General features: G+C 41.4%; 2 protein-coding genes across 4 annotated transcripts in view; one reads left to right on the forward strand and one right to left on the reverse strand.

Moving 5' to 3' along the window:
• LOC144706872 (thioredoxin domain-containing protein 9 homolog) overlaps positions 1–3,315 on the forward strand; it is a 10,240-nt gene extending 6,925 nt beyond the window's left edge. The window contains exons 3-5 of one of the 2 annotated variants that reach the window (XM_078579938.1): positions 1,980–2,138; positions 2,245–2,429; positions 2,989–3,315. In XM_078579938.1, coding sequence (XP_078436064.1) covers positions 1,980–2,138; positions 2,245–2,429; positions 2,989–3,082 — 438 coding nt within the window. In that variant the 3' untranslated portion in view covers positions 3,083–3,315. Of the gene's footprint in view, positions 1–1,979; positions 2,139–2,244; positions 2,616–2,988 lie in introns of those variants that run through there. The other variant, XM_078579939.1, reaches the window with a different exon arrangement.
• Positions 3,316–11,576: 8,261 nt separating this feature from the next.
• Positions 11,577–59,038, reverse strand: LOC144706311 (CLEC16A-like protein). Of its 2 annotated transcripts, XM_078579200.1 has the most exons (21): positions 58,745–59,036; positions 53,853–53,904; positions 53,696–53,772; positions 53,483–53,616; positions 53,269–53,365; positions 53,087–53,144; positions 52,782–52,890; positions 52,565–52,679; positions 52,275–52,461; positions 51,855–52,174; positions 48,243–48,331; positions 48,101–48,171; positions 39,918–40,028; positions 33,522–33,584; positions 22,257–22,394; positions 22,080–22,185; positions 21,929–22,000; positions 21,803–21,849; positions 12,601–12,760; positions 12,333–12,499; positions 11,577–11,997 (listed from the first exon to the last, which is right to left on the reverse strand). In XM_078579200.1, the coding sequence occupies exons 1-21, from the start codon at positions 58,795–58,797 to the stop codon at positions 11,752–11,754; spliced, it is 2,472 nt and encodes an 823-aa protein (XP_078435326.1). In that variant the 5' UTR covers positions 58,798–59,036; the 3' UTR covers positions 11,577–11,751. The 2 variants fall into 2 exon arrangements, with proteins under 2 accessions (XP_078435326.1, XP_078435327.1); XM_078579201.1 differs by lacking the exon at positions 11,577–11,997 and having other exon boundaries at positions 12,347–12,499; positions 12,611–12,760; positions 58,745–59,038.
• Between the last annotated feature and the right edge of the window lie 6,393 nt (positions 59,039–65,431).

The following is a 65,431-nucleotide window of genomic DNA, read 5'->3' on the forward strand; positions in this document are numbered from 1 at the left end:
ATTTGCTTTCCTCTCCATCCTGTCTCGCCTTGTCTTTCCCACTCTTACTGCCATCCATTCTCGGGGGAACTGCATCCTCCCACCTTTCCCAACCTCCAGTCATATCTTCTCTCCGTCGACGTTCTTGATGAAGATTTGCTGCCGCTCATAACCAATGCTCCGACCCAGTAAATCACCCTTACTAGCCGTCTCCCTCTTGGCAATCACCTTATGCCCTTACTCCTGGCCCCTTTCTGGTCATTCGCTCCCGAACTCTGGATCTCCATCCTGCCATCACTTGCATTATCACTTACATTCACATCCTCCGATACTCGCGAGCTCTCCGCTACATTATTCCCCTCTGCCATCACCTTCCTGCTTCCTGCCTCCCTCTCTTCCACCTCCCCTTCGCCATCCTTTACATCCGGCACCATCTCCCCTTCCCTTTCAGACAGCCTCTTTCGCCTCTCGCCTCCGGCCGCCCCATTCCCAGAATCCTGACCTCCCATATCAGGTGGGGCTGGTTGTTGACGCTCCAGTACTCTAACATTGTATGTGCCGTTTCGACCCTACAACAGTACCCGCGTCGACGCCACCACATCCTCCTTCACTGCCACATCCAACACCGCCAAATCTGGATCACCCGACTCTAGGCCCGATGAGACAACCCCTCGCAGCCGCCCAAAAGATCGGACCAGTGCCTCCATATTCCGGGTGGAGCAATATGCAGCTGGTACTCCCCTGACGTCAATAATAGCCAGCCTCGATGCTCTATCCTCGACCTTCCTGTCCAGATGATGCGCTGCCAAGTGAGTCTTGCTTCCCCAATCACCTGCCTCCACCCACACACTGCTATGCATTCAGCCACCGGAACTTGTCGGATCAATATCTCTCCCGTCTCCAATTTCTTTACTTCCACCCCCTTCATCTTCAGGAATTTCCTCACCAATGCCCCTCGTACTTCCTCCTCACTCACTTCACTGGCTTCAATCTTCTCATGCACGCGGCCTGGGTAAGGCTCACCTGCCTCGCAATCAATAATTTGTTTGTCTTTCTATGATCCGAGGCCACTTCTGGGCATTGCACTTGTCGATGTCCCACCCTCCAACATCGCCTGCAAATGAGCAAACTCCGGCAATCACGTGCATGATGCCCCCACCCCAAACACCTGAAACAATTAGACCCCTTCTCTCTACCCCTGGCCCCCATCGTCTCACTCCTTCGCCACGGCTGTCCACGCCCGTTGCCATCCTCCGCCCATCCTGGCTGCCTTCCCCCGCGCTTTCTCCTCCGTCCACCCCTTCTCTTTCCCCGGCATGTCTGTCACGCCCTGCTCAGTACCTCCTCCAAAGGTCCTCTCCCCCACCTCCGCTCCTCCAGCGATCCCCCTCCGACGCCCCTTCACCGATCCCCGCTCATCTCTTCTTAATTCCCTGATAGGATAATAACAAGGGAAATATGCTGTTTTTATTTTTCCAATAATATTTTTGCAACTTTATCTTTTTAAATACGTTGGATTTATCTCATGCTATCTCTAATTGCACTGTTTGTCGGTTATGACAATTTTTTTCTTTTTTCGAAAACAAAATTAGAAATTTTCTTTTTTAAAAGAAAAAAGAGAATTTTTTTCTATTCGGCTTACCATCATGCTTCCCTCCCACTATGATCCAAATCAAAAATAATAAGTGATACAAAGCCCAGCCGGATCTTTCTCTGTTATGTGAGTTTAAAGATATTTGAATGCATGAAATCCTATCCCAAAGTTAGCAAATTTTCATTTTTTTATTTAAACGTTCAAAATCAAGTTTATAATTTCTTTGCTCTGGCATATTTTATTGTTTAAAACCTAGTATATTTCATTGTTCTGGGAATGGTTCATGTTTTCCTTTAGCTGTCTGATGAAACATTTCAAGATTAGGTATCCCCATCTGGAACGCAAACTTACCATTGATGACCACATTCGTCCAACTTTATTTATTATAATATGCATTCATGTCCAGGTTATGGATAAACACCTTAATATTCTGGCAAAGCAACACATGGAGACCCGATTTTTGAAGATACACGCTGAGAAGAGTCCTTTCCTGACTGAGAAGCTTAAAATCGTCGTGTTGCCAACTCTTGCCCTGATCAAGAATGCTAAGGTTGATGATTATGTGGTAAGGAGATGATTTCATGTGGAACTCTGCACATTATCTGTCCCCCATTAATGAGGAAGAAAAGAACACAGAAGCAGCATCTTCACCCCTTGAATGGTGGTTTCAGGTTGGTTTTGATGAGCTCGGTGGGACCGATGAGTTCAGCACTGAGGAGCTAGAAGAGAGGCTTGCAAAGGCCCAAGTTATCATCCTTGATGGTGATTCATCTTCTGTTCAGAGGAAGGCTGCTGTCAAACCACACCAGAGAAGTGTTCGGCAGTCCGAGAGGAATGGGCACTCGTCAGATTCAGAGTAAGTTTCTGATCTTGTTCAATCTGTTGTGTTTTTCAGGGAACCTGAAAAAATTAGTGTTTTTTTCGGCCAATCTAGCCATCAGTTCAAATTTTGGGTTCATGGGTGTGACAGGTTTGTTGTCTTTCATGTAACCTCCCTAGTTTGAACTGAGAAAGAGATAGATGCATGATAGATTTTCAATGATATTATTTTCCACCGTAGTAAGTTTATTTATTGGGTCTATAATGAACTCAAGACTTTTAATGGGCTTTTGTCCGAGGAAGAATTTAATAGTGCTATATATTAATTGTAATTTAATTAGATCTATGAAGAAAGGGGCTATCCAATATCAGCATATACCGATATCCAGATACCGGATGATGATATTAGATATTGGACGCTACACTACCGATAGCCAATACCATTAGCTCTCCTGATATCAGCATTTGTCTTCTTCTCAAGGGTTGGTTGACAATATCGAATATATGTGTCTGATATCGGTTTCTTCAATATTTGACCTAAGAATAGAAATATGTTTTAAATAATTTATAATGTGAATCTGATACGGTCCCGACAGGGATCGTATCGGGAGGGGCTGGCCCTGGCGGGTTAGACAATGCCAAGGGGGACGAGTGTGGGCAGAGGAACGGCAGAGTGGGCATCGCCGGTGAGACGGAGCTTGACAGAGTGGAAGTCATCAAGAGGGGAGATACTACTGGAAGGGAATTATCAACTAACAACTCATGTCCTGCCCTCCAATGAGGAGGGCTACATATTTAAAGCGAAACACCAGAGGAATGTAAAAGATGATAATGGCCCTAGTGGGCTTAATGGATCATAACAGAATATAAGCTATTAGGAGCTATGTATAAATTATCACTGGACATTCAATCATTTTCTTAAAGGTTTTCAATTAATAACTTACTTAATATATTGTACTTATTCTGGGCCAATACTAAAGGAGACGTCTCAATATCATGCAGTCAAACATGGGCCCATTGAAAATCTATCACTTAATATCTAGTATTGCCATCCACCACGTCCACAGGCCTAAGATACCGATCTCCAATATCCAGTACCAGAAACTGCCCTAATTTTTGCCGGATTTTGGTTGTCCAATATCAGATATCAGATGCATATTGAACATGTGAACACTAGAGAGAGCAAGGATATAATTTTAGGATGGAAGGAACCTGTCACCCTAGAAGAGAGTGACACCTTCTTAGGGTTTTGCACTCATCAACTGTCCATCAACCGATAATACCCTCATCGATGTTTACGATTTCTAGGATGGTGAACAATGATGACTGCATTGATGAGGTTCCTCCTTGATAGTTGACATTGACAGGGTTTCATCGACACTTGACACCGTCCATCGATGTCAGACACTTGACATCGATGACATCGATGTCAGAAATCACTGGCCCTGCCAAAAATAACTGCCTTGATGAATTTCTTGACCTATGGATTGTTGATGCCAGCGTTGATGCTGTCATCCACGAGTCATTGACCATCATCAACTGAACGACTGATAAACTCAAAATTAGGGGTAAAATTATGTCATCATAAAATTGAGCTTAATCAATAATTTTTGAAACTTTTAACTATAAATTAATTTAATTAGTTAGAGATGAGCAAGGGTCATCTCCACAGGAACGGATATTAGGGAAAGACCTACTTCAATCGGGTGAATTTGAGAAGGATAATGTGTAGCGTACAAGGTGGGGAATTGGCGAACATAGTGCTTAATGTTCAATATGTTAAGTTTTGTATTCAATAACTAATCTTCTTAAAATATTGAAGATATATATTCAGATGTGTTTGATGATTATGAAATTAATTCCATAACTATTTATTAATCACTAGACAATGGTTATAATGATATTGAAGAAATATATTCAACTTAAATGCATTTGATGATTATGAAATTAATTCCATAACTATTTGTTAATCACTAGACAATGGTTATAATATTGTTCAAATATTGAAGATATATATTCAAGTGAAATGTGTTTGATGATTATGAAATTAATTCCATAAATATTTATTAATCACTAGACAATGGTTATAATGATATTGAAGAAATATATTCAAGTTAAATGCATTTGATGATTATGAAATTAATCCCAGAACTATTTATTCATCACTAGACAATAGTTATAATGTTCTTCAAATACTGAAGATATATAATCAAGTTAAATGTGTTTGATGATTATGAAATTAATTCCATAAATATTTATTAATCACTAGACAATGGTTATAATGATATTGAAGAAATATATTCAAGTTAAATGCATTTGATGATTATGAAATTAATCCCAGAACTATTTATTTATCACTAGACAATAGTTATAATGTTCTTCAAATACTGAAGATATATAATCAAGTTAAATGTGTTTGATGATTATGAAGTTAATCCCAAAACTATTTATTCATCACTGTGATTTAATATTTAAATTTATAATTATTTGATTCAACCTCTAACTAGATAATAATTATAAAGTTGGTAAAACTTTGTGCATTATGTTCAATATGTTAAGAACATTAGTTGTTACGTGGGCTCATGGTATTAGTAAAAAATATTATATTTGAATATTGAAATTTACAATTATTTGATTCTACCTCTAACTGTATAATTATATAATGTTGGTAAAACTTAGTGCATTATGTTCAATATCCTAAGAACATTAGCTGTTACGTGGGCTCATTGTATTATTAAAAAATTATGATTCAAAATTTGAATTTATAATTATTTGATTCCACCTCTAACTATATAATAATTATAAGGTTGGTAAATCTTAGAGTATTCTATAAGATAATATGGAGGGAAAAAAATTTGGACAATAGAGATGAATGGCATGTCACCAAACAGTATTCAAAACAAAGTTTCAAAAGTTCAACATCCGAATCAACCCTTGGATCCTCGTTGTTATCTTCATCATCTTTGTTACTGCTATTGTTGACATCGTCATTTGCTCGCCACCAACACAACACTTCAGTGTCATGAGTAGCTTGATGCTCTCCGCTGTCAACCTTGATCGCTTGTAGTTGATGACGACATGACTGGCGAAGAAAAATCTCTCTGAGGTTGCACTTGTCACCGAGACTGATAAGAATTCCTTCGCAATTACTGTTAATCCTGGATACGAGTGCTCACTTGTGACCTTCCACCAATGTAACGGTTTTTTCCCCTTGATAGAAGGTGAGCTAATGTAGACATCTAACTCGTGCACTGGATCAGAGGTGGGTCTATGATCATTATCTAACAGCAACTCGTCAAGTGCTTCACTGAAAAAAATTGTAGTTGTCCAGGCGGGACGAAAATATCCAGAAGAAATAGAATCAGCTATGTTTTGATCATTGCTGAGCCAATGCGTAGTTAATAAATTCCGCAGATAATTGATGACTTTGTCCCGGCATTCACAATCAATTAATCGTAACTTCATAGATGGATCAATGAGTGCAACAATGGTAAAGGTCTGGTTGCAAGTGAGGGCCGGTGCATATTTTTTCAGCTTGGTCTTCATTGCCAGACACGCATTGTAGATGGAAGTTTGTTATGTGATGATATGACACTCTGATTCTGCGCATGACACTGTCAAGATGTCTCATTATCGCTTTGGGGATAACAATTGCTTCATTTGCTGTTGGTGACTTTGATTGGCAAGCAAGGGCAGTAGCCAACACAAAGGGTTGTAGTATCCCTGAAAAATCTTTGATCATCTGCCATTCTTCGTTAACCAGTACAGGTTTCTTCAACATATTCACTGCCATGACATCAAGAATATCCCTCTTCTCGACGCTCGCGACAAGCATCTCATACGTTGAATTTCACCTGGTCGTGCAGTCTAAGGGGATCTTTTTCTAGTTCGATAGGCCAAACTGCTTGCATATAGATACTTAGCTCTCGTCACGTTTTGTTGACCCACGTATTGCAGTGACAGTGTCCCTCAGCCGGAGCACTACATCGCCCAACGCAGATAAACTGAAGTCATTATATGTGTTGAATTCTTCACTGTCATTGGTGCCCAGACTATTATCATCCCAAATGACCTGCTCCAAATGGTGACTCCATAACTCGTAGTGAGCTCAGCCTGGCCTGGACTATAAGGTTGATGACGTGTGCCACACATAACACATGCCTACTTGCAGTGAAATGAGGATTTAACTTCTCCAATTCAACTTCTAGAGTAGTAATCATTTTCCTGTTATTTGATGCATCCTCAGTGGTCACTGCCTACACCTGCGTAAAATTACATCATAAAGGTGAAAATGACATAGTACAAACTATTATTGATGACAGTGTGATGCATACCTTCTATTTCAATTCAAACTCTGCTAAAATTTGGAGGACAGACCCGCTCAGGTTTTCCCCAGTGTGGGGACCTTTCAATTGGTGTATCCCAAGCACACGCTCACATAGTTTCCACTCCTAGTCCACCCAATGCATAGTCACTCCTAAGAATGCAATGTTGTTCTTAGAAGTCCAAGCGTCAAGTGTTAGTGATACGCGGGCAACGTCGGCCAATTTTTCGTATGTTTTTTTTATATCCGTGTAAAGAGCATGTGCTTTTGCTTTGATAGCCCGCACTGGTGGGATATATATCTCTTCCTATGCAATATAACGGAGAAGTCTTTTGAAGTACTTCTTCCTAACAATTGTCCACGGTGAATCGGAAAGAACCGCACCAGTTTTTCCGTCATATTCTCAAGCATAGGACCAATATACTACTACTTCTTACTACTTGCTGCATCAAAATATTCAGCTACTGACCTCTCCCTTAGTACTATTTTCCCCTTTGCCTTTAAGGATGCGAACACTTTCCAATGGAACCTTTCCAGATGTCTCCAAAGAGTGCTGGTTAGATATTTGCTGCAGTCTACAATTACATCGCATAATGTTCATCTGAATTTCTGTCGTTCTAGAGACATTAGCGCAAAGGTGGGGCTTTTTCTGTTTTTTGTTTGCATGACCTATCATTAAACTCATCCTCCACAGACATTACTATAAACTCTTGGCCATGTGAGAATTCACTATCTCCCATCCTAAGAGTTATAAGAGAAGTGAGACGGGTAATGCATCTGTGAAGCGGTCAGTTCAGGTACTCTTTCCCCAAGGATTTGATATCCACGGAGGAGGGGGTAACTCCTCCCTCCGTGATGCTTATTTCAAGAGGGGTAAATCTTTCCCCAAGTCATTCAGTGATATAAGATCAGAGCGTAAGAAAAGAGGAGTGAAGAGAGTGATAGAAGAGGAGAGACTAGAAGAGAAGAGAAGAGGAGATAGGAGAAGAGAGTGAGAGAAGTGGAGAGGGTGATAGAAGTGAAGAGAGTGAGAGAAGAGGAGAGGGGGAGAGAAGTAAAGAGAGTGAGAGAAGAGGAGAGAGTGAAGAGAAGAGAGTGAGAGAAGTGGAGAGGGTGAGAGAAGAGGAGAGAGTGAAAAGAAGAGGAGAGAGTGAAAAGAAGAGAGTGAGAGAAGAGAAAAGAGTGAGAGAAGTGGAGAGGGTGAGAGAAGTGAAGAGGATTAGAGAAGAGAAGAGAGTGAGAGGAGTGAAGAGGATTAGAGAAGAGAAGAGAGTGAGATAAGTGAAGAGGATTAGAGAAGAGAAGAGAGTGAGAGGAGTGAAGAGGATTAGAGAAGAGAAGAGAGTGAGATAAGTGAAGAGGATTAGAGAAGAGAAGAGAAGAGAGTGAGAGGTATGAAGAGGATTAGAGAAGAGAAGAGAAGATAAAAGAAGAGTGAGAGAAGAGAAAAGAAGAGGGTAAGAGAAGAGAAGAGAAGAGAAGAGAAGAGAAGAGAGTGAGAGAAATGAAGAGGATTAGAGAAGAGAAGAGAAGATAAAAGAAGAGTGAGAGAAGAGAAAAGAAGAGGGTAAGAGAAGAGAAGAGAAGAGAAGAGAAGAGAGTGAGAAAAGTGAAGAGGATTAGAGAAGAGAAGATAAGAGAAGAGTGAGAGAAGAGAAAAGAAGAGAGTAAGAGAAGAGAAGAGAGGGGAGCAGAAGAGAGTGACAGCAGGGAAGAGAATATAAGTGATTGAGAGAGGAGAAGAGAAGAGAAGGAGAGAAGCATCGGTTGACTGTAATAGCATTTATGTCGTTTCAGTCTAGAGATCAGATTAAAATCACATCTTCTGGATGGGATAAACAAAGTATCGATTATAATTCAAGTAGATCAAATGTATCGAACCATCGTTTATAAAAACCAATTTTAAACTGAAAGAATTGCAGGAGGGTGAAAGCTCTTACTGATGTAAGTTAAACAGAAATGACCCATGAGAAACTGCAAGTAAAATGCATATTAAACGCACTTGATTAGACCAAGAGAGCTTAGAAATCTTCAGAAATCCACTGGCCACTGATCACCAGAAATGCTCACAACTCTTCAGCTGAACTACAGAAAAAAAATCATATCCAACCAGTTTGACAAAAATGGAAAAAATATCTGCAGCTGAACTTCCTAAACAGTTGAAAAAGATCTAACCTGCAACTTCAACTTGCCGATTGAACTCGGCAACGGAGTTCTCAAGCTTCAGACGAGGTAAACAAAGCTTCAGACTTTCAGTGTTCACTTCTCCAAGGGAAGCAAAACTTCAGTCTTCAGTGTCCAGTGGTCGTTGCCGCTCAGTCAGTGGAAGAGGGAAGTGGGAAGAGCGAAACCGAAAACGAGATTCTCACCACCGCAATCCATATTTACAAAAAACCCAAAAAAAAATTACACATTCACACCGCACACAACAATGGTCATTGTGCAGTGTGAAGTACTATAGAACTGTCCGATGTGCGGTCCAGAAAATCAAACCAGACCGCACATCGGACTCTTTTTGTACCGGTCGTATGTAAGGACCAACCATAGTCCTTGAATCACATTTGTTGCGAAAAAATACCTCCTTTTTATTGGAACACGTCACCCCCATGATTAAAGAGTAGGAGAGAGAGTCATTAACATTAATTGCTATTATGGCGCCGCTAATCATGATGCCATGACTGTTGGCCAGTAATGATTGCTGACGCCAATCATTAACGAGGTTTATTGATTAGTTGTCGCTAATCATTAAAATCAACCGTTAGTTGGTCATCGTTCAACAAATTGAACTACGACACGTGGCATCACAGAAATAAACAGATTTAAGAATATTCCAAAATTCATATTAAATTAAATAAAATTCCAAAAATTATAAATAAATATGTATTTTGAGTTAGAAAATTCATATTTTTATTAATTTAATGTCAAAATATTCAGGAAAATCATATCTTGACTCAAAACTTTATTTTCTTTTAGAATATGTTGTTAGAAAAATACCTAAAAAATGTAAAAAGTGCATAAAATTCAAATTATTATTCTATAAATATATTTATTCATTTTAAGCTTGATAACGTGTGTATAATTAATTTAATGCAAATAAACATAAATATGATCAGATTAAGCTACTAAAAATACGTGTTATCAACGACCAGCATCAATGTCAATGGGACATGCCAAATCCTGCCACCAAGGGAGAAACACTTGATGAGAGAAGGGTACGTAAGAGATACAAAAAAGAATGTAGGGGGAGAGGTGGTGCGACTGCAACTTTCATAATAATGAGAAATGAATCAATAGAGATGACATGAATTTTCAAAACATTGTCTTATAAAATTAGTCGAAAAAATATAAATGCAACACCAAATTTCCCAGTATGACTTGTAGAAACATTTGCATCCTCCAAATCTGTCATGCTTAGAGCTTAGAGACAGAAAGAAAATGAAAAGGGTTTTGAAAAAACTATTATCCAAAAATAGTTCTGGCTCTAAAAAATAAGCTATCCCTTAATTCTCCATCCAGTGAGGATGTATGCCCGACCACTATTAATAGAAAATTGATGCATCACCTCACTCGAGCATAAACTGTACCGGACAACTTGGTAAAAGAAAGAAAAATTATCAATTTCTTCTGTCTGATAGAAAAATGTTTCTGTGATATCCAGTAGAATTTTACGTTTGCTTTGGTTGCTTGGTTGTCTTTTATCTCAAAGATATTCAAGAAACCTTTTTTTGCTGTTATGATGTGAGAAATTTTCACACATGAATGTTATCACCCTTGTTTCTAATAATTGAAACCATTATTTTTTATCATCCTTTTGTATTTTTAATGAACTCAGACAGCTGAGGGAAATGATATAGATATGACAATTAAATTAGATATTTTTTCTGGGATTGTCTTTTCCAATCGCAGAGGAAATCAAGTGATAAAAAAAGAGAAATAGGTCAGAGAGAGAAATAGAGTGGGAGAGAAAAAACAGTGCTTGGCAAAGAGAGTTAATAGAGGAAGAAAGAGACATGTTTGCAGAAAGAGAATAAGTATGAGAGATAGGTTACGTATAACCATTCACCAAACATATCATTACTCTCCCTCCCTCTTTATTTATCTCTTTATTTATCTTCCAGAACCGCTCTTTTCTCAATCTCTCTATGTTTAAATTTTTCTCTCTTACTTCCTGTGACGGTAGCAGAGGGTTATATCTGATTACATTTCACTAATTGTGCGAATTCCCATCTGTGCAAAATTAAAAGATTCAACTAAAAGTAAACAACTAGAACTATCAGAATTAATTACTAAATGTTGCCATATTTATCATTAACCTTAGATATCCAATATCAGTTATATCCAATGATCCTAAATATATAATAATCCAAGTAAATAATAAATATTTATCATTTAAAATAGTATAATGAAATATTTAAATTCAGTGTTAATTAACAATAATCGAGAAATATCCCATGTCATTTAAAAAAAATTATAACATCATTACTCATAACATACATAAAAATGCTGTATGAAATTCAATTTGTATCAATTCTTGTATATTATGATATTTATAAGTATCATGGTTTGACCAACCATTTACTATATAATGTTTACTTTCCTTTTTTATAATTAACTATGCTATGGTCTCAAAAAGTATCCACCATAATTTGTAACACAAATTATGCATATTTTCATAAAATTATTTTGAAATTTAAAATTTATGACAATATAACATTTTGTGCAATAGTTAATGGACTTATTGAAAAAAAACACGGGTGGAATTGAGTATTGATCATCTAAGTTAAAATGGCATTAGTTTTTATATTGAGTATTGAAAAAAACCACGGGTGGAATTGAGAACTCAAGCCAGAATGGCATTAGTTGTTGGCAAGCTTATTCTTCTATTTCTAATGCAATCAATTAATAGAAGGAAGCTCACACCAGAAAAGATGTGACGAGTTGGGAGCTATCTAACACCTACTTTCTAAGCCTAGAGAGAAAACATATATAAGAATATAGAGAATTACTAATATTACACAATGACATACTCCTTCCCTTAAGTTAACGTGTGGGAGATGGAATGTAGTAAAGGGCTCAGGGCATATTCCACCTCTGCTTGCAGAAGACCCATCTCTTCTTCTATCATGGCCACTGCCAACTGGCATGCTTGCTCATCGCGAAAGGCGAGTGTCCATCGCCCGTCAACGAGAACCTTCCTCTTTGCAGTTGTATCTGAGCCCGGCAGGTTTGATGGTCGGATGCGCAGGTGCAACCACTTGGGATGCTTCTCATCCGCTCTTGGCTGGTAACAATTACTCACGGTTAGACTATGAATTCATGATTCATCAATCATACAGATCCTGTCCAGATACCACTGTGATATAAGCAGATGGAGGGGTGGATGGACAAACAGATAAGACGGATGGACAGCTGAATGGCATAAAGATAAACTATAAAAAACTGAATGATGTATTATGGGTAGATAGAAAATTATAAATTTTAGTTGAAAGAGGATCGTGACGCAACATAAGAAGATAGATGACGAAAGAAGATTCGAAGCAAGAAAAAGAAAGAAAATAGAGAAATAATGCATGGGATAATTTAAGAATTAGGAAATGGAAACTATGGATCACATACGTTGGAACCCGCCAAAGGCGCGGCAACACGGATTACTCCTTTTTCCTGGTTGAAGGGAAGCTCTTCTGCCAAGAGAACCCACCCAGATACTCCTCTAGCAATGGCTAGGAAGCGAAAATGGTGTTCTTTACCTCTTTCAAATGCTATCCTACAGTTCATTGTACCGCCTGTGAAAGGTTAACAAAACTTAATAATGTTCTAAAGTGAGAAAGTATGTCAGAAGAAACGATAGAAGCAAACTAAATAGAGCTTAAAAAGAGAATCTGACCAATATTGACCTCTGTGCCAGGCTTTGGTACTAAAACATCCAAGCCAGCAGCTTTTGCCCGAGAATGGAGAGGATGACTTCTAGGAGAATTCACAGGGGGTTGATCAGATAGTGTTCCACCTGAACAAATTTTCAGGAGCTGATGTCGAAGCACAAACACCTGCTTCCGGAACATGTATTACTTAGCTTTCTCACCTCAGTTACGCATTTTTAATTTCTTTAGTGCTACTGATACAGGACCAACCAGTAAAAGATGAAATAAAATGAGATATTTTTTTCCTTTTTGCTGTCTCCATATTCTCTCTTCTATTAGTCAGAACATCAAAGCAATCACGATGAAAGAACTAAGGCATGCATTGATGGCAAGAAATCTAAGCTTCTGTTACGTGCAAATAGAAGACCACGTATTTTCAAGGATGAGTAGAAAAGAAACAATAAACAAGTTAAAGGACACATTAGCCTTCCTTGATTCTGTCACATGAGTTTACTTTCTTCACTTGTATTAAAAATATTGGACGTATGATACCATACTTGTATATAAGAATCAATGCTTTCAAATTAGTTCAAAGAAGATTATCAAATTCAAAGCAATATAGATCTAACAATCTGGGTAGGAGAGTATCTTCACCGAAATATGATCATCGACAGAGAAAAGACAAGAAGAATAGTAGAGGATCTGGGTGAATTCTTTGCTTCTCTGGTTACAAGGCTCACTCCCAATACTCCAGCCCTCAGATTCTCAGCAACCACCAACTTCTTGGAGTCCTCATTCCTGCTCCATCATTTATAGATTCTCCAAACCTTCGAGTGCACAAGTCTGTAACTGATTCATCTCGCACTTTTGCCTTCTTTAGGTAAGATCTTGTGAGCAATTTATCACCATGAAAATTTATATTTCCCTCAAGCTGGATGTTGGGCAAGTTTTTTGAAGATACACTTTTTACCAGATCAATTCACATTCTGGAAGATTTGTCATCTTGATTAGAACTTCTGGTCCTTGTGAAGTTTACCATGATTGTAGAATATCCTACGGATACATCGGCCATTCCTACTCAGGAGTAAGAGAGGAACGAAGAGGTTGAGAAATGTAAGAATTTCCTAGCGCTTTGTTGAGTTATGAAGCATGAAAACTGGTTGTAAAATGGAATGGAAAGGAAGATTTAAGTGGCAAGCCACTCAACCTGTTTTTTGAGTATTTTACAGGGACCAAAGAACTTTAGAATCAATTTCTCAAAGGCTCTCCTGGCTGGTGACTTCATCCTATTAAGTATTATTTTCAAGTAAACCATATTCCATTCGAGGAACTTCAAATCTCTCCTGTGTTTATCTGCTTTGGGCTTTCATATGTGATTGGGATTTTTCCAGGTGCAGTTTTAACATCGTAAACTGATACAACCAATTCGTATCAGAGAACATCCTCTAGAAACAACCAATGAATACCAGGAATTAACCAACATAGATCAAGCAGTCGACCAATAGAGCAGGTCACGTACAATTCAACAAAATAGAAAGGGAAATCAGAATATAGAGATGCGATTGGGTTCTTGATGGAACATCCCTGGTTCACCTGGCTCGTCCTGCTTCCCCAGTCTCGACAGCTCTGCAACCTTCGTTCTTGAAGTCTTTCCCGCAAAAGGGCTCCTCTAGTCAATGTACACGCCAATTGATCCCTCTTTCTTCTGTTCCTTCTTTGATAAAGTCTTGAATTAAATGTATCATAGACATCCCATCTCTCTTGACTAAGAGTTCATAAATGGAATCAAATGGTGAAGGTGGAGACCCATATCGAAGTAGTGATGGAGGCTCTCTGCCATGAAGTGCCTTGAACGGGGATGTTTGTTTTAAGAATGATAAGTGGTGTTATACCTATACTCAGCCCTGCAGCCATCAATTCCATTTTTTGGGTTTTTGATGTGAAGCCTCTTTTTGTGACTCTTTTTGCCCATCTCTCTTGGGAATATATGAGGGAATAATTTCAATTGACTGCCATGGAGACAAAGGATTTCCTTCCATAAATAACTTGTACAAAGACTCCCTCTGTCCGAAAAAATAGAATTTGGTATACTGTGATGTTTGAAAATTTTATTCACAAATACTTCCACAGTTGTTTTGGCTGAAACTGGAGGTTTGACAACAATATAATAGCTATATTTCCTAAGGCGACCAACAAAGACCATGCTGAAATCAAACACATATGATTTGGATAAACCTTCAAGAAAGTCCATAGTAATTTCTTCCCAAATTTGATTTGGTATTTGTCAAGCCTGGAGAAATCCTGCTGGAGATAAAGTTGATGATTTGTGCTGCTGGCAGATGTCACATTTGTCAATGAGTGGTTAAATAGTTTTTCCTACACCATGACAAAATATTTGTTGCGATTTGGGTTTCAGTGTACTATGGGACCACCCAAGTCCTATTTTGGTGGCATGGAAATCTTTTAAGATGAGGGGGAGGTAAGAAAGAGTTTGATGGTAAGATAATGTCGAATGTCTATGATTTGTTTAATGGAAAGAGTTTCTTCAAAAAAAAAATAATTGATGGAAAGAGTTTGATGGTAAGCTATTATTGTAGGTTTGTGTCTCAGTTTGCAGCTCTTGCACAACCGTTGACAAATCTACTCAAAACAAGTTCTTTTCACTGGCCCGAGGATGCTGACATTTCTTTTGAACAGCTTAAATCGGCATTATCTTCCACGCCTATTATAGCACTTCCAAATATTTCACTACCTTTTGCCATTGAAATGGATGCTTCAGACTGTGGTATGGGCGCAGTACTATTATAATAGTCTAAACCCATTGCGTACCTTAGTCAAATGCTCTTGCAGACATCTCGCTTAACATCAGCCATACGAACATGAGTTTCTGTCAGTTGTTCGAGCGGTTGACAAATGGAAGCACCATCTACTATTTCCGAAAATTTTCATCTATAGGAATCAATTTAGTCTCGAATTTCTTATTGACCAGAGGGAAATTCCCTGACAGTACCACCGGTGGATGATCAAATTAATGGGTCTGGATTTCAAAATTCACTTCAAATCAGGAAAAAGGAACATTCTCGCCGAACCTTTTTCTAGGTTCATGGAGAACTCTGAAGAACAGATCACGGCAGTTATGTTCAGTCACTGGTGAGATAGGGCAACAGTCGATCGTGAAATTTCTGCTGATGTTACCCTTTCACACATTAAAGCAGAATGCGCAGCTGACCCCTCCAAACATTCATTATACTCGATACATCAAGGGCTCCTGTGTTACAAAGGCCGAATAGTGCTAGCCCCAAAGTCTTCATTAATGCCCTCTATACTCCATGAATTTCACAATTCAAAAATTGGTGGCCATGGAGGACTCCACCGAACATATAAACAAATTTTTGCAACAAGTTTTCTGGCCAGGTATGTGTAAAGCTGTTAAGGAGTGCATAGACAAATGTGACATTTGCCAATGACATAAATCATCCGCTCTCACACCAGCTGTTTTACTTCAGCCCTTACCTATGCCAAATCAGATCTAGGAAGATATCAGAATTTACTTCATTGAAGCTTTACCAAAATCCGAACGATACGAATCCATCTTAGTCGTCATTGATCGCCTTAGTAAAAAAAAACCAAGTTCATCTTATCATCCAGAAACAGACGGTCAAACCAAAGTCACTAACCGCGGACTCCAGTGTTTCTTTGCGCTGTTTCACAGCTGAACACCCTACACAGTGGGTGAAATTTCTTCCCTGAGCCGAATACAGCTACAACACTTCCTTTCATACCTCAACTGGCATGTATCCTCTTAAAGCAGTTTATGGGTGTGACCCTCCATCCCTAGTGGGCGACGGATCACCTGCTCCCCCAGTTGATGCTGTGGATAAATTGCTGCTCGACCGAGATGCCATCCTTCAAGCACTCAAGGCACATCTAGCCAAAGAACAAGGTCAGATGAAAACTCAGGCGGACAAACAACGCAGGGATGTCCCATTCATTGAGGGAGATTCCGTTTACCTTAAGATTCGACCTTCTCAGATGAAAACACTGACCCGGCCACCTAATGAAAAGCTCAGTCCTAAATATTTTGGACCTTATAAAATCATGAAGAAAATTGGCCCAGTCGCCTATCAGCTTCAACCTACCACCTTCATCCTCAGTTCACCCTGTTCTTCATGTCTCCAAAACAAAAGGTGCATTAGACCCTACACATTCAAGCCACCCAAATCCCTCCATTTTTAATTGACAGCTATGAGTGGCAGGTTACACCGGAAGCCGTTCTCACCTCCAGAGTCACACCAGCAGGCTTATCCCTCTTAATCAAGTGGAACGGACTACCAGCTAATGACGCGACACGGGAGGATGCACTCAACATTGAAAAGAGCTTTCCAGATTTCAAGCTTGAGGACAAGCTTCAGCTCGATGGGGGAATTATTGACAAGTATTTCAGTAGGGCTTATAGAAGACGGCGGTAAGGATACGGACTATTTTCTTTTCCTCTCAAGACCCATTGCAGGAGTGGGATCTGGAACAGTCAGAAGGGCAATACCCAGCAGCCAATCTGGGGGAGATCCGATAGGATCTCATATCTTTTCCTCTTTCATTTATCTGTCATTGAACTGCGGTGATATTTTTCAATCGCTTTCAATAGAAGTTACATAGTTGATCCGAAGATCGATATATTGTGGGACATTCCTCTAGTTACTACCCCTCAATATGAGTAAGATAATGAGTTTTTATAGCATTATAAATTGTCATTAATAGAACACCTTGGGAAAACAGTTGGATTCAATGCCAGGGTTCTTTTGATCGCGGCCAGTCTTGGGTCACGTAAGACTTCTCAATCAATTTTGGGCATGGCCATACTGTGAGTCACTGTGATAGTGTTTCAAGCTTCCTCATCTTCCATTCTTGATCTTAATAATACTTCTGAAAGTTTATTTTTTTGCCCAATTTTTCAAGTTTTTAAAAATCAAACCCCAAGAGTTTTTAGTAGTGCGACAGAATTTCCTTGTTATCATGGCACACGTGACACGCACGTGCCATGTACCTATAGGCAAAACTTGTCATCGACACGGTTGTTCTACCTATCAATATATTTAATATACATTCACCTAATAGAAGTTTTATCTTTTTTGTGCTTCATTTGTCTCTGTATTTGCAATTACTCTCTACCTGAGCCCTAAAGAGCACATTGTCATATTCTCCCTCCCCATCTGTGATCTAGAAAGATCAGAACTGTCAAGTTGGCATGGTGTCAGAGTTATATTGGCATACGCTATCCCTCATGACAGTGGCCGACATTCTTCAGAAGATGAGGAGATCCTATTCAATCGATGTTCTTCAACGGAGATCTTTTTCTTCTTCAGAAGAAATTGTTTGTGGAAGTCTCGATTGATTGAGATGCCTACATGTGGAGCTTCTACTTCTTACACATGGAGCTTTGTAAGCTTTCCTTTCAAGGGGATCTGAACATATTGATGCCATTGAAGAAGGTTCAATCCCGAAAAACGAAATTGAGGAGGTATACAAAGCAGAGGATAGTGACAATGACTCCATTCTGCTGTTGAGAGAGTAGACAGATTGGCAGTGGATGTAGTGAAGTCATCAGTAGCCATAAGATAACCTAGCAAGGATCAAGGATGGTCAGTTGCAGATCTAAAGGCAAAACGATACGGTTGATGCCGATGAAGCCGACAGAGTAGTGGCAGAGCCGATGTGACCACAGGCAGGACCGGAGAAAGGGGAGGCGCCACGGGCGCCAACAGCAGCAAAGCAGGTGCAAGCGGAGGCAGAGCCAGAGTGAACGTTGGTGGAGCCGGCTCAAATGACTGCAAGAGTAGTTTCTGACAAGTCCATCACATGAAGCATAAATGTGAAGTTCCTTCTATCATCCATTGTTCTCTAACCATGATTATTGCCAGTTTGAGGTGCAATTCAAAGATGTTTGAGCAACAATAATTTCTTAACTTGGAAATAGTGGATCTCTTTAAGGAACAAGGCATCGACTTAGCCATCCTTATCCAATAGGAACCACACAATGTAAAATCTTTGAAAACAAACTAATGTTTCCACTATTGAATAGCCCAAACTACTGCCATAAGTTCCCTCTCATAAGCTGACTTGAATTGCGCATGAGGTGATAGCATTTGGCTGAATTAAGCAATTCGTTGAGACTCTCTTATGAGTACTGCTCCAACTGCATGTCCTTTGGCTTTGGTCTATACTAAATGGAAGTGAGAAACTTGGTAACCGCAATATAGGTGTTGACAATTGTGCGTGTTTGACCATATTGAAGGCTTACTCTGCTGCTTCTGACCCATTAAAATAGTTCCTTTTTTGTAGATCATTTAACATTGAGCAGTAGCAGCATAACCAGAGACAAATTGCCTGTAATAACAGAGTAAGCTCAAGAACCCTCCTAATTCCTTCACCATTATTGGTGTCTTCCACTACCATATAGCCTCTATCTTTGACGGGTCAGTTGATACCCCTTTCACCGAAGTATCATGAGCTAAGTATTTGATATAATGATGCCCAAATCAAAACTTTTCTGGGTTACTATGGAGATGGTTATTTGATAATATTGTTAAAACACAAGTGCTACATTTTAAAAAATATTTTGTAAAGATAAGAAAATCAATAAGGTCATTTATTTATAGATTTTCTCCCAGGTACCAAATGTATCTAATGAGCACAATCTCTGATTGCTGGAAAAGATTTGGGGGTATCTACTACTAGAGGGTGGGTGAATTTTAGCCAATGAAGGCAATAATCAAAGGATATCAATTTTAACTCGAGCATGCCTGACAAGTGTTTTTGGTTGATACTTTCAGTCCTTGATGGGCGTCTAGGTCTTGATAAATCTGGATAGAAAGGATCTGTTTATGTCATAATATTTTGAGCATCCAGTGATGACAGTTGCGATGGGACCAATGAAGAGTCCTCTGATATGGAATTTCCCGGGGAAAAGGGAAGAAAATTCAGTTAACATAAAATTCTTTGGAAGGATAGGATGACATTAAGTCATATCTTGATTCTCTTACCAAACGACCAATATGAGGTAGCCTAGAAGCCCATTTTGTGAGGCCCATTAGCAGCTAGTGGCCCAAGATGGAGATTCTTCTGGAAGCTGACAAGATCTGCAGAAAAGTCCTCCGAGACCTACAAAGTCCTCAGAATCCTTTTACAGATTCTTCATCTAATACAATCTGCAAAATATCTCTGCTACACCTTTTTAGTGGTACAGATCTTCTATTTGTGTGAGTTAGAATCTTCTTAAGCCACACAATACCTTCTAATAGATTCTATATTCCCTAGAATATGAAGAATATCTCTGCTCAGGCCTGTCAGACTGCAGATCTTCAAATTATCTAGTCAATATTATCTTCCTTAATCTTTTAAGTTGTCTTTCCAACGGTACTGTCATTATGGATGACCCTGAAGCCATAGAGAGGGCCAATGCAAGGCCTCATTATAACCTTAAAGAATCATCAATGAAGTATTCCATTTATTGAGAAACCTGTTTCTCCTCTTTATGTGTTCTCCTTGTTATAGAGTGTTCCAGTGCTTGTGGACTCAAGTACAACCCTTATGTGGACTCTTTTTTGAAGATTGAAGAGGCTAGTTTTCTAGATTCACAACTTGACAAGATTTAGTAGAGAATGGCTTGTGGATTCAAGTCATGTTTCCACAATATTCCTATGCTAAGCCTGCATCACAGTCAAATTAAATGTTGCCTCCCTCTCTATTAAAATGTTGAGTTCATGATTTCTGATAATGCCCCATTAAAGCCTGAAGGAGAACTTTGCTTCAGATAAACTGACGTCCAGGAGCTTGAGAGAAAACACCTCCAATCACGCAGCCATGGAACAGCTTTCAGAAGTTCTATAGAGCAGAAAGGGCAAGAGAAATTTGAGTCTTACAATAGACAGAAGCCCTAGTCCTTACAGACAGATGGGTCCACTCACCATTAGTGATACCAGTAGTGATATAACAGTCGAAAAATAAAAAAAGACATAAACATTGGGGTAAAATATCAATAAACGTGAAAATGGCTTTGCCAACACTCCCCCTCATGTGTTCCATAAGATTAGGGTAGCGTCAATTTTTAGATGTCTGCCCTGCTATTAAAACCCCATCTTGTAATGGATTTTTATCCGTTTCCCTTGAAAAACTTCCTATGTGTGGGGCTAATCCTCGTCCTCTGCCCTCTTGAAACATATGGACACCAAGTTTCTTTTGGCACCTATGCAAAAACATATGAGTTTCATTGCAGTTATAGTAAGCCTTTTTCCAGTTACAAGACGATTATTCTGCTTCCTTCCATGGTTTTCTTTATCTCCCATAACCAAAAATATGATAGAAGGAATTCTCTGTGACACTTTGATACAATACCTGTATGCAATAGCCAATGCTTTCGAACTACTTCCTAGAAGAATATCCAATGTCACGTAATATGCATCTAATGATCCAAGTAAGAGAGTGCCCTCAAAAATATATGATCACTGTAAGAGAAAAGACAAGATGAATAGCGAAGAATCCACCAGGATTCTCTTTTCCCTGCTCACCAGGCTCCCTCCTGCTAGCCCAGCATTCACTTTCTCCCCAACCACCAACTTCTGGGAATTAACCAATGCCATCCTTTCTCCCAATCTGTCTTCATGTAAAGGTTCTCTATCTGTCCTTTGGACGCGCATGCCTGTAAATGATTCGTCTTGCACGCTCTCTTTTTTTTCTCTCTGCACTTGTAATTGCTTCTTTGGAGAATGTAGAATATTAAGTTAGGAAGAGGGGGCTCCAGATAGCACAGAAACCTCCATGAACTTGGGCAGCCTAATGGACACTAGATCGCCATAGGAGAGAAGCTGTGGGAGAGAGGCAGAGAGGAGCACAGAGAACAATGGCAAGAAAAATCCCAATACATTTACCGGGCAAAAGGCCTAATTTGTACAATTTTATCGGATTCCCTACCCATTCAGGTGATCTGCACTTCATTAGCTAGGAGATACAAGGGTAAAACATAATACATTTACCGGGCAAAAGGCCTAATTTGTACAATTTTATCGGATTCCCTACCCATTCAGGTGATCCGCACTTCATTAGCTAGGAGATACAAGGGTAAAACATAATACAGGTACATGTAAACAATTGCACAAGTTTGTCGGTAAAACTTTAAAGATTAAGAAAAAAGTTTTTCTCGTCAACAAAATAACAGAATTTGGCTGAACTAACCTTCACTATCTCAAACATTCTTTTACCTGCGACAAACGTCGAGTCTCCTGAAAAACTATACACCTCACATTAGAAAATAAAAAGCAAAAATATTTTTACAATCTTGGATAGAAATAATATCCGAACCTTCAGAGAACAATGTCTCAGAAGGCAGCAGAATGCTTTTTAGGTCTCGTTGTGGTATTGATGCTTCTATTGCTGCAATTTATTAGTTCTATCATCCATCATATATTTTACATGTTAGAATAACTAAAACTATTTTTCTGCTTTGACGTACCTTTCTTACACCATCTCCATTCATCTGTGACTATTGTTACCAGAAAATCACACCAACTTCCATTCATTTCCATGGAAAGACTTGAAGCTGAAGTTTTGAACGAAGTCTGTGCATGAAATAATGATGCATTAATAAGTTACGTTTCAACGGCTTCTTGGAATGAAAATATTTGTTTACCTCCAAGTGAATGAGGTGATGGGAATTGTCTTCTGTTTCACCGTATGGAAGAAGTTGCCTGAAAAACCAACCACCAATCCATAGTGCTTCCGATGAAATATTTGACCTGCAGAAGAGACAGACCAAGGCATCGAGAACCTACAAAAAATAGCATTATCAAACAAACAATCATAAAAGGAATTGACAAGAGTGGATAAACTTGTAGCTCTTTACAACTAATCTCAGAACAGCAATTGATCAAACCATCTAATTGATATAAGAAAAGTGTTAGACCGTGTCCTGCTGTCTGTTTCGATGGGGCACGACTTATATGTGGCCCACTCTTTTCTCTACTTATTGAGTTCGGGCCAGCTCCAACTCTTAATTTTGTGCCTGGCCCAACTGCTTGTAAGCTGGTTTAATACCATCTCGATGATCTACTGATGAGAAGATTTTATTCCTTCTCCAAACCTTAATGGAGCGGCTTCGCATGGAGTGGACCTTCCCTTCTCCAACAGAAAGTAATACTTTTGTCGTAGAAGATGCCTAACATCTTATCTCATCAAGATTTAATACATATTTATCTCAATAACTTTTTTGGTTTAAAAATAAGAATCCAAATAGAATTAGACAAAATTGTCATAAAATTTTTGGTATGATAATGCCTTTAATTGTTGACATTTTTCCAGACTGAAGCAGGGTGTTAGACATCAAGTTATGTTTCTTTCGTGATGTTGAATTGGCATCTTTCTCTTTCTCTTTGTATCTTTATGTAATAGCCCATTAACATTTTGGACTAATTTTCCTCATTATAAGTATCCCTCCCTCCGACTCTGTTCCCATTTGTTCCAGCTCCTCTGTCATTTATCCCAGCTCTCCTGCCATACGCTACAGCACCGTCGCCGTTTATTCTGCCACCACCACTGTCCATTTGAGTCTGTACCCATTCAAGCCAATGAAGCTGGTGTTTGGCCACGCCAGTCACAGGACCAATTGAGGTCCTTTTAGCTGAAACTATTGCAAAAAACGTGGTAAGGCCAAGGAGACTTGCTAAAAGCTGCAGTGCAAGAATAGTCTCCAAAGCAACTTGGTTCTCTACATACAGCACCAGTACCGGCCATGGTCTCTCCTCCTATGTTACTTCATCTTGTTCCAGGGGTACCCAACCATCAGCTGCTAATGCATCATCTTCTATGGGAAACCAGCTCAGACACGAGGAAATCGACCAGCTCCGTCACATACTTTAAAAGAGGTAACGAACGCTGTGCATCAACTTCTTCTCCTTTGTCTTCTTGGATGCAATGGGTCATTGACTCACTGCCACTGTCCATGTGATCCCTGAATCCCTTAGTTTCCTCACACCTCTATAGTTCTCATAAAGTTAATACTATGTCGGGTGACCTCCTCACTGTCATTGTTGTGGTGTGAGAAATTCTCCTCCCACCATAATCTCATCCATGTCTTTCATGTTTCACTTCTTACCGTTAGCCTCCTTTTACTTCATCATCTTGTTCAAGGCTTGGATCAGGACTTATCCTTCAAACCTAATACATATTTCTATCGTGATAAGGTGTCGGGGAAGATGGCATTACTTGCTGAGGAACGAGGTGATGTCTACATCCTCCATAGCTCTCCTTCAGTCTCTGATTTTGTATTAGCTCTCCTCTATGATGCACAACCGTCCTTGGCTTCTTCACCATTGCTTGGTTAGTCCTTCTCTACTCTACAAATGATGTTCCCTCGTTTGTTTCATAGACCTCCTGTGGAGGGGTTTGTTTGTGAAGCATGTAGTTTCGCTAAACATACTTGGACAACAGTCCCCCTTTCTGATCCTTCTTCACACTCCTCTTCCCTTTCTCTCTCATTCACAGTGAATGCAACCATCCCATCCACATTGACCTCCCATGATCGCTGGTATTACCATCTACCCTCGGTCCCAGTCCCTTTTCTCTTTTAGAGTTAGAATCTTCTCTTGTGTCATCAATATCTTCTTGAAGGTGGGCTGCTACCTACAGATCCCCTTTATGATTAGTTAATAGAATAGGAGAGTGTGTAACATCAGGGGCTGCTGGAGCATAATTCAACAGTACTTGAACAATTTCTCTCTCTTTATTCTGCACCAGGGATGTGGGAGGCAGCTAAGGATCAGAGAAGATTGATGAGTCTCTGATATATGACAGTGACTTGCTCCATAATCATCCAAGGCAATTGGTATGTTTTAGAGTATATTCATGAATTGCACTTCCTTAATGATCAGATAGATTATTAAATGCCCTCTGAACCTCACTTGATTCATCATGGCTATATGTTGAAGTGAAGAGTGTTTAAGTTCTTCGTTGGCCTTGAACTTGAATACTTGAATACAAGTCTCTCTACAGTCATCTCATACACAGGAAGAGGAGAAAGTCTTCCAAAAAGATCATCTCGATCATTTGATCAGAAGATAGATGCTTGGGGTTTGTGCGTGAGTAACAGGCAGTGAACAAAGTCTGACCGAAGGGGAATTAAAGAGGACAAGTGTAAGAAATAAAATGATCTCTTCTTCCCCTGTCGATGCTTCAATTGACATCGAGGGTTTGAATAAGCCGAAATGAGTTACTCTGTATACCATCCACGCTGGTTTAAATACCAGCCAGTAAAAGAAGCCGGTGGACCTCAGTCACATAACTTCAGAAAAGTCAGGGAATCACAATCGTGTGAGCCACTTACAACTGTGGAACACTTACAATAGTTTAGACATAATATATAACAGCATGGGCCATTTATTACATGTGGCACATTTACAGGACTACATACAAAATAACATGAACATAAAGATACAAAGCAATGCACCTAATCAACGAGAAGTTATTCTCCTACCCCCGCACCTCCAACTCCTATGAAGTCAGTCAGTAGCACAAAAGTTGGAAAACTCGATGGCTCCTTAATTTACAATTATTGAAAAAAGCAGGAGACCTGCTATGACCTTCAAGGTAAACTGTGTCATCAGAGATACAAAGATGTTATTTCCCTGCCAGAGAAAAGCCCTTCTGAGTCCCATGCCTAAGCAGTAGATTCATTGTGGAGCAAAGAAATGATCAATGATAACAAGTTCTCCGATCTACTCAAGTGGTTGGATCCACCTCTCTTGCAGAAGGCGGTACTCCACGATAATATGAATTCCATTTCTCAAACCACAGGTGTAGACTTTGAAATGATGAGCAGCTGCTACCCAGAGGTTCTCCCAGCATTTTATCTATTTTCTTCAAGTTTTTTCCTGTGTTAAGGATTATAACTCAGGAGTTACATTCCATATGATCCCTGATCCCTATGAATCTTCACCTAATTGAGGCAAGATTAACACTGTCCCGGTTGATCATAATGTTTTCAGGGTTGGACACGACCATCTTTCTTCCCTCACCTTTCTTACTCATATTCTCCAGGTCCCTTACTTGAAGGACCTGGGTCATAACCAAACTTTCACTTATGATGATTATCTTAATCACAATAAGGTTTCTGGGTGGCTAACTGTTAAGAAACTCCATAAATACTTTTCTATTACTGCAATAGGAAGATAATTCCCGTCACTAGGGCTTCGTCGATGCCCAGAAACGAGGGACCAGTCTCAAATTCAAGGGGAACAAGGTGTCGGTCTTGTGGAAGAGAGAATGGTGAAAACAGAGAAGCTTCAGGGGAAGCGGAAAGAACGTCACTCCAGGGTGAGATCAGCGGCCTCTGGTGCAGGGAAGAACATCTGCGATGCAGTAGGAGCTGAAGGGTGAGCGAGGAGCTAGCGACTGAGAGTTCTCTAGGGAAATGAGAGAGAGAGGATTACTCACGATGTTTCTCGCTGCCCTTTTTCTTTCTCCTTAACCTTTAAGTTAGGGTTGCTGTTGGTCTTGTGGGCTGCTGATGCTTCTTGGGCCTCCGATGCTCGTAAATGCGGCCCGGTATCATATCACTAACTAGAAATTACAATTCTAAGGAACATTGTGGTATTTTTGTAATCCATGACACTAATCAAGTTTTTTTTTGTGGATATCTGATCCTCAACCACCTAGTCTCCCCCAACATTATCTGCCGATCAGTTATTACTTCTCCCTTGTTGTGTCCAAACCTCCTATAGTTAAAGCGGTAGATTCCCTGGTCTCTTTCACGAACATAATGTGTAAATTTTTATGTGAACCTTATTTACTTAAATGCCATTGTAGTTATTATCTGCCCTTTGACTCACTTACCCATAGTGATGTTTGGGTTCCTTCTCTAATCTTCAGCACCTGAGGCACTGGACAACGTTTGGCTATTTTTTCAATGATCCCACCCATTTCACATGGCCTTTCTCTCTGAACACAAGTCTGATATATGTCAGGTGACTTTTTTATTTGTATGACATCATTAAGACCCAGTTTTATACCATCATTAAATGATTTTATCTGGTAATGCCTGAGGCAACTTAATACCTCTATTTAGCTTTGATATTCAAAACTCGTGGCATAGTCTATGAGAGCTCTTGCACTCACACCAGTAGGAAAACGATGATCCTGACAACACGTTCTTCACCTCAGTTTTTATAACACCCAGAGTTGTCTCCTTCACATGAACATGCCCAAGTATCATTGACAAGATGCAACTCTTTCTATCGTTCATCTCATTAGCAGTCTTCCTTCCTGGGTACATTTTTTCTCAATAATTTTTTTGAATACTAAACCTATCATCTTGTCCTTCTTTGTTTCTGTTATGTAGCCAATGATCATCTCAATCAGGACAAGCTCAACTCTTAGGCTCAGTTGTGTGTTTGTTGGTCAAACATATAACCAAAAGGCAATAAATGTATCATCCTTCTGCTTGTAAATTTGATCTCAGCAAGGACGTTATATTTGATGGCTGGCAACCTTTCTTTGTTACCCACATCTCACCTTACATTCACTGATGCTTCTTCATCTCTCCATGCTCCAAATCTTGATTGTTCTGCCTCCCCCTCTCAGAAGATGCTTCCTCCAACCTCAGTGGAGGATTCTTCAGCATCACCCTTCTCATTGGTTTGGCTATACCAATTGTAGTGTATATGTAAAAATATATGTATAAAAGTCTGATAGTTACAGGTCATAACATATTGGGCCAACTAGCCCATTACCCGATCTGTTCAGATAACAGATCGGGTCAGTAACGGCTAGTCAAACTAGCCGTTACAGGCAAGGCTATTTAAATGTACACATATCGCAGAAGAAAGCATGTATGTTTTTGGTTTCCATTCTTCTTATTCAATTCTGAGCCTTCTCTTCTCTAAGAAATCAGTACATTTGACACCAATGACAACCATTGTTTCTCAACTCTCGTTGTCACAGTCTGCAGGAGACCTTGGAGCATGCTGGTCATGACCTAGTATGCCAATCTTGATTTACCCATTGTCCTCTGCAAAGGCTTTTGATGTAACACCTCCCAGCCTCTTGAACCAGCTGTTTCATGTCCACTCTGTATCTTTTTCTTCTTAACAGGGTTTCATCAGAAGTTTGACTCTGGATGAAACCTTGGCCTTCCCTGAGTGGCACCAAGCAACAGATGACGAATCTTGGCCCTACCAGGGAACTAGACTTGCACTCTTGTATATCTTCACCCTATAAAACATCTTGTGGGGTGCTCTGATGGTTCCTTTGCATGTTGCAAGGCTGGTCTTGCAGCCAAGGGTTTTACTCAATAGTTTGATACCAGCTATTTGGAGGTTTGTGCTGGTTAAGGTGAATACAGTGCACCTCATTGTTTCTATTTCTGCATATAGGGCTGGGGTTGACAACACTATGATGTTTAAAATGCCTTCCTCCATGGGATCTTTGTGAAAAAACTACTTCTCTAGGGTTACCCACCACCAACTACTTCTCATCCTCTGGTCTGCAAACTGAAGAATACTCTCTATGGCTTGACACAATCCCCTTGTGCTTTGTTTTGGTCATTTAACTACATAAATGAAGATGGTCGTTGTATGTGTAATAGTGCTCACACTCTTTTTTTCTGACTCATTATAAGGGAGAGTCATTATTCTCCTTGTGAATGTTGATGATGCTATCATCATGGAAAATGATTTCACAGCGATTCCTCTACTGGGCAAGCAACTTGTAGCTGACTTTGATATCACATTATGGTTCACCATATTACTTTCTTGAAGTGACTGATTATGCTGCCAATATAAGTCTTCTTTATGAACTAAGGAGTGTTAGCCAGCCATCTTATTTGTATCTTATTATCTTCCTTTTTTAATTTTCTATCTGTAAGTGGGCCCCACGTGTTATAAGTGGACACACATGCACAAGTCACTTATGCTCTCACGTGAGAGAATAAGTGACCTAAGGATAATGGACCCAGCCCATTTAAACTGTACTAAGCTGGTATTTAAACCAGCCCTATGACAAAAATCGTAACTGGTGTTTTCTGTTCTTTCCTTGGAAACCCTAGCTGGAGGTGAAGGAGACAGGAGATCCAGAGGGAGCTGGAGGATGATTTATAACAAGGAGAGAAGACTGTCAAGCATCCAATGTCCTTATTGAAGCCAATCCTCAGAGCTCTTGTGCAGAAAGTGAAGATTTGAAAGATCAATTAGCTATCAGCAATGGCAAGCTTATATATCACTCATAACTGTCCTAATATTGCTCATAAAGTGGTTGTTCTTAGCCAATTTATGCACTCTCCAAATGACGGTCATCACCATGTAGCTGCCAATCGTGTGAGTAGATACCTTAAAGGTACTGCAGATCTCCGATTTCTGTTTATGCCAATGTGACTTGCATTAGGTAGACTATGCTGGCTCTGAAGTTGATCGCTACTCAATGATAGGTTTTGAACCTTTCTTGGCAGCAACCTGGCAAACTTTCACAGTGAAAAGAAAGGTGTGGTTGCTCTCTCAATTATTGAAGCAGATTCAAGGTAATTTCCCAAGGCATCAGAGAGACCCTGTAGATTGAAACTTACAAGCTGAATTGAAGTAAACAGCCTTTTTCAACTCCTCTGCCATAATAAATCTATTATCAGTTTTGATCATGATATAATCAAACATGATCTTACGAAGCACATTGAAAAGGATCGCCAGTTTATCAAAGAGAAGCTTGAGTCTGGCCAGTATCACATGCCATATATTTCTTCATCTCAGAAGTTTAGTGTCATCTCCCCCAAGGGGCTCTGTGCCTCATGTCATCAGGAGTTGCATCAAGCCGGGGCCAGATAATCTCCTCTCACCAGCTAGTGGGGGAGTATCGAAGATCTCTTATTTTTCTCTTTTTTTATATTTTTTACATATTTGTCCCATTTCAGAGTGCTCCATTAACAATCTGATCCTTGAATAGTGACGTCTATAACCCTAACCTAGAGACAGGAAAAGGAACTTGCATTTTTTATCTTTTTTTTGAAGAAAAAGGCAGAAGATCACCAAGATTGGTGATCAACCCGAAACTGAATATATATAAAACAATATGAAGTACATTTTTTTTTTTTGAAACAAAAAAGGGAGTCACCAGTAAGACGGTGCCCCCATTGCCATAACTATGTAAATCATTACAAGGTATGAACGCCTAGAGGCGAAACACGGCTACATGCCGCGGCACCACACCGAAGCGAGAGCCCTGGCGTCTTGTATGACCGCCAGAGCTACTGGTGGGCGACTACGGAAGATGACCTCATTTTGGTGAAGCCACAAGGTCCAAAGGATGGCAAAAGTCTTTGCCACTCGGCTTCACACCGGTATGGCCCCCCCGGAGCAATGTCCAGAAGGACTCAACCGATCGGGTGACCACACCAGGGATCTCTTCCGTAGTCCACACCTCCCGCGCCAGGGGGCAGCGGAAGAAAAGATGTTCGCAGTCCTCGAGTTCACCTCTGCACAGGGCACACTCGGCTGATTCCCCTGGTCGCCAGTTTCACCGTACACTGCGTGTAGTGAGTCGACGCCTCTGCAGCAACCAGCCAAATATCTTCACGGTCAAGGGGATCTTCCGCTTCCAGATGAGACGACACCCACCGAGGAGGTCTGGGGCAGTCGGGGAGTGAGACTGACAGAGCCGTGAGTATACCGTTCTCGCGGAGAAAGCTGCTCCCCGCCATACGACTCGGTCGGCCCCGTCCTCAGTGGGCGTAAGCTGCACCAGTGAAAGCTTCAACTCCAGGAGGTCCCTCTGTCATTGATCTGACAGGTGCCCTCGAAATGTCGGCGACCATCCCTCGTGCCAGCACACCCGGACCGCGGCGCGCGGGTCCTGTGCTAGTGCGAACAGGCGGGGTATTTCTCCTTTAGCCTCCCTTGACCCGACCAATCATCGAGCCAGAAGCGAAAAGTCCCCCCGTCGCCGAGTTGGGGGGCGTAATGCTGCCGAGTCAACTGAGAGACTTGTGATATTCCTCGCCAGAACGCCGACGGCTGCCGTTGGAGTCCGCCCAGGCTGTGCCAATCCAGGCTGGCTCCGTAGGAATCTCAAATGACCTGAGTCGTCAAGCTGTCCAGTGGCTGGAGCATACGGTAGACCCATTTGGACAGGAGTGCCTGGTTGGAAAGCTGAATGTCTCGAATGCCTAGGCCTCCGGATCTGGTTGGTCGGCATATGTCCTTCCAAGCCACCCGTGCCGCTCCCCGGCAATCCCCTGGTTGACTGCCTTTCCAGAAGAAGCGCCTCATAATGGATTCCACGCGGGTCTGGACAGCCCCCGGGACTCGGAATACTGACAAGTAGAGGGTTGGGATGGACGAGAGCACCGCCTTGGTGAGAACCAGCCGCCCCCCCCTTGGACAACAGTCTTGACTTGCATCCTTCCAAACGCCGCTCCATGTTCTCAAGAACTGGTTGCCAGTCTCGGGCCCGGATCCGCCCCCCGGAAAGAGGGAGCCCCAGATAACGGATTGGGAGGGTCTCGATGGGGGTATCGAGGGTGGCTGCACACCGTCGCTTCGTCTCCGGTGTCATACCAAATCCCACAAATGACGATTTCTGCCGATTGAGACAAAGACCTGCAAAATCAGCAAACAAGTCAAGTAAAATGGAGACGGTCTCCGCCGCCTCAGCCGATCCCTCGATGAAGAACATTGTGTCGTCGGCGTACTGCAATAGTGGGATTCCCAGGGGCTGGCTAGGAGATTGGAATCCCCGGAGCAATCCCCTCCCACAAAGCTGCTGAGTGCATACGGCTAAGGCGTCCACGGCAAGGACGAATAACAGTGGCGCCAGCGGGCACCCCTGTCGAACCCCACGGTGCGGATGAATCCAGCCCCCTTGGGGACGTCCGTCAAGCAGGATAGAGAACGTGTGGGTTGTCACGCATTGCTTCATCCACTGGATCCACAACTCGGGGAAGCTTCGCCGACGCAGCATTGCCCACAAAAAGCCCCAATCCAAGGAATCATATGCCTTAGCAAAATCCACCTTCCATATGAATGCAGTGATTCCTCGTCGCTTCCATGCCGCCACAATTTCCCCCGCCAAGACGGTGCTGTCTGTCATCATCCTGCCCGGGATGAAGGCTGACTGATAGGGGCTGACGAGTCCATCAATCACTTCCCGCAAGCGATTAGCCAGCACCTTGGCCATGATGAGATAGATGATATTCGAGACGGAGATGGGTCGAAAATCACCGATGTCTTCCGCTCCTTGCTTTTTAGGCAACAACACTAGGCGTGATCGGTTAAACCAGGCCATGTTGAGCTCCCACCTCCATAGTTGTGCCATGACCTGCAGCAGGTCCGGGCCGATTGCGGGCCAAAATTCTTTGTAGAAGAAGACTGGAATGCCGTCGGGTCCCGGGGCCTCCTCAGCGTTGAGGCCTCGTATAGCGCCTTAACCTCCTCCTCCGTGAATGGGGTGGTCAGCCCCTGCTTTTGGGTCTCCGTCAGCGTGGCTACGCCGCGGCCCGACCATCGCCAGACATGTCTAGGTCCCTTCCGAGAGACGGCGAAAAAATGTCTTGCAAGAGCCTGGACAATCTCTGCCGCCTCCGTGTGCACCGTGCCCCCCACACGCACTCTGGCTATCCGGTTCCTCCTTCGCCGCCCGTTGGCGCACATGTGGAAAAATCGGGTGTTCGCATCCCCCTCTTTGAGCCAGAGTTGTCTCGAGCGCTGCCGCCAATCCATTTCTCGTTTGTAATCCTCTTCCGTCACCGTAAATTTGTGCCGACGCCGTTCTTGCATCTCCTCCCCCGTGAGGGGTCTGGTATCTTCGACATCATCCCACTGTTTTATCTGTTCCAAGGCTGCATCTCTACAGCGGCTCCGGTCCGCTCTCCTCTGCTTTTGGGTCGACTTTAGGAACGAGCGGAGGCCACTCAGCTTGGAAGGGAGATCCCGGGCTCCGATCGAGGAGTGCTGCCATGTCTCCCACCACCGCTGGACTTCGTTCCGGAACCCGTCTTCCCGTAGCATTGATTTGTCCAGCTTGAAATAAGTCGAATGTCGACCATCCGGTCTTGGCCGCCACTCTATAGGTGAATGGTCAGACATCGGTCTTGGCAGCGCGACAACTTCAGCCGAGGGGTATGTCTCTATGAGTTCCGTCGAACAGAGGAATCTGTCCAGCCTCGATAGGGATTGCGGATGGGCGGAGCTGCGCCACGTATACGTGCAATTCGACAGGCCCGTTTCCTGAAGACCTTCGGTGGAGATAAAGTCCCAGAGCTGTTGTGACCCACAGTCACGCCCCCCCGCGCCATTCGGTCGATCTCCCGCTTCTAAGGTGCCATTGAAGTCCCCCCCCCACCAGTAGGGGGAGCCCCCAGAATCGCCCCACCACCGATTCCAGGTCCTCCCATAATTCTGCGCGGTTGGATGGGGACGCCGGGCCGTACACCGAGATGACCACCCATTGCCAACTGTCCGTGCAGCGTACATTAAGCCCTTACAATATGAAGTACATTAAAAACCAGATTGAGCCCTTACCCTCTCAGTCTGGGTCTTTCTCCCTAGTCTCTTTCCCTCATCATTATAATTCAAAAAAAATCTCTTAATGAACATTCATCAGTGGGTTTTATTCAGGAAGCATGTTTGTAAATTGAAAACAAGAAGAAAAGCATTAACCCAACAATAAAATTTGATACCACCTATGAGATTGTCACGGGACAAGGAAATTTCTTATGATCTAATAGGTTTTTTTTTTAAAACAAATGATCCAATAGGTATAACGAGAGGCATCATCATCCACATGGAGCACATAACTCAGATCTTCCCAAGTTTATGGCCTTGCTGTGCAGCAGGCTCTTTAGGTTGTTGCTTTTGATAACGATGGCATAGCCATAATGCTAGAAGAAAAAAAAGAATATGCCCTTGAATGAGAGCTAAGATACCTGAAGCCTATGCTTTTGGTTACTTCCATCTGGCTCCTTAGAACAGGGATCACCATAAAGATCCTGAAAAAAGCATATTTATCAATAGAAGAAAGCACAAGATCATTCATGGGAACATGCAACTATTTTCTGAAAAACTTTGATGAAAGTTGTAAATGTTATATGTGGTGATTAGAAGATTTTTTCATAAAATACAAAACTAAATGGAAAGTCATAGACACCTACCTGAAAAAATCTCATCCGGCAGATTTTACAGGGATGCAAAAACCAAAACTTGCTAGCTAATATTTCAATAGTGGACAGATGTAAGAGATACATTCTGACCAGATTATTACAGTCCGACATAAAAGATTAGCGACCCGAGTTTTCTGTAAAAAGATGTACCCTGATGCACCGACAAAATGTGTACTGTGCACTGGAGGCGATGAGGACTGTAACCATCTATTTTTCGGGTTCCCTGTTGCTCGTATGCCTTATGGGAGACTTTGCAGAGACTCGGATCCAGAAAAAATGAAGAGGGAGGCAGAGCGCTGACAGTGCTTTGGGGAATTTGGCGCCAAAGAAACGAAGTGGTATTTCGAGGTGGAACAGCCTCTACGGACAGGTTAATCCACGAGGTGGAGGGACTCATGGTGTCATGGTTCCCACGAGCCGGGGTTGGAGGGGGACGAAAAGAAGTACTCGTGTAAATGAGCCTTAAGGCTCAAGACATGTATACGTCGGGTGGTTACCAATATTTTCACATGACCGCCTTTTTGTTTTCAAAAAAAATTACCGTCCGACATAGAGATGATATTATTATTCCTTTTAAGAAGGGATCAAAAATAAAAAGATACAGTGATAATGGTCTGAAAAGAAGAGAGCCGTCCTGGAGGACATACTCAACTACTTGGGGAGGATTCTGCCTGTCCAGTCAAGCCATTGCCAAGAGGATTTGCACTACCTAAAACACTGAGTATGCCAACCGCAGAATAAAGGCATATCTGGACATCAAAGCCAGAAGTTAACCTATTTGCCTAAGGGGTCCGGTGATGCTGACAAGGCCCAGATATGGTCTAATCATTGTCAGCATCACCATCACATCAAGGAAACATGTTCGTAGATCCATAGGTGACCAGCCTGGGCCTCCAATCCTGTCAGTTGAAGTCACAGTACGACTCAACTCTTGGATGCGATAAATGATGATTAACCATTTGAATCAAAAAGGCCCACAAGTGACACACATAAGTAAATGACAACTGGAATAACTGTCTGACCCGGTAAAAAACATGGATATTATTGGGTTTACATCTCTGGTCGATTCAGGCACTTCATCTCACATCTCAATTACTATGGAATCTTGTCCCTGTACTGATCATTGGATATTAGAATCTGGCGCAACCAACCAAATGACTCACTTAAAATCACAGTTTGAAACTTGTGAAACCTGTTTTAGCACTGTGAAAGTCCAAACAGTTGAGGATACCTAATTAACCATAGCTGGTGCTAGAAGCATTGAAGTTTAGCCGTTTGGAGTACTTACATGCGTCTTACATATTTCAAAATTACATTTGAACTTGTCTCTCACCAAATTTTAGTTTGACTTTCCTCCAATAAGCTAAGCTTGATGTGTTTGATCCATTTCTATGCAACAAAGTGGAGGGACTGAAGCATGGGCTAGCTAAGATGAGAGAAGGCTCCTATTTCCTGACCTCAACATCTCTGCCAATTAGTTAACATTACATGGCATCAACTGCAGCATCGTTAGGAGAGGAGCGTCCAAATCCATAATTATTTGGATCTGTGGCTGTTTGTTTGTTAGTTCCATGTCCATTTGCACTCATATCAGACTAACAAGTTAGTCACTAGGCTATCACTTGTGTTTTTATGGCTACTATAATACCCAAAAAGTATCTAAGCGTTACCACCCTCTCACAAGGAGAACACTTATCTTCAAATATGTCATTTTCAACAAAAGACATTTTCATTACGAAGGTCACACTCCCAAGGGGGATCCACCTATACTTTCGGCAAACCCAGGTTATTTTCTCTCGCACTCATCTCTTCCACAGCCTCAGTTGTCCAATCTACTAAAGGATTACTACCTTCACACACGAAAAACTTTCTTCGAACCTGGATCTGAACCCAAGTAGTCCAAACATTAGAAACAGACTCTTTCCCTCTATCCAGATCTTGTCAGCCTATATCTCCAGTACTACTGACCTGGTTCTTCCTCAGGCTACCAATAGAGCACTTTGCAACAAAACTGCTCCGTATTTGTTGTGTGATATTCTGATATGACTCATCATCATGTCTATATCCAGAAGAAAACCCAACAGCGACCCAGCCTAGAAGTGCATACCCAGCCCTCCGAGGTGTCAATTTGAGCCCTTACTCTCTCGAGGAAGGGGAGGAAGAAAATCACCTTGTTAATCCCTCTACTACCCTCTCTGCATTGTTCCAGTGATAACTCTCTCTCTCTGTGCTCGCAGGCATAGCATCATCCTCCGGGCGAGCAATGACCATTCATCGCTGATCCTTCGTCATCCTTGTGGCCATTCCCATTTTCTCCTCTCTACCCAAGGAACTTCTCTCTCGTCTCTCCCTCTTGAGTCTTGAGACCTGGAATATTATTTTGATTGGAAACCCCATTACAAGGGCAGATCGGTCTCACTGCCGAGCTGAGATCAAATAATATTCAGACTTATCAGAGTGTATCTCCAGCTTATAAGACCTTCCTCTTTTTTTTTTTTGAACTTAATAAGACCTTCCTCTTGAATTTTCACCAAGTGCTTATACCATGTACCGTTTAAAGATCCCATTTCTATTCACATTTGAAACAGGCCATGGATATCGAAATGGCAGCCCTCTAAGCCAATAACACCTCGGATGTAACATCCCTTCCTCTCGGGAAGTGCTGATGGTTTATCCTTAAAAATACAAGGTGGATGGTCAACTTGAACGGCATATAACTCAACTGGTTGCCCAAGGATTTACACTATATGTTGTGAACTATATAGAGACACTCACTCAAGTGATCAAGATGAATATTATTCGAATCTGATACAAGTGATTCTACTTCAAGAGCTACCGACTAAGTATGAAGAGGAAAGAAGATCAAGAGGCAACACATGCATTTTAATCCAAAACATGAGAGAACAATAACCTGATTCTAAAAATAAACTGACCTGGAGTAGAGCGTGGACATTGCAGAGTTTTTTTCAAGATTTGTGGTTGTGGAGCAAGCACAGGGCTGCTCAGATGGATCGGGCCTGATGACCAGAAAGGGGGATATCTAATACGAACCCTCAAGCTCCAATCAGGTAGAGAACAGGAAAGGTGGACGAAGATGCTCGAATAGTCCTTAGCATTGGGAAGGGCATGTCACAGTGAACTTCAGCTAGAGGAGAGGCAGGCAGAATGAGCGTCGCTTAGGAGGTCTGACAGGGTGAACTTTGCCCAGAGAGAAGTTAGCATCGGGATGGAGTTCACCATAGGAGACAGAGATGACTAAAATGGGAAGAACAAGAATATTGGAAAATGACTAAAATGCCCCTATTGGGTTGAAACGACTAAACTAGACCTGGGTATGACAGGGACATGGCAATCGTATTAATGTTAATCAGCACATCTCAGTTATTCTACTTCTCTCTCTCTCTTTCTTGTTAACCAAACTCTTGTCTCCCACATTTTTCTTGATTATCTGGATCTCAATCTGGATGTGCCTCAAACAATTACAAGTTTCTTGATACAGAAGTGACATTCATGGATCAAATCACGACCTGGCTGTACCAGAATTCTTCTCTCCTTGGTGGTTAATCAGCATTCCTAGTTACATTAGTTTGATGTAAAGAATGCTTTTTTGCATGGCGACTCATATGAGGTCTATATAAAACCCCCTCCTGGAAATGATGTCCACTGGACACATTTCTCATCTCACAAAATGTTGTATGGTTTGAAGTAATCACCTCAAGCTTGGTTTGAGAAATTTTCTCAAGCCATGAAAACATTTTAGTATGCCCAATGAAACGGTGACCAAACTCTGTTTTTACCAAGATGCATACCCTGGGAATGTGATATCTTTATCTTCTGTGTAGATGATATAGGGAATGTGATATCCTTTTTTTTGTGTAGACGATATTATAATCACTGGGAATGATTCTATTGTAATTATTCAATTGGGCCAGCAATTTAATGCCCAGCTCTATAATAAGAGCGTAGGCCAACTCAAATAAGTCTTTGGCATAGCAGTTGCCCAGCGGTATTCCAATCTCTCAACAGAAATATATTTATGATCTACTTGACAAAACAGGTCACTTACAATGCCAACCCTTTATCCTAATGGACGTGAATCTTAAATTATCATTGCCACACAATGAAAATGATATTGATTCCATGTCTTATCAACGCTTATAATTGGTAAACTCATTTATCTTACCCATACCCAAATCCCATACCTCCGAATCTGTTAACATTCTTCTTCAACCTGAAAAGTATCATTCCAACATGTTTCCAATCAACCTAAACAGTCTCTTTGCCTCAACTTTAAAGGTCTCTTCGCGTGAACATCCAAGAACTCTGTGCAGGCTGCACATAGAGTGCTACAATACTTGAAGGGGACCATAAGGCGTGGTCTCGATTTCCAAATTGAGGTATGCCATTGACTCTTGAAATCTATAATGACTCTGACTATGTCGGCTCGCAAGTAGATTGGCAGTCCACTACTAGATATAGCTCACTTTATGTGGCAATCTGCTTACTTGACGAAGAAAGAAACAAAACGTCATTTCTCAATCAAGCATAGAGGCTGAATTCAGAGTAATCCTACAAGAACTAGGACTTCCATTAAATGGTACAGTCAACTTTAGTGTGATAATAAATCTGCCATCAGCCTTTGCCATGATCCTGTCCAACATGACAGGACCAAGCATGTCGAGATTGACTGATGCATCAAAAAGGAAAACGATGAACAAAAATCGGCTGATCTTCCCACCAAACGGCTTTCCAGAGATCAGCATGAGCTCCTTGTGTCTAAGCTGGCCATGACAGACATTCACTTGGCTTGAGGGGACGTGTTAATGGATAAATCTTCCCCTTGTGCTAACATGTGCCTCTCACATGTAACACATTTTTTAGGCAGATATAGTTATACTTACTGACAAATTTGAGGAGCGGTAGAAGAGAAAACAATTTTATTTCATCATCCAAAAGGTTACAAATTTGGTTTTTCACCAAGCATTTATACAGGCCTTTTGAGCCAGCTCCAACGGCTAGTTAAAAAACTAGCCGTTAGACATGTGTGGCAGGCCCCACCCCTATTTTATGGACTCGATAGATGTGCTTCTGGATGTGGGCCTGTTGCTGCATTCTTGGGCCTATTCCTATATTGTTTTGGGCTCATATTCCTTAACACTTACAGTGGCAATGTATGAATATATGCACTTTATGCGAACAAAGAAGGGTGATTTTCTCATTGTTCTCTCTCTCTTCTATAACCTAAGTGATCCTGAAAGATTTGACTGACTCAGTGCCATCAGAGACTTTTGCGCTTTTAAATGCAACTACCTAGAGGATTAGCTGCTTCAGGTATTTATCCAGCAGCAGATCCTTTAGATTCAAGTTTTTCTGAAATAGAAAAACTTACAGAGGCAAAATAAAGCACAAAAGCTTATAAAGAACATGCATGGTGTTTAAAGTCCCATTAGAAGAGGTTCCTAAATTTAATTTGATTACCACCTTGGGAACATACTGATATTACCCTGATCATCACATGTTAGCGCAAGCAAGAACAGGGCAAGGATGCCCTGGAAAGATATTGGAGAAAGTTTCTGAACGAAGGGAGTGCATATCCTTTTGGCACCTCTCTGTTGGGACAGAGACTATAAGCAAGCTGAAGCCACTGAAGAGGGGGAGACTTTAGGTAGTATAGACAGGAGTTTGTTCTTTCCCTTATTTTCCCCCTCCCTTTTATCTATCTATTCTCCATTCCAGGTGACCACCAGGTAGCCCCTTTTCAACCCATATTCATTTTCTTCGAAGATTGAATGGCTTAGGCAAAAGTCATTCAAGAAGTTATTACTACACCTCGATTCTCAACAAAGAGCATCCTATTATACATTTATTAATGGGATATCATACAACACAAAAAGTTATGACACCATAAACTAAAATTTTTTTCTATAAACTCTTAATTGGGTTCCAAAAAGAGACTGTCCATCCAAATTTTCCACAAAAGAACATCTTAATTCTCCATTCATTCAAGTCTTCCTGAGAAGATAATGCAAATAATATTTTGGTTAAACACTAGTAAACTCTTCAGAAACAATTTAGAAAATTTACAACGAAAAGGTGGATTAAGTAATGGTCAGGAATGACACATTAAGTTCTTCAAAGAATAAATATTCTGAAACAGAATACCTGAAGTTTTTTTATGTACACATTGAGTTCAGTAATAATGGTATCATTCTCCAAATTGCTCTCCGAAGAGAATAGCTGATCTTCAGCAGATCCTTCACCAACTAAAGCTTGCTGGATGAGGTGGGTGAAAATTATCATGAAAATTCCATTATAAGGGATTGAGATAAAATTTACAATTATTTATCATTTGGCTTGTAGCAAAAGCAGATAATACAAAAAAAAACAGAGAAATCAATTTCAACAAAAAATCTCACATAAATCCCAAAAAAATCAAATAATTTAGGAAAATAATATTGCTCCCTCTACTTTCTTGCCATTAAGCATTCAAACAATGGTTTCGGTTTAGTTTTGCAACAACAGAATGGCTAAAAGAGCAAAGTGAGTTCACAAACAGAAGATGAAGATGATGAAGCATGAAATAGTTATTTGGGAACCAACACTTAACCTGTAGAAATATCAACCTCCATCCCGTGTAGAAATATCAACACTTAATGTATCATGCATTATTTCCAGAGGAAAATATAGACCATTTTTCACTTTCATGGAAGTAGATTCAAGAATATACAGTTCTTGGTCCGAACCACCACTGATCTTATCGCAGATCCTTCCCTGCCATATACAGCTTTGTTTCAAATCTGGAAAAAGGATAATTCTAGACTTTGATCTGTCTTTGAGACTTCTTTGGAGAGCATTATAGCAGATGTGGGCTCCCACCGAAGCACTTCAAGCTATTGTGGGATCAGCTCAGTAACATGTAAGTGAGCAATATCAATCAGATGTATGACTGGACCGTTGTCAACATTAGACTGCCTACTTTTGACATCACAGTTTCACAGCCTACGTTGGCCAGATTACTCGACTAGGGGAGGAGCTCTATTTTTCACCCCATCTTATTATGGACCTCAGAAGAACAGTTCGACCAATTGGATGTTATCAAATCCCAGTGTAAACTTGCCGCTGTCTGTGATTATCATTCGGAGTCAGGTCCTGACTTCCTATCAACTGCCCTCACTCTTAGAGGTCTAGCAGCATCTCCTATGAGTTGTTCCGTCCCCTCGTCCACTCAGCTGTTACTCAGTCTGATTTTGGTAGAATGGCTAGAGCCGTAGTTATGGGTATTGCAGTGATGGGGAGAATGGATTTCATTGTCCTTAGCTGCCTAGTGACTCTTGACTTGTGTGTTTACTCATTTTCTCTGCAAAGATCATAATTAAGATACCTGTTACCCTTCCAAAGCACATGACCTCCATTTTCAAGGACCTGGTTGTTTGCTCTGCCCATACTGTCACATTGTTTATGAGGACTATAAGAGACTCCCTCTGCAGCCTCATGTTGCTACACTTTCAGTATCATGGACCTTTTTCTTGCATCTTCTGAGCAACACTCAATGGGTAGTTTTTCTCCATCATCACTCTGGATCCTTGACTCTGTTTCTATTCATCATGTTGCAAGTACATAAGATAAATTTCTGTCATGCTCTCCTATTCCACATCTATGTTCCATTACTCTTGCAGATGACGAAAAGGCTCCAACTGTTGACCTGGTTACTATCTCTCCGAACGAAGTAAAAGAATGGTGGGCATCTCAGGTCATACCGGGGTCAGCCACATTTAGAATAGCATCGAAATTTGAGGGGCTCCGAACACACTTGCTAGGCACTCGGAGGAGGATTTGGATAGGGAGAAACAAACGTCGCTCAGAGGCGCTGGAGGGATCAAAAACCTTGATAGCCAGGATGACACAAGGTCTTTATCCAAAGAGGAGGCGCGCCAGAGAGCACATTATAGAGAAACTATCGCAGCGGAGGATCTCAAAGTAGAGATGGACTGGAGACAACGATCCCGACAACTGTGGTTGAAGGAAGGGGATGCGAATACACGGTTTTTCCATCTCACAGCAAACGGAAGGAGGCGTTCCAACCAAATAGTGAAATTACAGGTGGGACCCCAAGAATATGTTAGTTCAAGGGCAGTAGGGACCGCACTAGCCGAACACTTTCGAGTTTTCACCCAACGGGGACCTATTAGCAAATGGAAATGGGGTGGCAGCGGAGCAACCAAAGTGAAAGTGAGCCAGCAAACGGAATTGACAAGACCTTTCACCGTGGAGGAAGTGAAAGTAGCCATTAAGGGGCTAAATGGAGAAGGTGTACCAGGTCCAGATGGCTTCCCGGTCTTCTTTTTTAGCGAATTTTGGGATATGCTCGAAGCAGATGTTATGGGCACGTTGGCAGAATTTCGCCAGGGCAATTACAGCATAGAGCGATTAAATAGATCACATATTTTCCTATTAGCCAAATGCGAAGGGGCTTCTTGCATAAGCGATTTTCGTCCTATAGCACTCTCAAACTCCATTTATCTCATAGTGGCCAAAGTATTGGCGAATCGACTTTGGCAAGTGATCAATGATTTAGTCGTACCTTTCCGATCCGCATTCATCCCGGGACGCCAATTGATCGACAGCGCGGTGGTTGCAGGGGAAATCATAGCAGCGTGGCAGAGAGAGGACAGGAAAGGCTTAAGGTGGAAAGTTGACTTCGCTAAGGGATACGACGCACTTGATTGGGAATTTTTATGGGCATCGCTGAGACACCGGAACTTTCCAAGGGAATGGATACAATGGTTGCGAAGGTGTGTGACATTACATTCTTTTTCGGTCCTCGTGAATGGTAAACCAGAGGGAGGTTGGATCCAACCTCAAAGAGGAGTTAGACAAGGTTGCCCACTGGCCCCACTCTTGTTTGTCCTTGCAGTGGACGCCCTGGTCATCTGCACGGTAAAGATATGCACACAGGGCAAGCTAAAGGGTTTTCAATCCACAAGCTTCCCAACGGGTATTCAGCTACTTCAGTATGCAGATGGCACCACATTCTTCATAGAAGGCTTGGTGGAGGAAGCCCGAAATCTGTGAACGCTATTAGACCTCTTCACAGATTCTCCAGCCTACAGATCAACTGTTCTAAATCTGTTTTTTTGGGAGTAGGCCTTAAACCGGAGGAGGAGGTACAGTGTTCCGAAGCTCTGGGGACTCCCATTGGAACACTTCCAATGCGTTATCTAGGTTTGCCCCTGAAGAGGGGGCGACTAACCGCTACAGATTGGTCCCCTATGATCGAGAAGGTGGAGAAGCATCTTGAGGGTTGGCAGAGTCATGTGTTATCACAAGCGGGATGTCTGGTTTTGGTGAGATCGGTACTATCGGCAATACCAATATTCTACGTCTTGGTCTTCAAGTTGCCTAAGGGGATTGGTCGTCGGTTAGGCGCTCTGAGGAGGCATTTCTTCAGGAACAGGCCAGGCTCGACAGCTGGCCGGGTATCGGCAAGGGTGTCATGGGAGGTGGTGTGTAGACCAGTGGAATACGGCGGACTAGGGGTCCCACATCTGCAATCCATGAATGTAGCACTTCTAACTAAGTGGGCGGCCAGGATTATGGGCCCGGAGGAGGACATGGTCACGAAAGTGCTACGAGATATGTACGGCACCGACTTGAATTGGGAGCTGCGATCGAGGACAATCAGATGGGCCTCCGGCTTTTGGCAGGGTTTGGGCCAAATCTTCCAGCAAAGCCAAGGGTTCTTTGAGCCCAAACTAGGGGATGGGGCGTATTTTCGTTATTGGCTGGATGCTTGGTCCACAGGAGGTCCGTTGCAGGAAGTTTTCCCCCGATTTTTCGCTCTAGCTAGGAGCCCACAAGCCTTGGTGAGAGATTGCTGGGATGGCACACGGAATCCACGCTTGCAGGACGCATGGTCCGAACAGAGAGTGGAAGATTTTTTGAACATGCAACAGATAATAGTGGACAGTAGGCCCGTGTATGGGTCAAGGGACAGTTGGGTATGGAGGGGAGCTCAGTGATCAGTACGGCAGACGTATAAGCAGATCCGGGGGAGTTTGGCAGAAGATACAGACCTTATACACACATGTAAATGCCTATGGAAACAGAAGGTACCCTTGAAAGTCAGAATCTTTGGTTGGCCGTTAATTAGGCATCGAGTTATGACATGTACTCTCCGAAGGCGCATGATCCCAGACATGCCAATCGCGTGACCCATGTGCGACCTTGGAGAGGAAGATTGTTCTCACCTGTTTTTTGAGTGTCCTTTTGCGCAGGCCATTTGGAGAGCACAGCAGCTGAGAGGGGTGGACGTGACGTCAGATGAAACGTGCTGGAAGTCCCTGAGGAGGAGGGCGGGTAGCAGACAGACGAGCTGGGAAAGGTTCTAGCGGTGCTTTGGACATTGTGGCTCCACCGCAACGAGGTGGTTTTCAAGGGGAAAGCTGCGTCGCTGGAATCGGTGCTACAGGATATAGGGAGTTGTATAACCTACTGGTTCAATAGGGCATAATGGGGTGAAAAAGGGCCCGGTGGGCCGGGCATGTAATATGTCACGATCACATATGTTAGTAGTATTTCTGGGTTGACCACCGAGTTCCGGGTGGTCTTCCCTCTTTTAATTCAAAAAAAATCTCTCCACCACATGTAAGCGACATTTTCCTCGTAGAAAGAAATTAAAATGTGATCCTGAAAAAACCATCTACACGGTCTTCTCTGACAACAACAAGGAGTATTTCAGGTCTTCCTTGGTTACTTACATTTGCTCACAAAGTGTCATTGATGAGTCGACAGGTCCCTGCATCCTGCATGAAAAAAGAGCTGCTGAGTGCAAGTCCCTTCACCTCATTGAAGCCATCCGAACAGTTCTATTGCAAAAGTCCATACCCCTCATTTTTGGGGGAATGTGGTCAACACAGCCACAAATCTCATTAACTATATCCCCTTATCTATATTAAATGAAAGAATTCCCTATTCTCTTCGCTATCCAGCTCAATTCCTTGATTTCCTCCGGAGCATCTTTTCCTGCACCTTTTTTTTCCATCACGAGAAGCCTAATCGTGATAGGTTGTCACCCAAGTCAACAAAGTGTGTTTTCCTTGACAATTCCTATAATGTAAATGAGTATTGATGCTTTAGTTCTTCCTCACACTGCTACAAGTCTCCATTGATACAAAGTTACACTTTATTCTTTGATCCTTCCACCTCCCCTCTCCCTGCTCAATGACCATCTTCCCCTACTGGTTGTTCCTCCAGCCACTTTTAATGTGTCTTCATGTTCGGTTGACAGATCCACAGTACCTGATCCTACTCCATCTCCACCTAGAAATTCCAACTCTCTGGCCCTGCTATAGTATTAAGACTCCATGCTCACTTGGCCTTGCTGAACCCCAGGATATAGTCCTCATGGTGTATCTTGTCTGTCCACACCCTGTAGTGCTACTCTGATCCAATTATTAATTTCACTTGTCTCATGGCCTATAATCTTCCTGTTTATATCCTTCGTACTTGGCATTTCTCCTCTCTAAGATGTACCAACATCTCATTCTGTTGCAGAGGAAATTCACCACGTTAGCTAGCCGGCTGCAATAAAGGAATAGATGCAAGCCTCATCTGCAGCATTGTACGACTTATGGTGAGGACTTTTTTCTCCCGTGGCCAAACTTCTGTCTTCTCGTATTCCTCTCATGCTGGGAGTAAGGTTTTCTTGGCAGATGCACTAGCTGGGCATCAAAAAAATGATCTATCACAATGCTTTGGAGGATCAGATGCATATGGAGCAGCCTCCTGATTTTATTGCTTCTGGTGTGCATTCAATGGTACGCCATCTCATGAAATACCTTTATAAGTGAAGGCAATCAACTTGCACGTGGTTTGGCTGTTTCAGCACCATTATATTGGAATTCACTCTTCAATATTGTAGCACAAGTCGCACCGTTCGCTTTCGCCACGTTTCCACAAGTTAGCCACCGCTTATCAATCTGCATATGGAGGCAAACAGTCCTGATGAAGATACTGATTTTTCCCTGGCTTCTATTACAGAGAAGACTAATGACCCGGGCCTTTTGCAAAAAAAGGCTATATACAATATGTCATCGGCATGTTTGTTATGCTCAAGGGGGGAAGAAGACTGCCAACATCTATTTTTTGAGTGCCCTTTTATTCACACAATTTGGGTCAGCCAAGAGATATCAATGGTGGACATGAATTCAAAAGAGGCTTTTTGGGACGTGAATTGCAGGTATAGAAGAAAGGACGAAGACCAAAGGCTTTTTGCACAACCCACTCTCTGTCATCATCTTGTGAACTGACTCAACTATGTAACCCTCGCATGTCCAGATAGCTCATTTCCTATCAGAGCCATCCGTCAATTTTTTTGTCACTCCATTTTGAGCTGAGAAGCAGACCGCTGGCCATGGTCTTATTTATCAAAATTTTGTAGATAACTAGATACCAGCAATAACTCCAATGCTGATTAGCCTGGATATCACTTTGATCATTTCTCCATGGCTGCTATTGAGTCATCATTTGGCACCAATATCGTTTCTTGGAAGACCAAAATGCAGTCGGTGGTCTTAGTCCAATATGGATGATGAATATCGTGTGATGTCCCATGTTAGCAGTAATCCTCTTTTTGGCTCCAAAGTTCCTACAGGAACTTAGGTTCTACTGTTGTCGCTGATAGATTTGTACTGTGATAACCAACCTACCTTTCACATCTCCACCAATCACATCTTTTTTTTAAGGTGGTCGCCCGATAAAGTGATAACCACCCAAAAGTACATGTGAAAAGTCTTAAAGCTCTATTCATACGTTGTGAACCCCTCCCCTATCTGTTTGCACCACGAGGGAACCATGAGGCCTTCGATACGATGAAAAGTATCAATGTTCGATTCCAATATATTTTCCGAACATTGTCGTTCGATCAAACATTCAACTCCACGATACGGTCACAATACAGATCTACGCAGATCTGGACGGCCCTCCCTCCTGCGGAGATGCTCCTTCCGAATCTTGCAAGATCCTCTGATGACGCCTCTCACAATCAGCAGTCTTCCAGCTCGCTCCACAAGCTCCACGGGCGGCCTGATGAATCGAGCTCCTCCCTCTGATCAACAGTCTTGAACCCTCCTGCTGCCTCGGCCTTCCCGACAGTAACTGTCGAATTAACTCCAAGAAAAGAATAATCCCCCCATACCTGGGCCGCCTTCTTATTTATAGGGGAGTTACTCCTCCCGCTTTATTTGGTCAACCCCATGGTCAACGGATCTAGTCAGCGAGGTGTCGCCCTGTTCTAGGCTTGCTTCTTCTTTTATATTTCTTGGCATAGAATTTATCAGCCTTCAACCTCGTGGGCTAGCCCTTAAACCTGGTGAGCAAGTCCTCCACCAATCACATTTTCCATGACAGGAGTTCACAAAGTGAAGTAGACCGTGATAGAGACCTTGATGTAGGCTTCTACAGAGGAAGGCATTTTTTAGGGAGAGAGAGAGAGACCAATCTAGAGGACAGAGAATTTATAGACAAAAAAACAGTAGTGCAGTGTCTGCTACAGGCCTGGATCAGCAAATGTATCTCCACTAGAAGACCTCCTTCACCAAATCAGCTCTTCCACTGCCTCTCCTACTTCCTCCTTTGTTGAATCAGCTAGTTCTCAGCAATTTTTTGAATGCATTCCTTAGTGGCGAGCTACAGTATTTTAAACAGAAGCCACTGTAAAAATAAAAGAACCAAATGTCCCCAGAGAGATGAAATGGCATAAATACCCTAAGAGTAGTTGGGAATCTTGTCAGACTACCATTTTATTCATCAGAGAATCCAAGCACGCCATCTCATTCTTGCAGTTTCTAGGGAGACTCACCTTTCTGATGTTTTTGCCAAGGTACTATGAAACCTTGTGAGGGTAAATGATATTTCAAGCTTGGGGCATATGACATATATGCTCCTTGAGAGGAGCCCCCAAGCATATAGTAATGGGCATATATCCAAAAACTTTTTCTCTCTTTTTCTCTCTGTTTCTCTCTTTTTCTCTCTTTTTCTCTCTTTTCCTCTCTTTTCCTCTCTTTTTCTCTCTTCTTCTCTCTTTTTCTCTCTTTCTTGTTTCCGTCCTGTATTCTCTTGATGGAAAGTTCTGGCCACTTAGCACTTTCGATAACCAAGTCTATGTCAACATGGAAGAACTTCATCAAAATAAAAGGCCAAAATAAATACCCTTAGACTCTTAACCATGACACGAGGATTTTTATCTATTGTTCAATATAACTAGATTATCAACTTAAGACTAAAAATACAGACACCAAGAGGGCATTGAACCTTTCATGGAAAAAAAACTCATTCGTAAGCCTTACTAGGAGGAGCTTCTTATGCTGCTTCCTTTGGGGAAGAATGCCAAGTCCATCAAGCATAGACTCGTCTAGTTCTATAGAAATGAGAAAAAAAATAACTAGTCAGAGGAAAAATGCAGGTTATTCACAATCAAACAACCCTCACCTTTTGTTTGCAGCAAGGTAACAAACAAACTCAAAGAGCTCAAAACTTGACTATCGTTGCCAGCTGTGATGTAAGCTAGTAATAGCTCCCTAATTTTCAACACAAAATCAACACAGATAAATGGAAAGAATCCTCAAAAATGAAAGTTTCCATAAAAAATGAGACTAGAGTGAATAAGGCACTATGGCATGCTGAAATACTGTTAATTAAAGTCATCCAACAAGAAAAGTTCCTCAACTGAAAATTTTACTTAGAACTAGATGTATCTATACTGTAAGACATTTTTCCTGAATGGAGAAATTTACTTAGAATTTAATATTTCTGTACTCCATGTAGAAAATACAAATTTTTATCATCCATGAGTCACGTTGAGGTTGGAAAGAGGAGAGAAACTAGGAGCTGATGACTTTAGAAATTTACTGTGATTATCTTCTAAGTATCGTAATTATTATTATTTGTATTCTTCCTCTTCGTTTTTTTCTTTGTATCATAAAATTTATTGTTATTCTTGTTCATCATCTCATTTGTATTCTTCGTATCTATAATCTGTATTCTTCTTTTTTTTAAAAAAGAGAGGAAAATCACCCAAGATCAGTGATCACTACTGCTTGTAGGACTCCCACAAGCGATGCCTCCCTCCCCTAAAGACAACCTCATTCTGATGCAGTCATACAGCTAGAACACTTCAAAAGGACGTCCCAGCTCTTCTTGCCCTCTAGATACGCCACCCTGTAAAGAGTCCCAGAAGGCCTCATCTGAGGAGACAACCACCCCTGTGATTGGCTGGCTGGACACATTTCCTGGGAGATGTGCATTCAAAGAAGAGATGGGAACAGTCTTCTTCCCCCCTGTGCACAGAACACATGCTGTCGGGTTTTCCAGGAACCATATCTTCCTACTGACTTGCATCACCAGCGTTTTTTGAAGGAGCAACCAGCCAAAAAACTGCACCTACATGGGGATCTTTAACTTCCATATGACAAGGCAAGCACTGGTAACTGTCAGTTCCTCCTCACCAGTTCCACTGCATGATTCACTGATACAAGCCGGTTCTTCACCAAAAAATATCAAAGAAAGAAGAGGAGGCATCAAGTGTGAAGGGGCGCACGTGCGGTCGCCAACCTCGCATGTGTGAAACAGCTTATAAGTTGAAGCGGGAGACACGAAGGAGGACATTGGCATTTTTGGCGAAAAGGCAGTTGGAGCTGCAATTGAAGGCTGGGAGCGGAGCAGGCGGTGATCAGAGGGGAGCTCTCGTTGGAGGGTTCTTCCACCCACTACCCTTCTATCTTCTATCTTCTATCTTCTATCCTCTATCTTCTTCTTCTGAGGAACCCTACTCTTCTCTCAACCTCAGACTGTCTTGGTTGTATCCACGAACTGCACTGTGGTTTTGGGGAGTTCAGAACTATTTTCTAGCTGGATATTCTCACAGAGTGAAGAGAGGATATCATTCACCCATATAACTCCCAGACAGAGAAGGATGTGTTTATCCACCCCCAACTGTCTTGCATCCCAAGCAAATTTCCTAAATTGTAATGTGGAATACTGAATCCACATATAATCCTCCGCTCGCTGGTCTGATAGGTTGTCAACCAAGTGTGGATTCCACATGCTATTCCAACATTCTCAAACAGTATCCTCAGGATGTCATGCGCGACCAAAAAGGTATGGGGAAGTCTTCCCTTAGTGTGCCTCTTGTTGACTAGTCTTCTACCCAGTTGCGGAAAATGGAGCTGTCCCCAGCTTGGCATTAAAAAAGTCCCAGACTTCTAGGAACACATCCCTCAGCCCCTGACAGAACACGGACAACCCTCTGGCCATAACCGCACGCCTCTCCCAGTCCATCAATGGCCCATAGCCCCCTTCAAGACATAACCAATTCCACATCCCCTCCCGTGAGTCTGACTGCACACTTGACTAATAGGGTAAGGTTCATGTCATGTAGCTTGAGTGCCCCAAGTCCACCCAATTATTATGTTTTCCCTGATGTTTTATTATCATATGTCCGTTTTTATTTTGTTCATAGTGCTTACACCCTAAACAAGATTCAAGTAGTTATGAACTGGATCACCTAAGAAACCAGCACATTTACTGTGTAACAGGCCTGACTCATTTCAGTAGCAATAAATGTTTAAAATGGGCTTCGATTTGAAGAATATGACTTTAATTTTGGGTAAAACATTAGCCCATGGAGTGGCATCAAAAAAGGGGACAGTGTCTGAATTCTGACAAGTAAGAGGGTCAAATTATGCTAAAGGGTGTGCAATGCAGCACAGACGCTCGCACATAATTTGGTTAGAAGGCTAAAGAAATCACATAGGCTATTTATATCTACCATTCCCAAGCATTAAAAGTGATTTGTGTAACGAAAACATTTCGGCCAAAGAAATTCCAATGTCTGAGGAAAGAAGTACATCTCAAAGCAGCCCTCTTGAATGTGCTAATGGGCCAAATTCGAAAGTATGGAATCCATGGAGGCAGATGTTTTCACAGGGAATGATACCTGACTTAGATGAGACAACCAATATCTTCAAGGAAGAGAAGAATACAGACGTGAAGTTATGGTACAATCCCTGATCCCTCTTAAGGGCAGTCACGTCTTTTCCCATCTGCATGTTCCCTTTGAATAGGACGTCCTCCCTTTAGGAGAGCAGCCAGAAAGTATTTTGTTATTGGAAGCACTCGTTTCTTCTTCCCTCTTCATCCGAACTCCGTCTCTTCCTCTGCAATCCCTATCCCTCGTGATTGTCTCTTCTTCACCGCGTCTTCAGGCGGCTCGCCCTTGATCGATCCCTAACTCCCCCATTCGGCCTCTTCCTTGACCATTCCCATTCTCTTCTTTATCCCAGGAACTCTCTCTCTCTCTTTTACTGCTCCGTTCCGTTCTATCTCTATGGAATTGGTGTAATTCATCATTGAAATGGCATTCAAGATGATAGATCTCAAGAGGAACAATTCAAGTTATAATTTACAAGCTAGTGGAACCCTTGGGAGAGACGAAATGCAAGGACAGATTCAAAGGGGATATCCCAAGGACTAAATGTTTTCCACATATTATTAAAGAGAAAGGAACAGCAAAGCTACATAGAAAACCACAACAGCACAGGTGTGCATATGTCAGTGCCTCACTACGACAAGAGGTTGGAGGGAAAACACTGTTGGACACATGCATCCTTCCCTGTGATGTTTTATCTATTTTCCTTGTAACCGGTATTAGGCCGTAAGTGACTAGGCCTATACCAGATAACTTGCATTGTCTTTACTTTCTGAGCTCATTGGTGACTTACACAAACAAAGGAAGAACAAGGTAAAAGAATAAATGAACATAGAAGGCCGAAATACTCTTCCACAGCTGACAGTGACTTCAAGAGTTTTGAGTTCTTAATCCCTTTAACACCATGGACACAATTGAGCCCGGGAAATAGATTCCAACAGAAATATTTTGATGGTATTTACAGAAGGAATGTACAGCAGGCAACCCAAAACTCACCCAATTACTAAAGGTAGATGTAAGAAACCTCGAAGGAATCCAGACGACTATTGGTGCAATAACAGAAAGTATAAAAATAATAACAGTGAACTAAAGCTTCATAAATTTGAAAAAATCACCTTACTGAATATGCAGCATCAGGATGATTATGGTTCAATGACGAGTTATTCTCTAAGGATGCAACCAAAAGATCTCCGTGTTTTTCAGTGTTTTCTTCAGAAGAAAGTGCACCACGGGGATCATGACCGTGTGCTGAAAGTTCATGGTTGACATGGGGTTTCCATACATGGCCATTAGCCTTGGAAGTCAAGGCAGATTCAAAGGCCTCCACTTGAAAGAAAAGGGCAGCGGCAATAGAACTGGCCATCTCTTTGGTTTTAACAATTTGCAAGATGCAGCATAATAAGTACAAAGAAGAATTGATGCTTATGGGAGCGACCTGACATAATTTTACAGGGGACAATAGCAAATATTAGAATAAATTAACGAGTGGTTATTGAATACTTAAAATGATAATATCAATGGGGATGGAAACTCACCCTAGTTTCCCCCTTCAAAGAGGGAAATAAAACTGGAAACACTAGAGACTGTAACATGCTTTCAGTAATCAATCTTCCCATCTCAGGAACGCCCGCAGATATTATATCACTGAAATAATACAGATCGTCTTCAATCCGATCCACAGCAGCAAGAATATGGGAAACAGAATCAGGTGTCCCAGTGGAGCTGCCATAGTAACGAATGCAAAGATTTTTTAAAAAAGGAATTTATTTTCAGATAAAACTTCATCCATTATAGTTTTTTCTCTAACAATCAGTAAGGGGAACACCTGGATATTAGGCTGTCCAGTTCTTTAGTCTGCTTCAGAAAGTTTTTAACCAAAGATGAGAAATAATCAGAGAGTGGAGGACTGGTGATGAATTTATTGACATACTCGTCACCAACTAAAGAAGAAAAAAGACAGAAAATAACATTAGTTTCTCAGGAGTAAGTATGTCAAATGGAAGACTCTGACGGAACTAAAAAGAAGCCTGAGGTAGCAGTACCATGGTAGACATTAAGCGTCAGAGCACGTACAGCAATACGGACCATGCTTTCTCCATCAGAAGCAAATTCTATTGCCTTTACGTACAATGGAAAAGAAACTACTTCATCCTGAGAGGGAATAAAGGTTTCTTAGAGAACGAATAAAAAAGAGACAAAAACCAAATGTTTCCACGATCTCATTAAATGTGAAGTTCAAAACAATTTTTTTCACTGATTTAGTCCCCCTCGGATAAAAAAATTGTTTCATACTCAAAAACATTAATATGGTTAAAGGAAAATATGTTTCACGAAACTCCAAACTTACTTTTTCGGTCTTCACAAGCAAGGGAATTGTACCCCGGTTAAGTTTTCCACTTATTGCCCTGCGAGAATGAGGTTCATTAACAAAACAGATTTTGTTATTAGGAAGTTTAAACAATTATCAAACATGACCCAAATAATAAACAGGAAAATAGGAAAACAGAAAAAATCTAATAGCAAGCAAACCTTAAAAAGGATATATAGTACGAGAGCAGCTCCTCGTTTTTGAAATCAAAAGGATGCAATATTAGATGGTTTATATGTTCATTGCTGAAAATATAATCTGCAGAAAAAAAGCAATTAATTATTGTATTAAATCTAGTTCGATGAGAATTTCCATGAAAAAATGGCAGCCAAATGTAGTCAAAGATAAACAATATTCATGCAATAGTTTACTTACAAATGGCATGTTCACTTTTTAAGTTCTGGATCATAATGCTTATAGTTTGAAGCAGCTGAAGAGGTACATCCCTAGTTTTGTTTACTCTTAATATCCGAACAAACTCTCCCATGATTTGCCTCTCCATGAAAAATCTGAAAATATAAAAGGTAATAAGATAAAAAAGGACAATTCTAAACCCATAAAAGGGAAAAAGGTCATGAGAATCCTTACTCGAAAAATGATGGGTCATGTTGGTCACCATATGTAATTAGCTCCGCAAGTGATCTCAGAGCTTCAATCACGAAATCCTTTAGCATATAATGACAGGAAACAACATTAACACAGAAAACATGGGACTGAACTATAACCCAAATTAAGTGGTCATTACCTTGTTTATCTGATTCACGATTGGTACTTTTTGCAATTGATCAGAAAGGTACCTGTAAGAAGATTTATGTTTATGGAAGTAGAATAAAAAACATGCAGGCTAAATACAGTGTTATCAAGGACACCGGAATGTTGGAGAAGAGACAAATTGATCATACATCAAAGAAGGTATGGGAATGAGAACCTTCTCACACAACAATACCCCCTCTGTCTCAGCTTAAAAACCAACTTTTCTCTTTTTTTATGTGATCCCCTTGAGGAGATCTATCGAAATGGAAATGATTGATTGATGCCTAAAGCTCTATATTGAGTGTATTTCTATCTTTTTTATTCCAAGAAATTGGTATTATCATTTCCCCCAAAAAGAGATGTATCAATACTTCCTCTAGTAGAATCGCCTTCTCCTCAGAATGGTTAGATGAGCCTCATGGACCCAGTAAGGCCCCACCCAAAGAAGACTATTTCACTTTTCCAAAGAGGGGAAATATGAGCAAAGTATCTGAATGCATCACTCGGATGTAGCTACAAAAAGTTGTTAATGCAATCTTTTCCAATCATTCATGAAGATGAGGAAAGTTTTTCCATTGAGATGATTTTTTTTCAGTAAGCAGGTGTTTCATGAGTTTCTCTGCATATGCACAAGGGCTTTTGCCATGAAGTATCATTCTCCCAACACTTCACACAAAGATATAGATTCTTCGCAAACAGCAGATATTTAATATCATAGATTATTATGATATTAAATAGATAACGTAGTTACATCATAACAGCAGCTGTGATAATTATTCGAAGTAAAAGTAGACACGACCAATGGGATTGAAAGCTGATATGAACCTTCCAAGACAGTACTCAAGAAAAAGTAAGAAGTTCGTCAGGAGAGAAGCACGAATGACACAAGAACCCCTTTGAATGGGGCATTTTGCCTAGAAAAGAGACTCTGTAAATATGGTCTATCCCCTGCAAGACATCTAAGAAGAATCTTACCTGGATTCGAGGCGAGTTGCAGGTCCAAAGATGCTAAAGATGCAGAGAAGGTGCCTGGCCAATGCGCCCTAGCCCTCCACCCTATCTTTTCTTTTCTCGAGTCTCACTATTTTATCTCTCTCATTCTTCTCTCTCTCCTCATGAATCTCTCTATTTTATCTGTGTTCATGGCAAGACGCAATTTCTTGATGACTACAGCGGAAGTCTTATGAAAAGCCTGGATGAATGAATTAATAAAGATATAGAGATCTCTGGCAGGTCTCCGATACAATCCAAAAGCAAATTGAAAGAAATGTCTAATGAAATTTACTTACCAACTCAAATAATTGTCTCTTTGGATGCCCTCCAAACTTCCTATCAGAAGAAATGAAGAACCCCCCACCGATATTATGTGGATCACCAACTTTCAACTGGCCCTTTGAACGATCTAGCAGATTGCAGCCTCTCACCTTGAGAATGCCCACCCCTTGCTGAAGATCTGAATTGCACAGGCTTTGTCTCCTTCCTTTCTCGATCCACCTCACCCTCTTTTCTTCGTTGTAATCTCGAAGAGGTTGATAATCCCAGCTTCCCCTCACTTTGTAAATGCCCGTCCCCATGGATTCTTTTTCTTGCCCTTTCAAACATGACGACTGCCTGAGTCAACATGACTTTCCCATGTTTGTGTTTCATTTGTATTTCCCTCTTCTTCTTCAAATATGTTTTCCAAGGGATCGTAACATTCCTCCCCATCAACTGTTACTTTGTTCCCAAAAAGAAACTTCAGGAACTGTCATTGAATTTGGATACTGGCTCCCATGACGTCCTCAGGCAGAAGGCCCTTCCATCTGATGAGAAGTTCCATCGTGCCTGTACTTTCTGGAACATTCAAGATTCTTTCCGGGTACAGCTGCCATTCTAAACCTGGAGATAATGCAGGAGTAATAAGATGGGCTTGATGTGGGTGACTCAGAGCTCGTTCAACAGTGATATATGGAAAATAGGGTGCAACAGCTATGGTACAGAGGTGAACTGGGAGTGGCACACAGTCTTAATCAGAGTGGCATCTCCCTTCTGGCAGGGCATGATGCAGAAAATTCCCCAAGTCCAAAGGTTCTTTGAAGCCCACCTGAGGGATGGTTCAGAGATTTACTATGTGATGGATGACTGGTCAGCCTGAGGTATGCTATGAGAGGATTTCCCTCACCTAATCCAGCTGTCAAGGAACCCTCAAACATCAGTTAGAGAATGTAGGGGCAACACGTGTAACCCGATTTTGGAAGGCATTCTTTTGGACCAGTGGTTGGAGACCTGCTAAACATGTGCCAGGCAATGGAATATCTATACGATACCAGATATCGGGACAGATATCGCAGGCCTCTGGATGTGGCGGATGCCAGTACCAGATATCAAATCCAATATCCAATATCAAAATCCAATATCCAGATACCGGATATCAAAATTCATACTCAAAATCTTATCCAGATAACAATAACTGATATCCAGATACAGGTTTTAAAAAAAATTTGAAGGATGATATAACGTAGTCACCCGACAAAGCAGTAACCACCCAAAGGTACACGTGAAGAGTGATAAAGCTCTACTCAGACATGGTCATGGTTGACCCCTCCCCTATCTGATTACACCTCGTGGGAACCATGACGCCATGAGGCCCTCAACCTCGTGGGCGAGCCCGTCTATAGGAACCTTGCACCCAGAGCACTGTCATCGCTCGGCCCCCCTATTCCCTCTTCCTATATCTACCTCTCTGATTTTAAAATAGGGGGCATATTGTCTCATAAGGAAAAAATGTAAAGTTTACAAGAATAAATAGCTGTGGTCATTTAAGTATTGAACAAAAATCTGCACTCTACCAAATGTTATATCTGACTGTTAGATGGACTAATAATGGGCTCCGCAATGAAAGAAATCTGATTCATTTTGTACGGTGCCAGACAACATACGAAATTATAAGTAAAATATTAAATGAAAACCACTAAGAAAATTAAAAAATGCTCATTCAAACAATATATATGACTCCCAATAGCTTAGTTACACATCATAAACTATTTAAAATATATTTCTATTCAAATGCCGGATATCCAAAAAACCAATATCCAACGTCTATATCCGATATTGTCATCCAACCTTTGAGACGAGGATGGATGCCAATATTGAGATAGATAACGGAATTGGTATTATTGGTATGGACGGATATCAAATAGCTCATTCCGAGATCTGGTTCAGCATCTGTCCTGATATCGTCTTCCAATATGGGACTTGGGTCGGGCAAACACCATTCCATGCGACCCAGGGAGAAGAAGATTGTTCTCATCTTTTCTTCAAGTGCTTGTTCGCCCAGGTGATCTTGAGTCTGCAAAAGCTCACAGGGGTGGATGTAACTTCAGAGGGTGCTTGTTGCAGCTCGATTTGGGGAGGCACAGGCAGGGGACATATGGAATTGGTGATATGACCGCACAGCAATGAGGTTGTTTTTAAGGGAAGGGTCGTACCGATGCTCAGCATTATACATGATGCGGAACGTCTTATCTCATACTGGTTTTGGAGTGAGTGAAGGTTGGATGATGACCATTTTGGTTGACCATGTAATTCACTTCCATTAAATTTGGGTTGATCATCTTTCGCGGATGATCTTCCCTCTTTTCTTCAAAAACAAATTTGGAAAACAGGATTCAGGCCACACTTCTCCGGCATATCGATCCTTTATGCTACTGAGCCAATTTCTGCAAAACTGTGAAGGGCCAAGGTATTTAAGGGAAAGTTTCTTGTGGAAGCACAACATCCCCCTTAAAGAGGAAAAGTAACAACCTTGTTATTAGATATAGCTTTTAGCACAGTTGGTAAGTGTTTGAATCAAATATGAGTATTCCTTACTCTTCTCATTCACCCTTTTCGAACGCATATGACAGAGGAGGGTGATATTGGAAAAGGTATAGAGAGAGAAAGAGAAAGATGGAAGAAACTAAAGGCTTGGGTCTACGCCGTTGGCACCACTGGCAAGATCTCCCAACCAATTGCATAACTATTCCTTAGTGGAGGGCTACATGTGTTTAAAGGAACTAGTCCAAGTAAAATGCCCGAAATACCCTTGACAGGGATATGGGATCGTAACGCAGAACATTGATGATAACCCTCTTCTGTCTGACCTTTTTTCCTGAAAGCATCTGGAATGATCTTTCCAAAAATGTATTGACGTTGAAATGGATTTCAAGTTTCGCCTTCGTTCTTGTCGACAAAAATGATTGACAACGTACATCACCAACCAAACATGGGCTGGGTTTTTTATGCTGTCTATGTAATTATTTTCTAAGTACTGATCCAGCCCCCTATACAAATTATACGTAAAAATATTGAAGAAATTTTAGAATTGGGACCATAAAGCTTGAATAACAGTTCTAAGCAGAGAATAATAGTTCACCCGCCCTTTTTCAACGAGGCAAACCGCTTCAAACGTCATTTTGTTTGAAAATTTTTCCAAAAAGAAATGAAGGGTCCATCCAAGTACTCGTATACTTGGACCTTGAATGGTCAACTAATATCCGTTCTCACCGCATTCCATTTTAACAACTTAATTCCCCCTGGGAGAAACCAACCAAACCCGACTGAAAACATAAATTGATGAGACCATTCACTCAGAATTAGTAACGAGTCATCGGCACATGTTATTTCTAAACATGATTATGAAACGCACACCGAAATGAAACGAAGGATCCATCCAATTATTCGAATACCTGGAGTTTCAACAATCAATAAGTCCTCCGTTTTCACAGCATTCCATTCCAACGACTCAATTACCCATTATCAGAAATATATCGAACTACCCAAAAAGCATAAATTTTCGATTAAAGCATCACAAATGGAAAAGATCCGCCCAATTATGGAATCCCCATCCACGGAAATCAGAATTACCGGAGTTCGTCCAAGGAGAAACGGTCTCTGGACCTCCAAAAAGAGAACCACATGACACCAATCCGATCAGAAAAACTCGGCGGAATACTCAGCAGTGCTTGCCCTCCATGATCAAAACTCAACCGCCGACGCCGGATCCGAGCCGAACGGCTCACATCACTACCTGTGTTGAGCAAGCTTCCAAGGCGGTCTGCGGTGGCCGAGGAGAAGAGAGAGAAACAGAGAGAGACAAAGAGAGAGAAAGAGAGAGATGCAAACTTATGTAAATGAAGACGTCGATCAGAGAAGCAAATACCTACCTGCCTGAAGCCGCGCGGCTGGCTTAACAGAAATCCCCCCATCGTACGGACGGTTCTGATTTCGCCACGATGTCAATTCGGTGACGTGTCCAACATCTAGGTGGCTTTCGTCACATTCTAGTTGGGGAAAATCATTTCCACAATAGTTCGACATAGCTTTTGAATTATATGATTATAGTTCCGGATTGTCCGGGACATGGACGATGGACGGGACGGGACGAAGATAGTCCCATCCGACGTCCAGATATTTCAACTTCGTCCAAGCCGTCACGTCCAGGGCTTCGTCCATTGAAGAAAAAAATCATCCGCGTCCCGACTTTGCCAGTTTCGTTCTGTCTGGAGAAAAACCGTCCCGTCCCTCATCCTGGACGAAAAAAATCAAGTTTTAAATTTTAATATACTTTTCCAAGTTTTTTGTACAGAAATATGGAGGAGAGAGAAAGTGGATGGACATATTTACAATTACTTTTGGTCTAAGTCAGTTTGCGAGTGCAAAAAAAAGCAAGGACTTTGACGCAAAATGCCAAGGAATTGATTAAGCAATGCCACATGGTAAGATCTCAACTGTCGGAAGCGAATCCGACAGATTTTAGTCCATTCCTTACCATCCATCGTCCAAGAACTCTGGACGGGACAGTTTTCTCGTCTAACGATAGGAAAGTCGTCCCCTCTGTTCGTCCTGGGGCAAATTTCCGTTCCGTCCGCGTCCCTGCACTTACAGTTCTGGATCGTCCCGTACATGGACGATGGATGGGACGGGACGAATTACGCCCCGCCCGACGTCCAGAGTAAGTTCAGGGATGAAGGACGGGACGGTTTTGATGGAAATATATATGGCCGGCAAGCCAATCACACATTCTACATCTCGTTCCATATTCATTAATGTAACATATTCATTATAGTGCACGTGTGATGGTTATAATGAAGTCCATGAATACATGATCAAACTTAGTGAATTACGATGAGATCGTAATACGGAGATCACTAGTCTTTAAGCATGTGTTCTAAACATTCCTATTCAAAGGATACGCGAGAAGGACATCAAAGTATCCGGATAGAATAGCATTATCTAGCCTCACTCATATGATGAGTAGGGCCGGTCCCGTAGCCATTAGTGTGCCGACACTAAGGATAGATAATGGGTGTTCTTTAGTGGAAAGAGTTCGCTGAATTGATCCGTACGAATCCCTGAATAGTATTATACCGAACTGTCAATCAGGTTGATTCACGTCACGGTTGTGTAAGTGGTCCTTAGACCTGAGACACCAAAGACGTCTTGTGGACGGACGGTTGTACTTTGGCTATGGCCAACGAGTCTCTAATCATGGGATTCTAAACGGTCTTAGTTCGGGTGCATCAAGAAGTACATGAAGGCGATTGAGTGGTCAAGATGGGATCGTCCACCCTCTGTATAAGTGGCGACAACTCAAGGAAGACGATGCAATGAAGTCCTTGGCCAAGGCAGTGAAATATCGGAGAAGAGAGAAGAGTTCTCCGATGGTTTCCGAATGCATCAGTACTAACTCGGATGACCGATTAGGGTTTGACAGTTGACCATACCCTGAGTTGTCCAAGGAGTGTCAAGTGGATGAGGGATTATACATACACGATAACCGATGATGAACAGGTTCCATGAGTGAGTCGATACACACTCCTTTGTATCTTCTAGGACACGAGGTGTAGCTTGGCACCCCACGTGTCGGAGTCTCGACCTATCAATTGGGTTAAATCGATCCGACATTAATTAACCTATATGATGATATAGTTAATTAATTTGGAAGGCCAATAAAGGTTATTGGGCCACTAGAGTCATTAACTAGACTGATACATGGGCCTAGAGGGTCACACGCAAATGGTCTTTTGGACGTTGAAAGATATACTTAAGTTTTGGGGGTTTTTATGAAAAATACCCACTTAGTACAAATAGGGGAAGACCCTGAACGAAATTCACCCAAGCCATAATTGTTCAGGGGCCTTTCCCCTTCTTCTCCACTCTCCCCACACCCCCTCTCCATCCCTGATATGATCAGGACGACGTAACGACGCCGACGGAGAAAGAACGGGGCTCGTCAACGAGAAGGAGGAGATTCGATGCGCCGAGGACCGCGTGGATACGTCTAGAGGCTGCACACTTGAGCAACTCGACTCGTCTCGCTCCGGGATCGAAGAAATCACGAATGAGATTCGTGCAAGGTACGTCGTTTCAATGTTTTTGTTGATGCCGTTCGATTCGCAAAAGACTTCCGCTGCGCATCGTTTTAGATTTATTCATCCAAGTCAAGGCCCCTAGATCCCAGCAGGTTTTTCATCCAACGATAAAAAAACCCTCCCGTCCAATCATACCAGGACCATTTTTTGTATATTAATAATCTATAAATATAGATTTTTCTAGGTTTTTAAAGGGAAATATGGAGGAGAGAGAATGTAAATGTAATGAGCGGCGTCAGTTTGCACACGCCAAAAATACAGGGACCTTGATGCAAATTGTCATATCGAGGCCACGTGGCGAGATCTCAGCCGTCAAATGTGAATCCGGCGGTTTTTTGTCCACATCCAGGTTTTTTTGTCCCACGAGACAAAAACCGTTCCGTCCGGTAGTCCCAGGGACGAATTTTCATCCTGAAATTCGTTCGTATCCTCAGACGGGACAATTTTTTCATCCTGGGACGAAAAAATCATCATGTTTGCGTCCCTGAACTATGCCTGCACTTTATATGATCTCCTAGGGACAAGTTATTTGAAGAGCATAAAATATAAAGAGAGTCTTGTTGAGTTTTAATTATGTTTCAATTAAACATGACTTATTCAAAGCCTAAAAGAATTTTTAATTTTTATGATAAACTATTTTCACTGCGACCTACAACAGTCTAAAATTATGAGCTCCAGGAATATATTGCGTGTAGAATAATTTAAAGTATTGTAAAATACAGAAAAATACAGAGAGAATGGCAGGCATCATGCATTAAATTTCATATTAAATTTCACACTGGGAATTCCCAGTAAACTAGTTACCTTGGAATATATGCCTTCTGATTACATCATTTATCAACCTAACAAACAATTAGTGCTGATAATGCTATGTTATATGATTTCACATGATCCTCGCCCAAATGTAGGGGTTGCCACAGGAGCCACACAGCATATTCAAGATGGGCTCAAGTTCATGTTGAATCAAAAGAATTTATTTAAAATGTGTACACCAGCATGGTTCTTTTTAACTTTACACCTCTGATGATTAATTTAGGCATCTCTTTATATGAGTTCAGATTTTGAATCAACTTTTTCTTGGTGTGTTGAGATGTGCTATACACAAAACACTTTGATTGACTACCTTGGTGATCTTATATTGGGAATGATGGTGTAGGATTACTTTCATATGATTTACCCCTCTATAATCATAGTTGACTGGATTTCCCCTTATGACTACAAGGTGAGTCAACTTGAACTCCTTCAAGAACTAATTAGCTATATGATTTTTGATGTTATAAACTTCATATTGGTATGTTCCTTAACACTTTTGATATTGTTTTTTAGATCATGGAGGAGATCAGGGACTCTTGATATTTTATTTTCAATAATATGAGACAGTTTTATGTTATAAGAGACACGAATATATCTCTTGGATTTACCTAGTGAATAGTCAGGAATGGATCTCTGTGTTATTGTTTTACAGTGAAAGGAAGCCAATAAAGAAGTTTAAGATAAAATGATCTTCCATGTTTAGTCTCTCAATTTTCGCCTTAGCTTTCATGAGGCATATTCTCCCTTGGCTTTCGTATAATTTTAATTAAGGTCAAATTTTCCGATTTACGGCATTTTCAATATCAAGATAAGACACTAATTGTTACCAGTGTGAGATAATTAATTATATCCCGCTTAAGAAGGGGTAAACTATATCATTTTAGAAATTTATCCATTGTAACTACAGCAGGAATATTTATCTAACCCTCTTACAGTAGTAAGTATAAATCCAAAGAAATATTTTAATGTGTCTTTATAAACATTGGATATGTATTACAAAGGCCTCTCATTTTATTAATAATCACATGATATAATAAATGCAATCGTCACACTTATACAGTGAATATAATTAACAAACTTGTTTATCGATGTTTGAACTATTCATAAATGAATAGTTCAACCGTTCACTGTATTCATAAATAATTGCCTTCTAAATAATATGAAATAGTTCAAACATTTATTCATAGTACAACCGTTCACTATACTCATAAATAATATGAAATTCATAAATAATTGCCTTCTTATGTCACAAACAACCGTTCACTATATTTTGATGCTTTGAATGTATTACACAGATTAAAATAGAGTGGTACCATGTGGGGAAATATAAATTTCATATCCTTTTTATTTCTAGTTATAGTGATATTATCCATCTATTCAATCTTCGTACAGGCCACTTATATATCTTCCATGCCTTCTTACCATGACAACCGGTTGACGGAGAGCACCCGCCTGAGATCGCCGCCACGTCTTCAAAGCTGTCATTCATTGTCACCATCGACCCCTGCCAGTTCGCACCTTGCATGACCGGCACTCCAAGGCTATGGTGAAGACATTCGGGTTTAACAACCCGGGTGATAAACACGATTGCGCCATTGCATGCTTTGAATTTCTCTCAGCTCATGCTCGTCCTATTTGTTGTTTTATTGTGCCTGTGTTTTCGTCTACGTCGAGTCTATGTATTCATCACGTCATGTTCGTCCGTATCGTGGTGTTCATATTCATCCGTATCGTCGCATCCGTCTAATTTCCTAAGTTTATTTTGTTGTAAAAGGGGTCCCCTTATTGGACCCCTTATTTGGACTCTTTGTAAGGGCCCATCATCGCCCTTTATATGGCCATGATGGACACCAAATGTCTTCAGATCTGGAATTTCTAATTTGGCAGTTATCGTCGCTCGGGTTGCAATTACACATCAAGCCATGGCACGCCTTGCGTGACTTCCTCGAGCGATCATTGACCCGCCCATCAGGTCGACATGGAATTGTCTCGTCAGTGACTCCAGCCAGCCGTCGATCTGCGTGACTATAGATCACGGACGCGGACGCGATGACTTTTTTTGTCCTGGGATGAAAAAATTGTCCCGTCCGAGGATAAGGACGTGTTTTGGGACAAAAATTCATTTGGGGACCAACGGACGAGACATTTTTCATCACGTAGGATGAAAAAATCGTCCTTCCTGAGGTCTCTAGACGATGGACGGACGAATCTGGACAGAAAACCGCTGGATTCACATCCGACGGTTGAGATGTTGCCACATGGCTTTGCTAGTACAATTTATAATATATTATAACCTATTATAATATATATATAAAATATAAAATGTGTTTTTTCATCCTGGGGCGAAGTTTGGGACAAAAATTCGTCCCGGGAGGACTGGACGGGACAAAAATTGTCCCGAGATTATTGGATGGGACGGTTTTTTTATCGGTGGACGGAAAAACCGTCCCGTCCTTCGTCCCTGAGCTTATGTCGGACGTAGTTACATCTCGTAGTGAATTACCTGTCAGGCGACGACATCGACGACGTTCGGCATCACCGGTACATAAATTAGTCTAGTATTTTGAGGTGTATCATGCTTCCATCAAGATAATGAAGTCTGGAATGATGGTCAGCATTTATAATGTTATTTTATAGAGGCTTTTTTTGTATCATGTTTCCTTTGATGCTGCCTGTTTGAACCAAATATGGTACCTGATAATAAAAAAGTGTTGGACTCGTGTGTCATACATATCCGGATTATATACTTCTCTATATTATATTAGTAAAAAAATTGTAATTAATGTTGACATCAAATATTTACAATAATTCATAGTGAAGATGTAATAAGATGGAGAACATACTAATAAAAACATTTAGGTTAGTTTGTAGGCCAATCACAAGGAATAAATATCCTTATTAATGTTTGGTAACTTAATAATATAAGTAATCTTTCAAGTTTGACGTTTTTATGATCATGTAACAGCAAACTTTGATGCCACACAGGTGAATTGGGATCCATGCACATCAAATATTTCATAACCGAGTTTGCATTAGTTATGCAAGGTGTAATTACCTTGGATATTTTGAATAAAGTGTAGGTGCAGTTTCCTTTTTCTTCAATTAGTATGTGAAATTATGCGGTAATAATGGACTGGAATCACAAATAATAGACTCGGGGAGAGGTTAATGTGCTGTATTTTCATGTTGGCTAAGCTATTTCTGGTTGAGTATCAAGGTGGTCTATTCTTCTTTGTTCTATATATAAAAATGGTAGTTGGGTGATCAAACAAAGACCAACCCTAAGGCAACATTATCAATTTTGGGACATAATGATAAACATCACTCAGATACAACAAATGGTTACAAACACAACAACTCTATACTT

This window comes from Wolffia australiana, chromosome 8 (assembly GCF_029677425.1).
Source record: "Wolffia australiana isolate 7733 chromosome 8, ASM2967742v1".
Classification (NCBI taxonomy): domain Eukaryota; kingdom Viridiplantae; phylum Streptophyta; class Magnoliopsida; order Alismatales; family Araceae; genus Wolffia; species Wolffia australiana.

Bases quoted from the DNA above. Each gene is read 5' to 3' on its own strand.
- LOC144706311 (XM_078579200.1), bottom strand. From the start codon at position 58,797: ATGTGGTTCTCTTTTTGGAGGTCCAGAGACCGTTTCTCCTTGGACGAA. The intron at 53,366-53,482 runs GTAAGTAAACTA...TTTTTTCTGCAG, and splicing joins AAAAAGTGAACATGCCATTT to ATTATATTTTCAGCAATGAA. The intron at 22,186-22,256 runs GTAAACAAATAT...TTTCATGCACAG, and splicing joins ATCACCTCATTCACTTGGAG to ACTTCGTTCAAAACTTCAGC.